Here is a 72,089-nt window from a genome sequence, read left to right on the forward strand (position 1 = left end):
TATATATATATATATATATATATATACATATACATATTATATTACATATGATTATACAATGGTATTAGACTATACCTAAAGATCTGTTGGTTTCCCGCAGTTGACTGATAACACTCGGGAGTGACTAACTCCTGAGTAACAAAACGCGATCAGCTGAAACAGCCCGGCAACGACTAATGAGGGCGGTAGAGAGGTGTCGTAAATGCCGACAAGATCAAAGGCGATTAGAGGAAACGATTAGCCTTTAATGGGATTCGTCATCTATGAGGTTCTTTAGCTTGTCGAGATGCGAAAGGAAAAGAAACAAAAATCACGAAGAGTAAACTATAAACTTGGAATGTGCTTCCTATCCTGAACTCGATTCTGGGGTTTTTTAACCGCAAAAAAAAAAAAAAAATAAAAAAAAAATAAATAAAATAAATAAATAAATAAAATAAAACGTTTCTGTAACACGGTCTAGCTCCCCTTGCTATAGGATCATTGTGTGCATACATTCATAGGATATTCAAAAGAGCCATCCAATTATCTTGGATGAATTTTGTTCCTGTGAGAAGTTTTGACGATTTACTCACATGATGCGGCGAATGCATAAAAGGTAAGTGGCCATCCATGCCATAAATCCGGTAAATTTAAGCTTGATCAGTATTGTCACAAAGTCGAAGAATACGTTTGCATTTCTGAGAAGCCTTATCAGTACATCACAGGGCCTGTTTTAGAAGACAATAGTATACGTAATAAGCAAAATTTGATAACTATTTTTTTTTGTTCGTTTTTCGGTTAATTCTCTGTTTTCTCTGTTTACGAATGACGAAGGAAGGATGTTCAAAATATGTTTTGTCTGACGGTACAAACGTAATATTCGAGGCTTGTAAATGCCATTACCGCGAAATATCATGAATGCGGCAAGAATTTCTCTTTGAGGGAAAATAAAAACAGGACAAAAGTGAGACGAACAATGTGTTATACATGGCTGGACACTCTGAATGGATAAAAATTTGTCAACATCATGTAATCATGTTGCCAATTCTCAGGGAGAGAGGAAAACAACAGTTGATGGAATTTGAGGGCTACTTCAAGCATATTTTCATAGATTCGTAGAAGAGCTTATGTAGCCCAGGAAGGTGTGAGCGACACCTCCCTGTGTAGCCTAATGGGGAGGGCAGGGAGAGGGGGGAAGGGAACGTTTAGAATTATTGCTATACCGAAAGATCTGTAACCTGTTGAACATCTTCTTTTTAAGAGTGAAAGACCTAAAATAAAGTCCTGCAAATTTCCTGCAAACACAACGATTCGAAGATTTTAAGTTGTTATCCTTTTTTTTCATTTATTTACATGACAATCTGTTGCAGGTAATGTTAATAATTACATCACTTAACAATCATTCACCTACACCAGGGTTGTACAATAACAATCATGAAAATATTTTTTTTTGTTCATTGTTAACAACAACAACAGCAATATCTTTTACAGTGAAAGTTGTCAGTGCACAGTTATTACAACCCAAGAATGATATGGCGACCATGAAAGATGCAATTGCTTAAAACTCGATTGTAAACAGAGCCGTAATTCGGTTAAGATCAAATGTATGTAAATTAGTGGAAGCGTTGTGGGGGAAATTGCGTCATTATCTCAATTACAGTGCATATGTGATTTTGACGAACGGTACTATGGTTACTGTTTTGTGAAAAAAGGTAAATTTACAATCCCATAACTTCCATTATTATAATTATATCTATGTCGTGAATGAATTAAACCTCTAAGTTACTGTCCCGTTTGTTTGAATTTACCCTTGTTTGAAATGTCTATTTCACTCTACAGGGCCAAAATATACGCTCATATCGGACACGTCTTGGAGGAAGTTCATGGTTTGCTTGGGGGAAGAGATATATCACCCTGTTTATGTTGCCCGCGATAAACTCTATGGTTTTTGTACTGTTCTGGTACTATTTCATATCTTCGCCCATATTGGTTCGACATTCAATACCCTTGTCATGCGCCGATGACATTTGAGAATAGTTAAATTATCAAAAAAAAAAAAATGTCGCCGTCGGTGAACTACCGCAAGTGAATGCTAAAAATAAAAAAAACCCCAACATTAAATGTCAAAATGAGATCTGAATCGTTAACCATGCTGTCTGCGTTTTTGTGAAGAAAAAAAAAACATGTCTGTGTGTATATGAGAATATCACGGTGTGATAGAATAAACGCTTCTTCATATATCAACGGGACGTTATCCTAGAGAAGTTGCAATGAACTTATATTTTCAGGAAACTTTCAGGCGCTTTTTGTAATGGTTGGCTGCATCAAAAAACAGTGATTGTGGATCATAACAGACAGGTGAAAACTTTTTTTGATCTTACAAGCTGCAGGATTTCGTGTTGAAAGAAATACCTACGGCGATATAACAACGTGGGACCGTGGTTATTTTGTGAGTGTGAGTTAGCGGTATTGGTATTCAAACATTAGAATTTTCACCACAGTATTACCATAATATTTGGTGTGAAAGTGGATGACCTGGTCTGGACGAGACCACCACTAAAGTTTCCCCAAGCATGTACGTGGATTTGGTGATTGGAGGGAGATTCATGAAACACGTAGTGAAGGTTATAGGAAAGTCGGATTTCCTTCAAACCTCAAAGTGTCTCATCAATGTAAAATATATCGTATATCATGCAACAACAAGCAAAGCATACCATAGGGAGATTTCCCCATATTTAACGTCTTCCTAAATATACAATCAAGCGAGAAGGTTGTATGACATTTGTTCCTGCGACAATTGCTCCCATGAACTACTGCACGGTAAGCCAAACATAAATTACACTCACAAACATACAACCCTTACCCTAATCCTCACATCAAACTAAACCTAAAACCCCCATCACAACCCTATAAACCCTAACCCTAAGTCCTTTGAGAAAATCAGACCAAAGCGATTGTCGCAGGAGCAAATGTCGTGTCACCAGCGAGAATAATCATGTTAATCCAAATGAACCTGGCTACATACATCTCCTGTGTAATTGACCCAATACGTTTATGTGGATTCTGGTTTGGCAGGGGTTTTAATAAACACTTCGCTCTTAGACAAGAAACATTAATCATGATGAAGGCACGTGTTGTTTGTGACATAGGACATTGCATTTGTTTTGTTTTTTTTTTTGTTTTCAGCATGCTTATCTATTCATGAGTGGCAGTTTGAAATTTTCGCAGGAAGCAAGCAATATTGCTGTATACCGCCCCCACGAGCAGAGGGGCTCGCCAGAGTTATTATGTATACCAATTACGTAATGACGTAACCTGTCTAGCTGTCTGTCACTCTGAGGCATCTGAGGTCTAAAAGACAGTGGATTGGTAGAAGTACAGTCAAACCTGTCTACAGCGGCCATCCAAGGGAGATAACAAATGGCCGTTATAGACATATGGCCGCTATAGACACGTTCTTTGACATGATTTTTCTCTTGTGGGGAATTGTGTTTAATGGTCGCATACGGGCGATGGCAGCTTTCAGACGGTGGTTGCTATAGAGACAAGTTTGACTGTATGAGTTGTCTTTTTCGCCCCTCCGTCATGATGTCAAGATTATGAAATATTCCTCAGCTCACTCTGGAGAACCAAGTCTTCCCTTCGTTACGTGCGCGATTGCCATGACTCATAACATTAAAATACAAGTTAACAAAACATGTCTTTGAGTTTCATGCAACTTCCGGACGACCCGAATTTTCTTTTTATCGGCGTTTTCAACCAGGAACAGTCGACAACGCATCGTGTATTTACAATAATGTAGAAACTATGGAGGCTATGCTGTGTATGAAAAGAAAAAAAAGACTTTTGGAAATAAGGCATATCAGATAACTTTCATTCTGGCCTTAGTTGGTGCGATAGCTCTGCCATATCTGAGTGATTCAGTGTTGCTCTTATGCAAACTCACACTTAATTCATTCCAGAGCCATGTCTGTGAGTACATTATTATCAGAACACACAAAATACGTCTGATGCATATATTAGTATGATGTCATAATTATCACATACTTTTGTCTGACCGCTTGCCGCAGCTAAATCAAAGACTGGACCCAAAAATTTAATGTGGATGATTATGAGTATCTTGATTGCAAAATGCAGATTTCTCCGAACGATAGAATGACTCGATTTCCTAGACCGGTTACCATCCAGGTCTGTTCGAGGCCCAGGAACTGGTTCACCGATAAGGCCCGATATAGGCTCAGTCCTATCCAGTATAACACATTACATCTCTCAGTAAAACGTAGAGTCTAGATGTTGCAACACATAGTGCCTTTCAAACCGTCGTATATACCTCATTTTGATAACAAGTTGTATTGGCCTTGGACTTCTTTTCCGCCTATTTGTGAAGTCACTATTATAGACGACATTATTTTAATCTCTCACTAGGGCCTATGTTGGCGAAATAATGTCTTTCAAGCCGTCGTAGGCCCTACACCCCGTTTTGATAGCAGGTTGTATCGGCCTTGGACTTCTTTTCCGCAAATATTGTGAAGTCACCATTACAGAAAAAGACTGACGTAGCCTCGAGACAGAATTCAGATTTGTAGATATGGTGAGGTGGACGGGAAATAGATACAAACGTGTAAGGCTAAATGATACATGGATTGATCACTAATAATTATCGGTGAATAGCTGGCTAGAAAGTAAGTAGGGCCTACATTGTATAGATGGAGAGTGACCTAAACAACTCAATAATCAGAGGACTTTAACAGATGATTAAAAAATGACTGATGTTAAGAATAGAGGGAAATAGATTATTGTTTACCTACCCATCCTTAAAAAGCGAATTACATAATTAGATATGTAATATATAAAACGTATAAATATTGATGTCTACGTAGAAATAGCTATGACATAACCAATCAATGGTAAGCAGTTGGTAAGCATTTATCTGAAACTAGACCTATAAAAGCCTTGCTTTAGTGGATCTATATAGGAACGGCTATTGCATAAAATTCACTGTTATATCTACGGAATGAATAGCTCATCTAAAGCCTTATAAAGTATTTACCATTTCATTATTTTGACCTCTATTTTATGGTAAATACACTCCACGTATATAGGAGATCCCATTTGCCTTCTAATAAGAACAACATTCAGGTCAGAGCAATCTCATGCATGGATACAGATGAGAGATACTTAGAACTCGTTTATGATATTACCGGGTCAATCGTACAAGTATGCATAACTTAAATCAATACATAGCTGCTGTATACCTTGTGTATATCCAGCTAACGCAAACAATGACATTTTACTTGCATAGTATTTGTAAGCAAGTTGTACCCTGCTAGTGTTTCCCTATTTATTATGCTTGATGATTAATCTTCAACCAGTATGCACTACACGTTCCGCAAATAGAACGAAGGTTACTCATTATTGCGTCTCGTAATACTAGGTAATATTTGTCGTGTTTTATTTGCACTGTTTTATCGTCACTGAAATTTGATTCCCTGCTCGTTTCATCCCAGGTGAGTAAATGATGCACACGCGGTCAAATCATGTCTCGAGACCTTGGCAATGAATGACATTATCAACTTTTTTTTTTTTTATAGAGAGAGAGAGAGAAAAAAGGTCGCTTGCCGTTACTCGACACAAACAAGCGAATCCATGTTTGTACTTTGCCTTTTAGAAATATTTCATCTCCTAAGTTTAGTCTTCCCAACTCCAACCAACCAATTCAGAGGGGAAAGACGTTCCGTTTCTACGTCTTCATAAAAGTTTTTAATGATATTTCTTGATTTCATGGAATACTAGCAAGGACTCACCGACGACAGAAACCTCTCTCTCTCCACATCAAGGTAAACGTGTCTGCCGTAATCACTTCTGCGTTGGATTGCTTTTGGTAAATCAAGCTGAATTAGGTCTGTGAGTGAGGTGTTTCGCTTTGCGGAATTCTGACCATTGAGCTTTGGATTTTGCCGCTATATGGAGATAGTCATTGTATCTTTCATACACACTCGCCAGTCTTGACGAATCGTGTGCGTTTTTCCGCAACAATTCATGTCACGTCCGTGTGTCACTGTGATGTTGTCACTATTTCTTGAGACAAATCTGGTTCGTGTGTGAGCCCAATCAAATACAGCTTTCCAAAGTGTCTCTGTGAAGTCCATGACATGATTATACTTTCTTGTAAACAAGGAGATGTAAGCTCCTTCGATCGAAATTGTTGTTGTTGTTGTTTGCCTATATTTTTATGGGGGGCATAAAGAAATGAATACGTTGTAATATTCCGTAAAGCTGACTGTAGTCGTTGGCAAATTAACAATTGTTTAGTATTTTAATCTTCAGTTTCAAGACTACTTTGCTAATTTCGATCAGATCTATTTCTATGTAATTGGTATAAACCTGTTGCTAAATTATATGGATATGTCATCATAAGCTGTACGTATTACTGACAGAGATCAAACTTCTAACAGACTGAATGGAAACTGTACTTCAGAACAGCTTACATCAAAAATGTAATACGATAAGCCAACGGTGTTCAGTTAATTACTATCTTATTGACGTTTTTAAGAATCAGGACGAACGAGAAATTATTAAATAGATGAGATATCTGACTTGACTGGTATAAATTACAGTCCAGTAATCTTAACTGAAGTCGCCAAGACAAGAAAGGTTTCTTTCGATGGTCTGTTGGAAAACAAGAAGAAAAACTGAAAGGAAAAAATTCAATGAACTCTAAATTCGATTCGGACGAAGCTTCAATCACAATCAAATCAGCAACAATGTCACGTGGTATTTCTAACCTATTTTAATACAGTGATAAATCCGTTGAAGCAGTATCTTTTAATCAACTTGACCTGTTTGACCAAACTGCCCCCTCCCTTTTCGAGAGCAAACTTTACAGACAAGGCCACCAACTGAGTAGAAATGTGATGAATGTAGGATGGAATAACAACAATGGCAATAATATTTGTCATTATCAGTGCTACTTCTACACTTCTATACAACTATTATGATTTTTACCATTCTTGTTACTGTTGTTATTTGATCTTTGTCATTACGTTATCATTCTTTTCGTTAATTCTCTGAAGACAATCGGACACATTGTGTTACGTAAAGAAAATAGAATAAACGGTAGGTACGGGTATTCGTGTCTATGTAAACTAGATGTACTCTATCAGGCGATTAATGAATGAAGATTGCCAAAAGTGTGGTTACGTTTGTGAATCTCACCTCCGATGCGTCTTCGCATGACTAATTAAGAAGGCTTACATAATACTGGATGGAAAAAAGAAATCACGTGGAAGACGTTCGTACGTCCCCGATAACCCCGTAAACAGATAGGGCTACATTAGTCAGAAACCGCACGGCTGGATGTGTGGCCTCTTTAACTTCCGCCCGGCGAAAAAAGTAAGATTCCCTCGCAAAGCACGTGCTAACTCCTTCACCCTTTATATTTCCATATATATGCCCCTGCCCTTGACACTACGTAATCATCGTAAGGAAATGGACGACTCTGAAGATAAACTACATCGGGTCATAGCAAATGGATGGCCCCTCAGGATATCAATGCTCGTTTGATTTCGTTTCCACTCGTTTTTCAATTCGAACCAATGTACTTTAGAGGTTCAACCTTCTAAAACTAGTGTCTGGCGACCATACAGATACTTTATTCATATTATTTGTGTAGGCTTACGTAGTAAGCGGATCGTAAAGAATCAGTAATCTGTTATAAATGCGTGAAGTGTAACATTCACGATAATCACAAAAATAATGATAGGTATAGCGTATTTTCCATGCACGTACCATATATGTTCAAATGTTCTTTAAAGTGGGATTATTAATGAAACAAGCGAGTCCGTAGATTTTTTTTTTTAAGGTGATAAGGGATTTCCGGTTGCGGAGAGTAAAGTGGTTTCTGCTTCTCCCGTTTGTTTGTATCTGTATTTTTTTGTTCTTTTTTTTTTATTTCTTGTGTGAAATTGATCAGGGTCCCATTTCATTAAAAAAAAAAGTTGATACGATAGCAACTCGTGCTGGAATGGCAATTGTCATGGTAACGACAAGAATTCAGATTCCTGATTGGCTGTTGCTACTGGAAGTTGCCATTCCAGCAAGAGTTGGTACCCTAACATCTTTGATGAAATGGGGCCCAGGACTTCGCAGCAGTAATTACTCGTAAAGCATACACTGTAGTGTAGTGTAATGCGGATCTTGAAATGGAAGTAATAAGTAGACCATTAGATAGCATGAAATCGTTAACAGCTAACGGCTTCGAAATAAGGCTTACATCACCCTGTTGTGTAAATGAAAAGTTTATTGCAATCATCGACGCGGTTTGAAGAGTTGACAGCACAAACTCATGTCCTCATAACTCCCTGTTAATGCTGCTCAGGTTCTGTTATAGTCATCATTGTAGGATCTTCTTTTGTTTCGAATTTATATCCTGATGACAAAGTGTCAGTTTGAAATGGCACTTGATGTTTAAGTAGTCAAGATTCAAACAAGTAGAATGGTAGCTTGTTTCGTTAAATTGGGAAACAAGATAATTATAAGAAGGTATAGATTCTTTTTGTGTTTTCATACGTTTTGAGCAAAGGGGTTTAATAATTTATTCAATCACGAATGCAACGGGATGTGTATTTGATCCTTTTTTTTTTCTTTTCTGTTTGAAGTTGATTTGAAAATGGACTTTCGCGTCACTGTATGCAGTGCATGCCACAACTTCAACCGTGCATGAAATGCGGTCTCAAATTACTCCTGGATGATTCACAGGCGAACTAAAACATTTTGTTTGGAATATTCATCATCATTTCATAATTGTAGATCTCTCTGTAATGTCGAGAATAACACGTTATTGTTTCTCAAAATCTCTAAAATGACAATGAATGGGGTCAGAGTTTTGCGAGGTTCGGTGATAAACGGGGAGTAATAAACAGAATGTCACTGAACTCGGGAAAAAAAAAACACTTTTCTTAATATGTTTACCACAGAATGATTGAACGCGGTTGGCAATATTTCCGACATCAATACATTTACGTCGGAAAATTGGTTAACAAAACTGAAAAGAACAAAAATGGGACATAGGATATCCGTTCTCATTAAACTCTCAACCATGATATTACAAGTCGCACTGCGGAGGTGAAAATCTACACCTTGTTACAATACCATCCTGCTTTAAAATAATCCCAAAGGAGGTGGTTGATTGAAATGGCGCAAGTCACGATTTGTATCCATTCCATTTAATACATTTTGTTCCCAGTATTGCGCAGTCAGTATCATCTGACTAGGCAAATACATGCGAAATACCAATGCGATAAAATCAGCTGGGAAATACTTATCAAACAGTGACGCATCGTTTGGTGCGCCATTGAGCGCCACAAAATTCCAGTATTAAGTGCATTGATCACCTGGCACGTTGTCCGATGAACAACGAAATTCTTGTTTCCTTCATTACTGTGCAAAGTGAACAAACTATCCCTTTTTTAATTGTCACCTGAACCGTCTTTGAGATGAAGTGTTCGGTCACTTTGTGAAGCGCATGTTTGTGGTAAGATGCCCTGTTTTTCCACAAAATGTTGTGTATATAGGATCGTGAATGGAGCTTCTTTTCAAGAAGATTTCATGGTTGTGAAGGACTTGCCCTTATTAAACTGGTAAAACTGCAGTCAAGTCTTTGGTGCTATTAAACAGATTCTCTGCCATATACAGGTTTATCAGGGTACAAGTCATTTGAAACATTCCAAGATTTCCTCCAGAAATTCAATGCTATTTGATTTTCTTTCCCGTTTTTGTTCAGGATATCTTTGATGTGATTTGCTATGGAAATGATTCAATTCCTGCCTGCAAAGGGGATGACGAGTGCTTACTGCATGGTATTTTTTCAGAGCACAATAAACAATGATTGTGTGATGATTATGCCACCTATTTTCGGTCTGCCCACAATCTGTGCTATTTTCTTTTTGAATCAGGCTCTACACGAAGCGAACGTTGGAGAGTATTATTTAAAAAAAAAAGGTTGTTTTGTTAGAATTGTTGCGAAAAGAAAAATGTCGCCGAACGCAGAAAATAAAGTTCATCCCAGTTAGATCAGAAATGAAATCACCAAGGTAATGCTAGGAAACTATTGAGTTACCTCGCACAGGCCATGTTCTTTTCGTTATTATCGGGATGGACGCCTGAGTTCAGTTATTTTTCCCGACCTTTATGAGATTTTTTCCAACCTATTTTCGGAAGTTTTCGGATTTCTGGGATTTGCGGAGTGACGTATGGAGTCATCGGTATTTAGCGTCACCTTTTCACTCGCTACCGCAGCGGTTGCCAATTTCAGCAGAATTATTTATAGGACTGCAGGGTACTTCTTATCGCGAAGTGTCGAAAACACTTGTAAATCATTTCCTAACTGCGCCAGCTAATACTTTTAAAATCCTCTGCTTCATACCTCATCTCTCTCATTTCTAGCTATTATGCCACCCCTTCACTGTGATCGGTTAAGTAAAATTAGTTTTTCGCAACTTCTTTCTGAAATACTATCATGACTATGGGTGATTTGATTGAAGAGTGTCGTCGTAGCATTCCAAATGCCGTCACTTTTATGCTGTTATCACACTGTGGCAAACGTGCTTTCCCAAATGTCGTATCAAACTAGATTATACGAAGAAAAATTAAACATCTCTTTGAGAAGGGCTTCAGGTGTTGTGTTTTTCAAAGGGTCATCATGTGCGTTGACTAGCGCATCAAATTGAATAATCTGCACAACAACAACCATCACAACAACAATAGCATCACCACTACCAAAAACAACTACAACTAATACATGATTAAGGGAGCCGTGTGGGCCTACTTGAACACACCAACGACTATTTCATATTATTCTCTACAAGATTGCACTTTGTTTGTTTGTTTTTAATAAATATGATTGTTCGTGTAGATGGTATCAGTCATCAAGGCCGTCAATAGAGGCCATATAACATTTCCTTTCTATTAATGTATATACAGTAGATGGGACCGCCTTCCTGTACTAAGTGGTCAAACATGAATATGAAATACATTGTATAAACATTTCAGCATTCAATGAACAAGTTACGTTTTGTCTTATTCATTCATTACGTCAAAACTTCGCCCAGAAAGAGCTCATTACAACTTGTAATGTCATTACAACTTGTAATGTGCTTCAAAGTATTTCTCCAGATAGAATTTTGTGGACTGATCTTTCATTCCCTTAACAGATAAACAGCAATATTTCATCCCGTTTAAAACAAATAGGCCAAATAATTACTGCTAATTGAGATTTTGAGTTCGAGATATATTTCATATAAATCTTAACAATAGAATTGATAAACTTGTATTGTTGTTTTTTTTTTAAATCATGACGAATTCACCTGTTACTTTTCATTTTATTTTTCTTTCTTGTTCTGCTTTACAGGTGCCAATAAACGATGTAGGCCTTATTGCTGACTACGAGCTCAGAGTAATTCACCAACTTCTGGAACTGTCTGATGAGTGGAGAAATTTCATTGCAGTATTCACAGAAGTAAATCGGCAATAATCAAGTGGAAAGATCAGAGCTTGCCGCCTGTCGCTATGGAGACGGCGAAATCGACTAGGGAATGGAAGGGATGGGTCCGGAATCGCAAGACGCACGAACTGGAGTGGTGCATCATCACGGCAGGTCTCATGGGGGTCTTTCGGGACCCGGAGGCCGACAGTGCCAGCCTTGTCATCACTCTCACCGACTTTGCCGTGAAACCTCTCTGGGAGCTCGTCCAGCGAGCTTCGCGCAAGTTCCCTTACGTCGACGACTACTACAGCGTCAAGTTCGAGTCCAGAAAGGACCCTAGCGTTTTTTACACTTATGGGACTGAGACGGAGGAGGACTTTAAGACCTGGTACCGCTCTCTCACGGGTGAGGAACCGCGTTTACCGACCGAGACGACGGGTCGAGCCTCTCCGCTGATCCCTCCTCCACCAACCGGCTGCGAGCAGGACGCACACGCCAGCGCGCGCCGCACTGATAGCGGACTTGGGGATGACATTGGCACAGAGCGAACACTCGGTGGCTCGCGCGACGGACGCGGAAGCGGCGCAGGAGGCTACAAAAGTACCTTCGGTTCCATCGAGGAGTCAGAATCTAACGGTGACTCGCTCAAGAATGGGAAAGTGGATATTCGCATTACTCTGCCGCCAATAAACGTACAATCGAATTCGAGCGATTCGCTGTCAGACTCGGGACAAAGCCAAAGCACTAGTCCAGAGTCCGACCACGGTGACGAGGTAGCCCGACTCCGACCCAACGCCCATCTGCTCCGGCGCTCAAGGGCGAATGAATCGCGCCTTAGCGCTCCGCTCCTCGGGGATCTTCCAAGAGACCTTTCTAGGGAATTCTCCTTCTGGGAGGAGGCGAATCGCGAAGACGGAATGCTAACGAAGACGTATTCTCTCCCAATGCGATCGCCGAGTCGTAAGCGAATCGCTTCAGAGGGCGATGACCTCGATGTGTTTAGTTTCGCATTTGATCGGAACGTCGGAGGGAGCGAAGAGGCGATTTCTCCAACCCCTCGGACCCCTCCCAATCGGCAGACGGTGCCCCAAACCAGCTACAGCGACCCCGCCCGTAAAACTCTCGGGTCGCGGATGACGGTGAAGGCGTCCAAGTTCGTCGGGCGCGTGGCCCATTTTCGCTCTCAGAGAACCAAAACACCCATTGCTCTTTCCAATATAGTGTGTATCACTATTGAAGGGGATCTCCTCCGAAAACACAAGACTAAATTGGTCCCCTGCTTTTGCGTGCTCAGCGGAACTATTCTCTATTCGTACAAATCGAAGGACTCGGATGATGTATCGGAATTAACCATCGATGTCACCAGACATAAGCTCTCGAAACTCACGGCTGCGACGTCGGAATCGAAAGAGCTCGACTGCGCCTTCGTGCTGACGCCCCAAACAGGACAGAAGGAATTCGTGTTCATCGCGAAAAGTTTGGATCAGGCGCGGGAATGGTACGGGCATCTCGAGGACATTTTGAAGAACTTCATCGGCCAGGAGAGACCGATCACGCGGGGGTCCGTGCCGGACCTTCGCGGATCGGAGCCGATGTTAAACCAGTATCCGAAGACGAAAGCGAAGGCGAGGGGCGGCACGTTCAAGCGACTTGTCAAGGCCGAGGACGAGAAAAGGGGCTCGTTTGCCGCTCGCATGTCGCGAGGAAGCTTCGAGGACGCCTACGGCTACGTCGAGGAGACGAGCCGACAACGTAAGTCGTCATACGAGGACGCTGTCGACGACGGAAAGCTGGGCAAAGCCGTCTACGCCGACGACAATGAGCAAGGAGAAGAGTTCATACAGATCACCATGGATGATGTTATGCGGTCTCAAGTGAGTTAAGAATCTATTTACCTTCTTCACGTATACTGTCTTAATAAAGATAAAGGCATGGTATCGCTGTATCAGTTTTTACCACATTTTTCTGAATTTAACAACTGCAGATTTTTCATATCAATTGCTCGTCAAAGAGAACAAAATACATACTTTCCTTCTTTCCTCTTTTTCTTTTTCTCTCTTATGTTGTGTTAGAGATTTTTCATGCCTTTTGAGCACTCGGCCTGAGTGACAAACGGCAGAATAAATATCCCCTATTATTGCTATTATTATTATTATTATTATTATTATTATTATTATTATTATACACATAAAATATTCTCTCTAAAAAAAATCGAGTGAAATTTTTCACTCCTGAAGGAGTGAATACAAAAGAGAGTGAAATTGGAGTGAATTTCGAGTGAAAATGTTCATTTTCACTCGTTTTAGAGTGACGTCAGGGATCACACTTCTGCATGACTTAATAATGGTACGTGTTTAAATTAAGCTTATTAACCTAAGCTAAACTTTTTTTTTGATTAGTCGTTTCTCCTTTTGTTATTGAAGAATTATATTCCTTCACCTTGTTTAACATTCTTTGGGCTACCATGCAAAAGTATGATAATGCTGAGTATTGCTCTCGTGTATCGATCATGGGTGTCGCTATCGTGTGTTATGTTAAAGTAAATAAGTATTCAGTGTTAAAACAATCATGCTCCGTCATTTTGTAGCGCCCAACGAATCGTTTGAGGTGATTTAACAAAACTTTGCCCTTGTTTGTGGTGGGCACGATTGTAAATGTAATAATGATTTATAACCTTCTCTTCAAACGGAAAAGCTACCACTAATTCAGGAAAATGTGGAACTGTTGACCATTCCTGGTTTTATTGAGACTTTAAGTAGTGTAGAGCACGCGAAACTTAGACCACGCTTACACGCCCCTGTTTCTTATCCATGAGTACGACATGATAAACCTTGCTTGAATAATATAAGGGGTTTGCGTTCAATCTGCGTAAATCAAATCAAAAGAAATAATGAACTTTTTTTCTTGGGGGATCCATTTATCAAAACAAAACAAAACAAAAAAATCAATGTCGACATTGTGGATCATCGTGCACATTATTTTACTATGGTGATTCCCAGTTTGCGTGACGACGTTCTACATGAATGTTTGCTTGTGTGTTTGTGTGTGTGTGTGTGTGGGGGGGGGGGGCAGCTCTCGGCTGGAAATGGTCATAATGTGAATACCGCTGCATTAAAACATAGCCTGGGATATCCTTTTCCCATCACCTTGTGACCAAAATATGAACAAAATGATATCATCGAGGGCGATACAGAAAGTTTAAGTGAGTGTCATAAGTAAGGGGATTATTCATTCGATACGAATGTATCCCAGTTACGCGCAGAGTGAAATAATCCAAAAAAAAAAATGTTTGTTAGACTTCACGTTCTTTGAGGCGTGATACCGTTTTACCATGTAGAGATAAGAGCAGAGAGGAAAAAAGATAAATGGACGCATAGTGCAGATAGCTGGCTATCCGTGAGCCAAAAGTGATAAGATCTGAGTTGATAAACAGTTTTGTATCGTTTCCATCCAGCGAGTCATTCCTGCAAGCGAAGAACGCCAGAATCAATTTGAACTTCAGCCGGCTTAATGCAGTTTGTCATACGAATTAAACATGTTAAAGAATGTCTTCCTCATTTGCAGTATACTGCGCTGTGTACAGTGTAGGGATGTATGTGTGTCTGTGTGTCTGTCTGTTCATGTGTTGGGAGAGGTGGTAACAGTGTACATATTTCAAGGGGCATCGGGTTTATTAACCCATCGCTCACTTTACGTAATAGTGATTTTTTCCGACATCTCTGCTGGAAGAAAAGTAAAGGAAAGTTGCATTTTGATAGCAATTTCATTTTCAGGTGAAATTTCACAACAGTCATAAAAAAAAAAAATTATGAAGTATACGAAGAAGAAGTGCAAATTGTAACACTAACACGACAAACATTTTTTCTTTGTTCTCATCACGGACATCAGTTTCACCAAAAACACGCTTCTTATTTTTCTACACCAAACAACTTTCCAAAGGGAAACTTTTAGGCAGTCATTCTAAAACGGATATGTATGGGCCAGATGCAATCGAAAAATGGATCTGTCCATTTCTGATGTCAAATGGTAAAGGACTACATATTGAATAGATTCTTAAGGATATTGGGAAGATTGCAAATTTGAAGATCACTGAACCTGAACGGATGCGCGTAGCATTTCTTTGATTGGCACGATTTCACATCCGACCCCCCCCCCCCCCCCCCGCTCAAAACAAAAGTAGAGGGATTACCGTCGCAAAATTAGAACAGGTTATGAAAGTGTGCATAAAATGTCAACGATATGGCCTAGATACCGGCCTGATTGAGTTCAAGGACATGTTACTGATTACAAGTCATTTCCACTCACAAATCTTTCGCGGGATACATATTTCACCACCATAGATCCATCAAGCACCCCCATCATCTGTCACAGATGGGAAGAACATATGTTTATTCCTTCCTTTAAATGCCGTCCATATCAATGCGCATGTGAGCTGTAGAGAACAAAAAACAACAACAAAGAAACAAAAACGGGGGAATTCCCCGTGCAAGCGTTTAGTACGTCACAATAAAGTAGGCGGCGTCGTTATAGGAATGTCCTACCAAGGGGGTTCTATACTTTGTTCCTACAAGATTTCCGTATTATAAACAAGAGGTATCATCCGTCAACCGCCTCCTCGGAGTAGGTGGTTTGTTTCCGTCATAGTAGGATAGAGGTATAGCCTATCCTGGATGTATAAACGGAAAAAGTGTCGTTCATTTTTTTTTTTCTTGTTCGAGTAAATATCCGAATTGTCTTCCGGAAAAATCGAGGAGCAATGACCCTCATCATTTTTTTTTTTTTTTAATGATTCCTAACTCGTCGCTTCCAAGTACTTTTACATACGTTTATCATCTATTTTTGCCTATAAAACTCAGGCGCAATATATGCGCAGGTACATCAAGTGAATCCGTTTTTGCATCAGAAACTGATATCATCTTCGGACTAGTGAGAACACTGCATATCTTACATTAGAGAGAGACTAATTGAACATTGATCAATTCGTTTAATACACCTCAACTAAATTTACCAGGAAATTTACCAAAATGTACCACTCTGAGAGAGAAACAGGAATGTTAATAGTTTAAAATGTGTTGGTAATAAGGCTGATAACACTTATCGTCCCGACAATCTTTGTTAGACAGCCTTGATGCGTAGTCTCTTGATTTTGAGTAACGGTTACTATCACCTTTACAACATTGTTCATTATTCTCATTTTTCTCATTACATCATAAATTTGTTAGTTGGTCACGTGATGAGTATTCTGAGTTTCTAAACAACTTATACACTGACTCTAAACATTCATAATGCGGCCAATTATATTTGCTCATGTCAGAAATGTCTGAACCAACAGTTTCAATGTATCTAAGTCGGAAGGGTGCTCGAGGGAGCTTACCTTTTTCACGCACCTTTAATCATGCTAAGTCAAGTGCCCCACGGCAAAGATTAACTTTAAATACATTCTTCCTTTCCCATGATTACGTAACAAGGATTGAAGGTTTCAGAGTACGGACTAATGGGGTGAGTGAGGTTTTCGCCATATTTTTGATATCATTTTCTTTCTTAGCCTCAACGAGATTATGCCAGAAGAATTAATATAGGCCTACTATCATCGAACATATAGCATATGCGTGTTATTCCTTCTTCAGTAACTGTTCTACTCTGATTGACTAGAACTTAATGTGGAGATTAGCCAGATATTTGACGGCATTTGGCGTGAGGTGCGCTTGACATAAGGAAAAAAAATCGAAAGCGTCCTGAACGAGTTAACTCTCCAAGTTCAATCAACTTCCTAATAGCCGAGAAGGATCGAAGAAGAGGAAGCGGCCCCTGACGTATTAATCATTCTCGATTACTGGGTTCGGTTATCTTCGTTGACGCTCGCTCTCCTAGTCTTGATTATTGCAGACCCTATAGTACCACAATTCAAAGTCGGTTCTCTTTGATTACACCTTTGGGCTTGGCATACTTGCCCTTGTCTACTACCCTTCGTAGCAAACGTTGTCAATGATTTAACAAATGTTATGGTCGCGCAGGTTGTTTCTGTTTTCAGATCTAAAACCAAAAATGGGGAGGAATAAAATTGTTTATTTTCCTACTCTGTCACAAGCTACTCCATACAAATACAATCACATGGAACGTTGCCATGAGCATAACCGAATCTGCACCTGCCAGAGCAAAATAGTGGAAACGCTGACAATTTTTGAAGAATGCGGCAATGAATAGATTCTTAGTAGTCGGTAATAATAAATATGCTGATGCTATTAGCTGTGGTGACAGGGATAGTGTTCTGGAATAGATCACTAGGATGAGCGAATTATCACTGATAATGTCTCGTGTTTGTCATCATTTCATAACTTCCGTAGAATAACATTATTACCTCAATTTCCTGCTTAACATCGTTTGAACGTCACAAAGGGAGGAGAATTAAAAACGCCCTTCCTGCTATAATACGTTGTGTTCTCTCTCGCTCAGTTATCAGTCTTCTTACATAACTGGATTTAAAAAGTGGGAGTCTATGACTTTATGAACAGACACAAAAGAACGCTGTTGACGCGCTGTGTACTATATTATACTTTGAACCAATTAACGTGAACCAGAAGGGGTCTGGAAAGAGAACTAACCGCCGAGCGTCACGGTCCACGTGACATTGTCGTGGAAAGTGTTAATCTAAGTTGACAACCGAGATTACAGACATTTTTGGAATGATTTAATAATCGAATGTTCGCCGAAAGTTTGCAGTCGACGAGTCGCAAATAGCTTCTCGCAGCAAAAGTCCTAAAACACCCTCTCCATTTCTAAATGTCTTTTTATAATTTCAGTTCCATAGGTGAATCGTTTGATTCTTCCTTACTTTTCGTTCTTTGTTCTTCTTGATCATCCCATCTTCTTCTCAAGTCTTCATTTGATTGCTGTTGTGTTTCTCTGTTTTAGATATCCTTATCAAAATTATCATTGTTACTAATATCATTATATCAATTACCATCAGTGATATCATTAATGATGATAAAATATCAATGATGATGATGATGATAATGATAATAATGATAATAATAATAATGATAATAATAACAATAATGATAATAATAAATAATAATAATAATAATAATAATAATAATAATAATAATGATAATAATAATGATAATAATAATAATAATGATAATAATAATGATAATAATAATAATAATAATAATGATAATAATAATGATGATGATAATAATAATAATAATAATAATAATAATAATAATAATAATAATAATAATAAATAATAATAATAATAATAATACATGTACCATCATTATCGTTATCATGACTTCCATTGTCAGGCTGATAAGTACTGAAGAGCATTATGCGTAATGTCTTCAGTAGTGTTGTCATTTTCCTTCTTCAAGTAAACTTACTCATAAAAATCGTTAGATTGGAAGAATTATCAGAAATAGACATTGCTAATAAATCTATAAATGTTTTCCCAAGAATACGTGGAGTGCTTTCTCCATAAAGTGCAGTCTAAAATAACCCCTCTCATCCCACCCTCTCTCTTTACCTATCTATCTATCTATCTATCTATCTATCTATCTATCTATCTATCCATCTATCTCTTTATCTATCTATACTATCTCTATAACTATCTATCTATCTTTCTCTTGGTTTTCTTTTTGTCATGTAATTGATAATTCTTCTGGTAACTGGTCATTTCCATTATTACTGGTATTCTTAACAAAAACCATGCAGGTTTAATGCTTACGCCTCCATGCAAACGTCACTGAAGTCTCTTTTGAGGTCAAGGCTCGGTTACTTAGCCGTGCTCATGTACGCATTGACTTTTCTGCATCCAAAAACATTTTTCGATGTTTCTCCTTGAACAGAAGGCAATTAAGAAGATTAAATCCTCACGTATGAACATTCAAATTAGTTTGTATATAGTAGTGAGTTACTGTCATTACCACTGTGGTGCGTTCACCGTACCTATTAGTTTGTCCTTTACTTGTTTCACCTCGATTCGAAGATCTGTTGCATGCCCCTCTCGTGAGCAGCAGCTGCTGCTTCAATCTTCGACTTCCAAAACGCCAGTCTCTGGGCGTTACATAGCGTCCTCTCGGCGCGGATGTTTTGTAGTGAGACCAGTCCATTACATGCTCGATTTGAGCAAGAAGGACGTGGTGCGATACCCTTGGTTTGAGATTAGCTGCTACTTGTGGCTTGCTACAAATCATGCAGAGGAAAGCAAGTAACCGAGAAATAATAGAACGAGAATGCAATGGTCTATCTTAACAGAACTGGATTTTGTTGACTAGTTTCGTATTCGAACGTTCTTCATTATTGTTATTATTATTATTATTTTTTTTTTTGGCAAATTGTGTTAAATATAGCGCACTATCTCAACGTGAAACTATAGTAAAAACGTTCGTACTTTTAGTCGTCGCGCTGAACGCATCGCGAAGTCGAGAGACTTTGCGAAGTTACAAACGGGTTCTTGACGATAATTATGGTAAGAAAAGACCAAAACTGAGGCTGTTTATTATTAACAATGTCAGCACTGTTCAGACTGTTGAGTTATGCTTTTTTAGGCATGTCATAAACAATAAATTACAAAAGTAGTTATATTATTTAAACAAACAATAATTACCATAGCCATGATATGCAATACATGACATACAACAAAGATTAGATTCATATTGTAGCAACCCCGCAGACATGTCAAGGTAGTTTGTGTGATATAATTATCTTATTTGAATTTACCACTTTATTTAGATGTCTGCTGACGTCATAATGTCGTTGAAAGTGGGGCACTGCTGCTCTATTTCTTGAAGTGACTAGGGACGGTGTAGAAATATCTTCACACAAACGAAAGGATGACGGGAATAAAGAGAATTCTACCAACTGCCTTCAGCGAGGCAATGCCTTGCTTTACTTTTAAGTCTCCTGTAGGCAGGCATTCACACCACGCCGTATTTTTGCTGCTCCATGGAAGCATTTTTACATCTGTGATTGACTACGTGTCCTTTTACCTGCCAGCGAAGGCCATTAGACAAAGGTGTTCTTATTAGCCCGTTTTAACTTTCCAAACTGTTTGAAGGTAAACATTGCGCATAAACCGACATGATATAATCGCAAATCCGAGTCCAGGGAGAGGGAATGAAAGAAAAAAAAAACGACAACAAAAACATCACAGGAAAAAATAAATACCAACTAGAATGTAATTCAAACTGCTCGTCTGAGCGCAGAATCCTTGTAACCTATCGCTTGGAGAAGGAAAACCATATAAGTTGAGCCGCGGATCGAGTAAACAATTCACTTCCCACTGAACATCGCTCCCACCGAGATACATCCTGAGCTTCTTGAATGTCTTGTTTTAACCCTCTTAATGCATTCGTGACAATGAAATAGGCTGTATGCAGCCCTTTCCCCCTGCAGCTATAAAGACACCGCAAGCATCCACAGAGAACAGTCTATGTTTGCATCCGTAATCATAGCTGAACGTAGGTTGCCAACTGTAGGAACAATCTGTATAAACCGTTGTCATTTTCGTGATCATTCTGCGAAAGACGTGTGCTCCGGTTTTCGACCCGATACGTCGCCATCATCATGCCGCTGCGTCGCAGTGTCACTATCGGCCCCTCGCAGCCGTCGCCAAAGTTAGCGAAGGTATGTCGATTAAAGTGCAGGACTGCCACTAAATGTTGCCAGTGAACGTAGCATTACCAATGGTAGGTGTAGAGTTACGCTACGCATGGTTACTATCCACATGAACGGCCGAAATCAGGGAGGTGGAACCTCCCTGCACAAATGGATATTCTTTATTTGGCAGAATCCAGTAGCAAGCTTTAAAATGCATTGCCCTCTGCTTAATACATTTCAACAATATTCACAATTCGGTTTTTATGCACTGGTTATTATACTACATTGTGTATCGGGAAACTTTTTCTAATCGTCAGTAAAAAAGCAAAAACAAAACAAAACTAAATAATATATTCGCTATACGTTTGAAAAATAGATTTTTACGTAGAACTGTCATTTTGCTGAAAAAAAAACACAAACTAGTACACCTCAGGCAGGATAATATTGCTGGTGTTTTTTTCCACTTCCCTGCGTAAAGATTTCTAGTGGTTCAGTCGATAAAACAACGGACAGTCACTCAGCGAGGTCCGTAGTCCGAGTCCCCTGTCTATAAAGATAGTGGTATCCCTATGCAAGCAAGTTTATTCTCATTGACTAGTCCCTTGGAGGAGACTTCGGTTCCATCATTGCTTACTTGCATGTATATTGTTTCCTTAGAGCAGTCACGTAAAACAAAGCATAATACAAGTGCCAGCTAATCTTCCATTATAAACTTGCATTTTGCAGACATTTTCTACATAATCGTAATTATATCACGGAGCTACTACGTATAGCTCCATGGGAATGATATGATAGTTCCGCGTTCATAACACTTTCCGGATAGCAATACTTCTACAGGGATAAACTTACACGGATATGCAGATGTGTATTACAGTATATATTTTTAATGATCCAGGAAGTTTGCCTGAGACTGGCCCGAAAGCTACAATAATTACTGCTGCATACAAACAAAATTTTAGCTATCGGAATATGAGGAAACAAAATGATTATTTCAAAAAGCTTGCGACTGAGTCCTCAAAGGAAAATCAATGTTCGTGAATATGAACATGAAAATAGGACTGTGAATCGTGCTTTTGAGCAAAGACAAAGTTGACTGGGTTGGTGCATTTTTTGATTACCTATACAACGCGTCCTTGATCATGCGGCGTGATAGAGAACTTGGGCGAATTTCCTGTAGCGCCCTCTCTCGTTCTGTTTTTGTGTGCTTGCCACCATGCGACATCTATTTTTTTTTCCACATTCAATTTCAGTGTCTTAGATACGGCGCCTATTTGAGTGTAATGATTTGTATAAAACCGGCAGGGAAATATACATCTGAAAAATATGATACATAATCAGTAATTATATAAGGGAAGGATATTGATATATACCGTTACTTGTCCACATACACCATTTTTTATTAATCTCTCTTCCTATTTTTATTTCCTATAATTATGTCCTCTTAGAAGTGCCTTTATTTGTTTTCTCATTTCGTATCGTTTTCTTGCTTGCCTTCATTGCCAGCTGTTCGGTGCACACTTCGTATGTCGATCCGCAAGTGACTGCTGAACTTCAAAAGTATGTTGAGGTTCTCATAGTGGAATAAGGCTATGCTTTTGATCGAGATATTACGGCCTATTTGTGACAAGTCCTCTTACTCTTAACCCCAACTCCCCCCCCCCCTCCAAAAAAAAAGGCAAAGCAAGCAAACAAAAAAATAAATAAATAAACAAACAAACAAAAAATTCCCAATCGTTGAAACAATTTCTACAAAAGAGAACAAGGCGAACCAAACTATAATTATTTCGACCACCCCTATCGCAGAAACGAACAGAATGACTAAATGGATAACAGAAATACAGACTTTCTTTCCCTAATGATTTTATTGAACACTGACGGCGCCCTCTAGTCTGTAGTTGTAAACTTCTTATTCCCGAGACTCGGCCATTATCACCATGGGTTGAATTCCAACTCGGAATAGAGGAGTGTCGGCAGTTGAAGGATACATTGGGTGTAATCCACCGCGGATCTCGCCCCACGGCACCTCGACTTCCCCGAAACAATGATAGCAACATTTTGAGACTTGACTCCTTCTGACATATGATGACCTGTATCGTCATAACCGCAATTTATTGAGAAAGGATAATAATTTCTAACATCGGTGGATACTCTTGAAAAAAAAAGTACCTGTTGACGTCGAAAAATACAAATGTTTCGTGGACATAAACGGTAATAAAATATGTTATCTTTTGTAAGTTTACTCGTGATCGTTAAACGAAGTGCAATTTTAAGGTCATGATGCAGAGCAAATTAAGAATATTAGGAAGAAGTAAGCAATGAGATATGGACGGAGATTCATTTGTCTTTACTTCATTTCTGAGCTTTACTCTATGCAACATTGTTTCCACCCCCCCCCCCTGCATCCTACGGAACGGCTTAAGATGAGACTAGCCCTGCCGCGCTGACACGCCCATGGTCTTGCCGGGTCGTCATAGCAACAGAGCGTGACATCGCGACCCCCAACTCTGTCGACTGCGTTCTATATCCTGGCCAGAGATAGACCACTGTCACGAAGGCCTATTCAGAGAAATGAGAAGCAATAACTAACTAAACCAAAGCAAATTCCAAACAATTCATCAAACAGACAAACAAATAAAAATGAAAAAAAAAAATGTGCAGGCAAATTGTAAGCAAGCAAGCAAACAAACAATCAGATTAACTTATTCCAGGTAAGCTATGTCCAGTCTTCCGTCTCTGTTCAATCGCTTAATCTATAGAATATGTACAATTAACATCATCTTTTGTGGTTTAAAATAAATGGAAGGCAGAGTTAATCAACACTTATAGGAACAATGACACGACAGATATTGTGCACATTATCATATCTCGCTGAACGTTACGAGAGTGACAGTCAAATTAACCAGTTATCTGCGCGATTCTCCAATCCAAACATACTTCGTACTCGTTCCCGTATTCAGTTGCTTAACTTAAACATGATCATGAGCCCATGCCCAAGGCCAATGCTATACTTGTATGCTATATTTGTATGTACTTTTCCGACATTTGCAATCGAAACTGAGTCAATTGTTTTCAAAGCTAAACATGAAAGATAAACACTACGGTTTAATTGACATCATAGGTCGACGGAACATCCGATTAAGTACTGTAACTAAAATTATAACTGTAACCGGTTTGGTGAATCTATTGTATAGGATGGGTACATTTTTTATTCCAGATTTTCAATTGTTTGTCGATGAGCATTTCCATTTTTTGGGGAAAAGAGAATTTTTCGCCTCGCCTGTCATCAATGTACGGAAGAAAGACAAAGCAGTTTTTAGGGACGTCATTCTCTTTCGTTTCACTTTGCTTTGTTATCATTATTTCGTTGTCATTTCCTCTGTGATTTATTTATCTTTTTTTTTGGGGGGGGGGGGGCTAGGATGTATTCATTAGGGGTAAACTATATGCAGTGCATGCCGCTAAACTTTGGTATTCGAATGAATGGAATGAAAGTACTCTTCATTTTACAAACACACAATAACACGCAAGCATACAGCATGATCATCACGAGTATGTTTATTTCCTGTCACAGCGCCTTAGGTGGTCTACATATTCAGGAAACTCTCAAGCACATCTCATTTTCACTACATCGTCATATCATTTCACAATTTGACATTGATCTGTAGTTAACTTCGTATGTAAGAAGAAGATATCGTATGCCATGTTTTGATGCGATATGAAACACTAAACCCTACGCGACATGCTTCCAACGAGGGGAAAATATTGTAAAGCAATGCAATGTTTATTCTGGCAAGCATTTTTATTGAGTACTGGAAAACATTTGGAAGCCATGATGGCGGGGAAGGGGAGGATGTAAAGACGCATACGTAGAATCATTCCTCCATACAAACATACTTTAAAGGGGATGGCTAGTAACCGATCAGTGGGAATCAGTGAGAATGCTGAGGGATGATTGTTCCAATCCGTGTGGGATTCATATAAGAATACATTCTATACTATTGTGTGAAAATTATTTGCTTCAGAACGGTCTCATATTCAAGTATTGTGCAGATTAATGCCCCGTCACTGACCAGGCACGCTAACCTGGAAACATTAAACTGCACATTACTTGAATATGAGACCATTCTGAAGCAAATAATTTTCACACAACGGTAGATATATAATGTACTCTTAAATGAATCCCACAAGGATTGGAACAATCATCCTCCAGCATTCCCACTGATTCCCACTGATCAGTTACTAGCCATCCCCTTTAATGCATGAATACATGCGCATATTCATTCATGAACATTATTACAAACATAATCATATACATACAAACACACGTAGAAACATACATAGAAACATGCATTTCAGAAGGCAGACACAGGCACACACGAGGCGAGACTTTTCATAATCATCTCGAAATACTCTCTGTCAAACATTAATAAAGTTATGGGGGATGTAAAGGACACATTTCTAGGCATCTGAAGAAAAAAAAAATCATTCAAAGTACTTTACGAAATACCATGTTACTGTAAGGTATATCACAATAATTTAACAACATACCTTTTATGTTGACTTACTTTTTTAAAGTTATTTGTCCATTTATCAATTTGATTTCATGGTGTATGTGTTTGATTACTCGTCTAATTTGCCTATAATAGTATGTATGTACTTGTTTATCGTTATTCCTTTATTTTTCAATTTATTGAGTTGCATGGACTTCAAATATCATTTACATCAGGGACAGAAGTTATTGAAACGGACTTGCAAAGAAGTTCGAATTTTTTTTTTTTAAGTGTTTCGTGCTGGTAAATAAGACTATTCTTAGGATGACCCCTGATCGCCTATAATTGCTTCAAGCCAAGACGGACAGAAGCTGACCGCCGTGGTCCCGGCTGGGATTCGTCCGAGAATGTCCTGATGAAGTCAGTCCTTCCAGTGGAGAAATGTAATAGATATGCATATGCCGTGCAGTCATATACCAATCATAAAGCCATCAAGAGAAGATATCCCCTCTGGCCCACGCAATGTCACACGCTTGATGAAATTGATTGACATTTTGCTGTTACGTAACATTTCGCTGCATGCAGAGTGACAACTCTTGTCCTTGTTTATCATTGGTCGAGCTGGAATGTAATTATCAGCATTTTTGTCTTTATTGTCATAACTTCAAACTTGAAGACATCAAGACAATTAGTATACAATGTACACGACAGCAGTGACATCTCAAACGGACTGCAACAAATGTATCATAAAGACATTCCAGGAAATCCATCCAGCTGATTGGCAGACGTGTACACCACTAATCGTATTGTTGATTTGCCTTTAAGGAGCATAAGATGAAGAAAGTGATGAACGTTTCTACGAGAAACTGATATCAATGATAATTTTAGAATATGGTTTAGATGAGAAGAATATAGCAATCATGCCTTAAAGGGATGGTCTGGTTTTGGTTGAGATAGGGGATTCAGATTTTTATTTTTTTGCGAGATAAGTAGAAACCACTTATGAAATATCAAAGAGGATACAATTTTAGGAGGGATAATATGTGATGGCCCAATCTGTATACAATGGTATATGATGTGGGATGTCCGAAGCCTTTTTTCCAGTATTCGGTTTTCTGTCCCCTTCCAAGGCATAAAAATTATTAGAATTTAGTAATCCCATTTCCATTTGGAAGGACTACTCAGTCCCTTTAGACACACATCAGTCAGCATGCGACATGAACTTCACTGCACTGAAGTCTCTAGTATCTACCAGGGGAAGGTCGAAGACTTTTAAACGACCTGGTGGCAACCGAAGTGAGGTGCCCAGAGCTGGCTAAAGGGGGTTTCACACCGGGCTTTGCGTAGAGTTGCGTAGAGTTGCGTAGCGTCTACGCCGAAATTACCTGCGTACTCATGAAAAATAATCATGATGCTACGCGTAGGACTGGCGTAGTCCCGGCGTAGTCCAGGCGTAGAGTTACGTATGGTTGCGTAGGAAGCACGTATCCGCGTAGCGTATTTTGCGTATAACGGGCGTAGAGTTGCGTATATATACGTAGGCCGGGCGTACAGACCGCGTAGAGTTGCTTGCAGTTGCGTAGAGTTGCGTACCGCCGATTAATGTGTTTGATTTTGTTTGATAGATACTTTATTTTCTGCAAATCAACATACATAAGTAAATTTAAAACACAGTCGTTTGACTTGCATTAACAACGATATGATAGGAAATGAATGATATAATATACAGTACGCATGTCTATGCTGCAGGGATTACAATAACAATTGTAATTAAGAAGCGATTATAACAACTGTAATCAAGAAGCGATTTATTAACGAATTGATGAAACTGCGGAGCTACTTCAGCACATTTAGCCTTCTGCTTTTTAGTTCACTCTTACATGCTGTTCGAATACGTAGCAAAATATCATGGGGGAGGTTATATCCTTTGCTACTATCTTTAATTCCTCAGCATTTTGGACGCCCTACAGATTCGCATCGCAGAATGCGAACGTTTTCAAGAACGGAAAAGAGAAAAAAAAACCGAGCTGTTGCAACAATAAGAAGGAGAAAGTGGATCAAACCTTGGATCCGGCGTTGATCCATACATCGGCAATATGAACAACTGATGAAATAACTGCATGCCGAAGATTTTTCTTCATTAAGATAATCAATTTTATGCGGATGGCGCCACAGGTATTCAATTAACTCCTGACACGAATTGCACTGAGAATTACAAAACAAGATGCCAACTTCTGGAATCTTTGGAACCTGAAACCTGCCGTAACTTTAAGGTTTACAATACCTACAAGGCCCTACAATATGGATTTCGATTTGCTTATAAACATGTTGTCATCAAAAAACCTGCAAAGACCTGAAATTTGTTTTATAACTTCAAAGGTTTCTTCTCGATTAAAAGGGATGGCTAGTAACTGATCAGTGGGAATCAGTGGGAATGCTGGGGGATGATTGTTCAAATCCTTGTGGGATTCGTTTAAGAGAACATTATATCTGTTGTTGTGTGAAAATTATTTGCTTCAGAATGGTCTCATATTCAAGTAACGTGCAGTTTGATATTTCCAGGTTAGCACGCCTGGACAGTAACGGGGCGATCGTTAACGGGCCGTTAACGATCGCCCCGTGTTCAACCAGAGCCCTTTCAAGACAGCCATTAAGCCATCAAGCTGAACCTCCCTGCAACAGACCCTCTGCCCCATGATGACCATGCAGCCATTTGACTACTTCCTTGTGGGAGATGATGCTCTTGCGCTGAGGACTTGGCTGATGAAGCCTCTGTCATTTTGTGGCATGACTCGCCAGCAGCGAGTCTACAAGTAAAGGCTTTCACGAACCAGACGGGTTGAAGAAAATGCGTTTGGGTCTACTAGTGCTGGCGAATTGTCTGCATTTTGATCACTAGAGGCATGTATCGAGCAGGAGAATTCTTGTTCCTACCACAACTTTTGTTCTTCCTTTTCGGCATTTTACAATTATTACGCCTACAGAAGAAAAATAGTTAAGTACAAGTCTCGAAGAGCACAGGTAAGTCAATAAGTAGGCTATACATTCACCAGCAATTCAGAGTCCAATGGAATGAATGATATTAAGCAGTTTTCTAACATGGGACAGGCATTTGAATGCCAAATCTGCACCTATAATAAAAGGCTACGCAACTGTAAGCAACACTACGCAAATGTATGCCAGGCCTACGCAAGTCTACGAAAATGTACGCCAAGTCAACGCAAGTCTACGCAAATGCCTACGTAACAGTACGCAACACTACGCCATGTCATACGCGAGCACAAAAAGTGGTCTGGTGTGAAAGGGGTTCGGTGGCGTACTGTTGCGTATAGATGGCGCACAGTTGCGTAGTGTTGCGTAGACTTGCGTAAAACCTGCGTATCAGAGCTCTACGCTGAGGGTACGCGAAAAAATTAAACATGTTTAATTTTTTGCGTACATCTTGCGTACCTATTTTGCGTCCCTCGGCGTCCTCTTACGTAGAGTTGCGTTCTCACTGCGTATAGTGGCGTAGTGTTGCGTAGTCACTGCGCAACACTACGTAACACTACGTAACTCTACGTAAAGCCCGGTGTGAAACCCCCTTAAGGGAAGAGGTATAGCCGTATTTTGCTGGCGGTCGTGCACCCTGATGGACGGCGGAAATGATTTTGCACGAAAAACTCCAAAATTTCCCTCAGTGACATTTTAGCGATCTGTTCGCGTATTGTTCACAGAACAATGAATTTCACTGGGACTGTTTGACAAATCATCAACGGATATCTGTCTTATTTTGGCTATTTGATTCGATTTTCCTCGATTTTGTTTTCTGGGTTATATTTTTAGCGTTAACGAGACTAACCGAGTCCAACGTATTAGTCGCGAATGAGGTGTGGTTAATAAAAACGGCAGACGTACACGTCGTAGACCATAAACTGGATATTCCATGGAAACATCTCGCCTGCACTGAACTGTGAATGTTGACTCGTGGTACTCACTCTGCGAGTTTCTTGGGGATCTCTTGCATGATAGCTACCTCCTTGGTGTGGCGGTAAGAGTGATTACTTTCTGATTTAAAATCTCTTGTTTTACTCGTTTTAGATTTTTTGTTGCTATGGAACTATTTACAACAGTAGCTCCATGACTAAGGGCATGTTTTCCATTGTTTTTACTACAAGCAGTTATCATGAATTGAATGTAGGCTTTTCCTATTGCTACTAACCCTAACCCTAATCCTTGACCACTTCCAAAGTATGATTTCAAATGTATGATTTTATGATTATAAACAGAGCTTTAAAAATATCACAGATGAAACGATAATATCGCTGAATAATGTATGTTGAAGAAACTCACACCTGAATGTAATATGCTCTCTCCACATGCAGTATACATGAGACTTATTTTTACTTTGCCATTATTGCCTCTTCATCCTTTATGATAATCTATCCAAGGGATAGGCACGACTAACTTGATCTTTTAAGCAGATTCTGCTGAATGGATTTACCAGCACCAGCTCCAGTCTGAAATTGTCATATCCATCGTAAATATGGAAGGTGACGTAATTTCATTACAAGACACCAGGATGGACCCTTGGTCAGTAGTGGTGGATCCAGGGGGGAGCGCACTGGGTGCGCCCTCCTTTATTTTTGTTAGAATAAAAGAAATAAAATAGGAAAAAAATGGGGGAGGGGTGCGTGCGCCCCTCCCTTTAATTTTGTAAGGCTCCTCCTCTTTACGGAATTCCTGGATCCGCCCCTGGTCAGTGAAGAAGGGAAAAATCACACTTTGCCAGATTCAGATATTTTCACCCTAACACACACACACGCACACACACACACGCACACACACACACACACACACGCACACACACGCTTATACACAAACAATACAACTACTGGGGGGGGGGAGGAGAAGATAGGTTGATCAGTTGCGATTTCGCCTGTCATTTTCCATTCGAAATTTGACGAGCAATCGGTCATGAATGCACGTGTTTTTATCCATATACTGGCAGAAGGTATGGGGGAGGTTAATTGCCAAGCTGTTTTTGTGGACCTCGCTCTCTTCTCTCTCACACACGCACGCACACACACACACACACACACACACACACACAGTCTTGTTTCAAGGCGTTTCTCATCTTCCAATACCGAAAGCAAAGAAGATTATTAAAAAATTTCAACTGCTAGTACACATCCTGCGCACACATCTTTTCGTTTATCATAAGGATGGTGATGCGGATCAGTCGATCATACTTGCGCGTCTGATTTTAGGCCCGTTCGAATCCCAGTGAGTTCGTTGTAGGTCCTTGGTCAAGCTGAGCAGTGTTGTGTGCGATCATGTTGCCTCCTGTATAGTTATAACAGTCAGGAGCTTCAAACACAAGCTCCTTAGTACAGCCTGCATTTAAAGGACACAGTTCACCTTCATATACACGTGGATTGAGATAATGCAGCAATATAAGTAGAACACATTAGTGACAGTTTGAAGAAAATTTGACAATCCGTTCAAAAGTTATAATTTCTAAAGCTTCCGTGCAGTTACTGCTGGATGAGAAGGCTACTGCAGCGTATGATGTCACGTACGTGCGTAGAGCAAAAGGAAACTTGTAAAGAGAATTCCACATAATTTCAATGTTTTTTAAAGGGAAGGTAAACCCAAAGAGCAATGTGGATTGAGTGAAAGCAGCAACATTAGTAGAACACATCAGTGAAAGTTTGAGAAAAATAGGACAATCGATGCAAAAGTTATGAATTTTTTAAGTTTTGGTGTTATAACCGCTGGATGAGGAGACTACTAGAGGATATGACGTATGAGTGGACAACAATACAAAGAAAATATAAAGGATATTCAACAAAAATTCACTTTTCTAGAATTATGAAAGAGCAGTGGACCAACCGCTTTCAGAAAGCAGGGGGAATAATTGCTACCCTTAACATATGTCAATATCAAGTTGATGGAATTTGTAATTTTCATGAAAAATGGATTTTTGTAGTATTTTCTTTATATTTTCTTGATATTGTAGTCCACTCATACGTCATAACCTCTAGTAGTCTCCTCATCCAGCGGTTCCAACACCAAAACTTTAAAAATTCATAACTTTTGAATCAATGGTCCGATTTTCTTCAAACTTTCACTGATGTGTTCTACTAATGTTGCTGCTTTCACTCAATCCACATTGTTCTTGGGGTTTATCTTCCCTTTAAGTACACATTCCCTCAACTTGTAACTGATATATGATATGGATAATATTACTCCCCCTGCCTTCTGAAAGAGGCAATGTGCTCTATTGTTAAGCAAGAAAAGTGAAAATGGGTTAAATTTTCTTTATAATTTCTTTATTTATATCATTGTACACATAAGATGACATCAGAAGCTGTAATAGTCGTCACATCCAGCGATCGCGGAACTGAAACTTCAAAAATTCATTACTTTTGAACGCAAAGTCCGATTTTACTCAAACGTTCACGTTTTTGTTCTACTAATATTGCTGCAGTCTCTCAGTTCACATGCATGTATATGACAGTGGCCTTGTCCTTTAAGAGGCAAAAACGACATGTATGGAACCAAACTTCCTTGTTGCACATCCCGAAGATGACAATGATAATTTATACTTGGCCAATCGAGACGTCATAAAATGAGAGAAAGAGAGGAAAAGAAAGAGAATAAAGAAAAATAACAAGCAAACCCAAAGATGTAATCTGCTATTTTCAAGATCCGCACCTTCAAGTCAACATCCCCTACTAAATTTACTAGGCCAAGAGATTTCTTTTATGATCAAGCGTCACATTTAGGAAATTAAATCAAATTAAGGAAAAACAATACGAGGGGTCACTTCCGAATTATGTTAATGGGATAAATTAGGGACAAGGAGTAGATCTGTCAATAAGGTGCGCGCGGCCATGACACCCCTGTATTCTAAACGGCTTAGCCCCGACCTACATCGTTTAGTGACCGCAGCCTGTATCCTGCAGAAATTCCGGACGGTCCGCATAATGAAAAGGAACGGAGGTCAATTAAAATTCAAAACAAACAAACAAAACCGGCAGTAATTATAGAATAAACTCAAATTCAGCCTACCTAACGCTGAAATCGTATAGTTTGTGCTCGTCGTTGGAAATTATTGGAAAATAATACAGAAGGAGACATAAACCTATATAAATTGATATTTTAATTTCATCATTCTTGAACATGTCATGTTGCTTTCCAATGGAGTCACTCATCGATTGGATATTGGCTATACGAGATATTGAAAGATTGAAGTTAATCATTTTCAACCAAGGAAATGTTGATAAGAAATGAACTGAATATCACTTTTTGTGTGTGTGTGTGCAAATGTAATTTATCTATCTGTCTGGCCATCAATAATGGGATATTCATCTATCTCACTATCCATCTGTTCATCTATGTACATCTTCGTATCTGTCTTCTTTTCGTATCTATCTTTTTTCCCATGTATTCATTTATCTATTCCTTCATCTCCCTCAGCTCTACAGGAATAAAAGTGTGATTTAATCCATGCTCCGATTTTCGCATACGAAGGAGGCACGTCATTTTGTAGTAGGAAATGTTATGTGTGTGTGTGTGTGGGGGGGGGGGGGGTGTGTGTGTGTGTGTGTGTGTGTGTGTGTGTGTTTGTGTGTGTGTGGGGGGGGGGGTAGGGGAGGTGGGGAGGCGTACATGTATGGGTCGTGAATATAGAATCACAACAGTGAACATGCCTAGATACCACAGGTGCGAGATGCTAAAAATGACTGTTGCCGAGCTGAATAAACCTGTCCAAGGCCTATGGCTCCGAGATAAGCGGCCCTTCAAAGCACAGAATGGAGTCACCTTTATTCTTTCTTTTCTGGCCCGCCTGGTCAATAAGCCTACCTCATTGCCACGAAATGTTCTTTTTAATTAGACTTACTTCAGTTGCATTTTACTGGCATCGCGCTTCGTAACCTCGGGATCGAACAGATCAAACCGGCTTCGCGCTAGCCCGACCAGACCCCGTGTACAGCGCGACAGGGCTTCGTATAGTTATTATAGCTTCGCGCATGCACATTGACAAGGAAAATGCAATCTTTCGACTTCCTCATACGTTTCTTCATCCGTTTGCCGTTTATCCGTTGGATAGTTATTCTTGAGAATTAGTCAGAATGTAAATATTACTTAATGGGGTGTGAATCAAAATGACATGCGGTCAATGTCAGTGAGTCATCAAGTCATTTCACTATTTCCCCGTGACTGCATGACCATTCGAAATCCTCGGAGTATGACTTCCTTGTATACGTATACGGCGGAATCATTCTCATACTGATATTATTTCCAGGATTACATTTTGTCACAAGGCATGACAATCGTACACATACTTGTACGCGATTTCATTTCCGGGGAAAAATATCACCCCATCGGTGTGCCATTTTTTTGCACATTATTGTCTTGTTACAGACTTCCAGAACAACATGAATCTTTTCTGCATATTGTGAACTTGCTCTTTTATTTGGATGTTGTCTCAAACACATATGGTTTTTTTTTCTTTTTTTTTTTCTGCCATAAGGTGTAGCGCACTGGTGGAACTAGTACGATACACCGACGGATATATATAAAAAAATATCCTGAGAACATGGCCGACATTAAATCAACACGACTAGGAGCAAAACTGCACGCAATGATATTTCGATTTAAACTCGCCAGATGATATTCGTTTGCTCAGTACCATATGTTTATTGTCTGAAAGCTATTAAACATTTTCAAATCTAAAGGATTGAATTTCGCTCCCATTATAGGGCTTCCAAGCTGAAAGGTTAGTTGTAAAATTTGCTTGATATATTTTGAAGATCTGCATGTAAAAAAAAAAAGAATGGTCATCCGCCACCCATAAATTTAGTTTTATTTCCCACTTTCAGCATACAAAGTACTAGATCGACAGACGAAGGTTTAAAGGGATGGTACAGTATTGGTGGAAATGAGAATTGGGCTTTTAACTTTTTGCGAGATACCAAGAAAACACTTATGATTATAGTATAGTACAGAGCATACCATTTTTAAGAGGATTTCAAAGTTTATTTGATGAAAATCGTGTTTGGAATTACTGAAACATCCAAAAACAAAGTAAAACAAATCGATCGTAATAAAGTGTGGGTCCCACGCTTTATTAGAATCGCTCTTTTTGGATATCTCAGCCATTTCAAAACCAATTTCCATCAAATAAACGTTGCATTCCTCATGGTATTACATGCTCTTTCATATTTCATACGAGGTTTCTCATTATCTCACCAAAAAATGTTAGAAACCTGAAATTAGGTCTCAACCAAAACTATACGATCCCTTTAATTCAGAACAAATGATTGTGCAATCATGGTAACGTAGCAGTCAGATGGAATCTACAGATGTGGCTATATTTGTTTGTTTGTTTGTTTGTTTGTTTTTGTTTCCATCCGTCATTCAAAAGTTAGCGGCTCACCTCTGCTGACAGACCAAGTTAACATGAGGGTAATTGGTAGAACAAAAGAAGCTCGATAAGTGTATCTTTAAACCACTTGAGCTTTAACATTCTGCTTTGCCGAAAGGATGGAGGGAAAAAGTGCGATTTAAAAATCGATTTTCTTATCGCGATCAAAATTTCGAAATTTTGTCCAGTGTGGACAGAAAAATCTCACTAATTACCGCGATCCTTATCGCGATCCAACTCGCACTATTAGTGCGATTTTTCAGAATAATCGCGATTATTTTGCCAAGCGTCGTGTGTGTGAGCGCGATCGAGATTCGGAAATCGGTATTTTTAATCCCATCGTTCGTAGCGCGTGCGAAACTCTATTGGGACTGCGGGCGGGGTCAGTCTTCGGTCATGCAAGTTTCACGCATGCGCAGTTTAGCCACTGATCGTTCTTTCCTTGCTGCGAAGTGCGATTTTTCCCTGTGTATGAACGGTCGAAAAAAAAATCGAAATTTGGATCGCGATTGAAATTTCGATTTTCGTTGTTTGTGAACGGGCCTAGTGTTTGTGGCCGTTCATTTCCCTGAAGCAGCAGATTATCCACGCGTGTGTTGAACTTAACAACGAAGCCATACGGAAAGATGATACGCAGGTTTTTGTTGTTTGTTTGTTTGTTTTCTTGGGTTTTATTAAACACCTGACTGACACGTCTTTCAGTGAGGCATCGCAGATTTTATGGTATATGTGTTCGACCATTAACCTGGAAATGAATGACATTATAAAAAGTGCTCAATAATTACTGCGCATGTCTCTGCATACATTATAACTGTCATGTATATCGTCAGCTATATCAGCGAATGTACTCTTTTGGCGATCGGCATGAAACATTCAATACCAATCTTGCAGAGATTCATACTTTTCCGACGATGATTCTTCTTTTTCGTCTTGATTATTTATTGCCCGAGCCATCGAGAACCAGACTATAAATGGTTTTCAGGCGACAATTCTGCTCGTTTGTTGCCTCCATCCCATTAACATACACTCCTGAGGATTAAGTTCCCTGCTGTAGCGAACCGTCTCGACCCACGCCAGAGTCCTATAATGAGAACTGATATCTAGGAGCTTGAACCGCGGCTCTCTAGGGTGATTCGTTTCATGTTCGATGCGCTTTACCTAGCATTGTCTGGGAAATATTTACGACGTTAAAGAAGATTACAAAACTCTCAGAGGAATGAAACTTCTGCTTTTCATGCTCATTGTATTGTAACGTAAGCCTTGGCTCCGTCTCGGAGTCTTTCTCATATTTTTACGACTTTACTCTGTTGTACCTTAATCATTTATTGTAGGCACTCCCTTCTGAGAATAGTTGCAGGATCATAAACCATATGTAAATCACAAGGGTATCTTAAGTTTTGAACTCGTCGTATGGTTTTTTCCTTCATTTTATTGTTTCTTTTTTTTTTCTCTCTCTCTTTATATCCGATGACGACAAGTAAACATATTTCTTCTTTCTCGGCCAAAATACTGGAAAATGAGCTGAATATCATCACCTTGGGACATGTAGGCGCAGATGGTAGATCCAAGAACCTTTGCTACCCCGTATCTTTCTCTCAAATTGTTGTTTTCATGTTACACGACGTTAATTCTATATATGGGGGGGGGGGGGGAATTCTCCTCTTCGTACGGAGCCTTACGGAGCCTTTTGACTGTGAATGGATTTTATTTTTGGCAGTATCTTTTTTTTTTTTTTGTATCTTCTAATGTGGAGAAATCGATGTGAGAAGTACGTACAAAGAATAAAGGTCCAGTAAGAAATTGTCTTATCATACATACCTCTAAGCGGAACCCTAAACACAAATGGGACGTGCGCATAGTTCGAAGTTGTCATTGTCTGCGCATGACGTCATCAGCACGTGAGAGTAACATCCGCACTCTCGCGCGAAACGACGCACGGAAATACAAAAAGTTCTGGTTCCAACTGCTACTTAACGTATCAACTTGTGATGATTGTGGGTATTTTCATCTTGGAAAGTTACCAGTTGCAGGTATAAAGACTTGTTAAACTAGACACCTTTCACGAGTGTTCTGTCTGATACACTTCAAAGCACCATCGCCATCCGTGTTCTTTGAGAACCCATCTGCGGAGACCCGTACTCAATGTTACCATTTCTCTCATTTTCACTTGCCTCAACGCAGAAGGACATGGCAGCTCGGTCGCTCAGCCGGTCACTGGACGATATCGGGGCGTCGACGGGAACTCGCAAAACTCTGCTGGGTGGACGCACCACGCCTCCCTCCAAAACCAAGCGCCACAAACGCACGGTACATGTGCCGGCCAGCGAAGTATTCGGCCCAGTCCGGTCGGGTTATCTCGACGTCAAGAAGAGTGGCTCCTGGCGGAGGTGAGAAGTCAAATTGTGTGGCGCTCCGACAAAATGAGTCATAAGTCGCACGGGGAGTTTTCCCGTAATGAGCCGAAAATGAAGGGGAAGCACTACTCGGGTCGAAATTTTTTTATGACGGATTTTGATTCCTTTATGTTTTATCTGTTTGTACAGAAAATTTCAGCGTGTGAAAATGAGTACAAGTGTCCCATATCACCGTTTTTCTGAGACAATTTTTTTCGGTTACATTTTTTTCGAACGCTCGCCTTTGCGTTGCGTTTCGCACCTATTGTTCTTGCCAGATCGAGACTCCGCCTCCGTTGCTAGGGTGTATGCTAATGAGGCATTGCTCTTGACCCCTTTGAAGACAAAAACAAAGCATGGTGCGCGCGGCGGCGTCGGCGGCCAAGCGGCGAGGGCTATAGAATTACGCAATAATAGTGAGCTGACCAAGGCTATTGATTGCATGACCAGCGAGTTTCGTTTGATACATGCACTCCATTTCAATGAGTGGTGATTGACATGACGCACAAATCGCACTGAAAAAAAATAATTCCAACGAACGATCACGCAAAATTTATGATATTTTATCTATGAGCTAATACAATGATCACATATCGAACTCGAAACCTTTTTTATGCGTGTGTGTACTTTTACAACGGTTATTAATTGGCCTCATTAATGAATTTGTTCAAATAATCATAACTTTCGTTCCCTGGTATGTGACTTGCTGTTTAAAGTTCATCTCTGGAGATATAGTAGGGCCTAAGTTGTCAATTATTCTCGTTTTTATAAAGTCGACAATTTGTGTGATAATTCGCCAAATGTATGTAATGCGTACTATTATTTCCCTGGTTAATGAAACTTATTGCCTTATTACTTATGATGGTTTGGGCCGTGACGGCATGGAGAGAAATAGGAAGACAAACATTATTAATGCCCAGATAGCTCGTGTTCCCTTTGGAGGATATTCTGACTCTAGTCATCTGTGTATTTTTTTAGAAGTAGGACCTATTTGAGAAAGGGACAGAAAGCTGTGTCGCTACTCAAAAGTGTGCTTCTTCATTTTGTTTTGTTTTTTAATCAGAATGTTTGTAATGAAAGTTGTTTGCCGTGTATTGCGTGTAGCTGACATGTGAGAGGTCAAGTCTGCAAAGAATTGGGACAATTGGGTTGGCTAACAGCTTTGCCAAGTAGCAGCGCTAATTGCCCATTGAATTGCGTATTCTGAGGAATTTCGAATGAAAGAACTCGCACGGCAATGTTCACGCCTTGTATCCGAGTAAACCCCGCATCAACGAAGCCTTAAACAATGAAAGGTAAACTTCCTGCTATCAAGGGGTGGATAATCACGCAACCAGTATTCTTTCTTCGCCATTGATAGCAGAATCAATGACGGAATGGAGCAACAGTGTTGGAGGATCGGCATTATGTCTGCTAATTTGTAAAGGAATTTTTCAGTCTCCTTTTGTGTTCAGAACCACAGTCAGTGACGCTAACTTACTCTATCTCCTACAAGCTATCGTTACCATCTTAAAACGTGAATTTTATGAAAGGCTAAAAGTGATCACGGAATCAGTTCTTCCGCGTGACACGTGCAGGCTTTTATAATAGCATACCAAGCTTAAATCGTTTACCTGTATAGAAAGGGCGGGGATACACACTTATCGCAATCATCCGGATTTGAGAGTGATACACTCTACTACTTTTCTTCATCTTTCCCCCGACAAAGACCATGGTAATTCAAAACAAACAAACAAATAAACAAACAAACAAACAAACAAGCAGTTGATTTATATATATTTATATGTATGTATAGGTCATCTCTTGATGTATAGTAGGCATTTGTTGTCGTTTTTACAGCGTTTCCTAATAAATGCCTATAGCGAAAACCCAACAAAACTTCTATCAAGGAGGGAAGGGAACTTAAATTTAAATATCACATAGTTTACAGAAATCAGACATGTAAATAAGGCAATCATATACATCCGCACGGCCGATTGTAATCTCTTACTATGATTATCAAACATGATCGCCTGCATTTACGTGCTTTTTTCTAATTTCTTGAACTTTGCCTCATTTTCTCTCTTTTTTTTTAACAATTGCTCGAAACATTTAAAAATCGTAACACAGTCTGCTATCCCACAACATAATATTCCATTTGATTTGTCACTTATTGTTGGTCGGGTGACGCCAAATGTTGGAATCTCGAGCGATGATACACGGCATTTTGTTTGTTGGTTTTCGTCTCTTTGCTCAAAAGAATTTTGACTACGATTACAAGACATAACTGATGGTTTACAGAAGTGATCATCAATTCAGTAAGGATTAGTCAAGTCATGAATTCACTTTACCCATCATGACTGTCTAATCGAACTACGACATTGTTTGGGTAAGCGCGCCTTTTTATTCTCATAGTTCAAACTAATTCTTGACATAATCAAAACAAATAATTCTTTATTAAATTTCTCAAAATACTCAATAGACGGCCTAAGTCAAAACTTTCTACAAAGATTGCCTATACGGCAATCTTTACTAGCCTAAACAAGTTTTCTAGAGCTATCAGTTCCCCCCAATGACAATGACTTCGATCGCGTTTTGAACTTGTATCGAACTACTTTCAAAACAGCTATTACCTTTGTAGTTCGATTAATAAACCAGTCTTTTGAATTCATAACCAACATTCGTAATCGTAACAATACAGTAACATAGTACTGCATGTCAATAAAAGTTGGCAAATGTAAATGCTATAATAGTAGCGCAAAAAAGATTGAGTAACGATTATCTTCATACATTCTAATTCCTAGTGATGTCGCTACGAAAATGACACATGGTTTGGTTCAAACAAATAAAAGTAAAAAGGAATGGGATATACTTCTAATGATAGTACCACGCCGTACAATGCATTTCACTGTATTTTGTAACATTTGGTTACGTTTCTGTGCGCTTTACGTATACGGAAAATAAAAGGCAGATTGGTGCTATTAACATGCTAACAAGCAACGCATTCAAAATGTTTTTTGAAATACACCATATACAATATAATGTTTTAGTATACGGTTTGAAACTTTGAATTTGCGAGTCCTTTATGAAATCATGATCAGGGTTATTACATTATCAAGCAAAAATTAAAGTATTTAGGGATTCGGATTTGCGCAGGAGACTAACAGTGCTATATATGGCGATCGTTCGCGACAGAGACAATCCTCTTCAATAGATATACAATGTAATTCTGTTTTCATGAATTGAAAGAGAAACGAAAAGAAGTCAACTTTTTAACTTCATTTAGCTTTCTCACCAATTGAACTTGATTTGATCTGCTATGCATGATATCGCTGTGTGCTCTATTAATTATATTAAATCATTTAATCGGCGTGATTGTTTTTATGCAGAATATCACAGGTAAGTTTAATTCATTGAAGTTCATAATGTTTGTACATATGGCGTGTTCGTTGTTTTCTATTTTCATTTTTATAATATATCACGTGTCCATTATCTGATTCTGACCACGAAAATATGGCGACTGTTTAAATGCGGAGCATGTACTGCAAAACTGTAATGTCTCCTGCCAGTATAGACAAACTAATTTCTAGTCTATCCCCGCTTAAAATTGAAATGAAATTGAACAAAAAACAAAAAGCAAAACGAAGTTCGACTTTCAGTAGATTTCAACCGTTTTGTATAGTGCCTGATTCATGTAATGGACACAATTCTTTAGCACATAAGCAATCACACAACTTTCGTGAATAGATGTGTCTTAATGATTGCATCTCATGGAAGAAAACTCGTCTCCTTGCCTGAATTTTAGCTTCTTCCTGTTCAAGCTCCCGTGAAAGAAATAGTTGAACATCAATCGCAATCATTAAGAGAGGCACATCCTTAGAAATAAGCACAGGAGTACTGAGACACACTACGAAATAAAAACGGGCCTTTTATCGCTATTGACAACGCATGACATTGAAATGCATTTTTTTTTCCTTGGGGGAGGGGGGTAATACAATTGATTATTCTGACGGTTCGTTAATCACACAATGAAATATGGTTTGCTATTAGCTTAGGTTCGTTAACAAGAAAATTAAATGCGGTTCCTTTCCGGTAGTTCCTTTACCCGAAAGTAATCAAGCAATCATTTTTTTTTTTTCTGATAAGGTTTGTGAATACAAAACGAAGTGAAGAAGGCCTAAGTATTAATTCCGAATATTTTTCAGTATTATTGTTTATGATCCACTTCTCAAACGCAGAAAGATTGTAACTGCACATGTGATGTAAAAAAAAAAAATCCGCTTAAGCTACAAGTTAATTGTTTTTTATATGCTATGCTATTAGAAAAGTGACTGAGAATCATTGTAAACCCAACGTGAAGCTGTCAAGCCGACATCAACCTTTGCTTCTGATACTTCTGATACTTCTGATAAGCGATAATTACTGTGCACGCAACGCCTATAAAGGAAATGTGCCTTTAATATGGCGGGAATTCATAATGTTACGGCTGTATACAGCTGCAGCAGAAAAGACGCGAAAGCAGTTTTTGATGCTCTGCAACATTACGACCATGTGCGTAATTTGAGGGTTTTAAGTACACGCAAAGAACACGATCTCAAAAGACGACTATCGTTAATCAACTTCATTGACTTTTTCTACCGATGCTGTCTTTTGAACCCCCGCTTAGAATAGGTTCTCAGGTTCTATTTAATAGGTATTGGTACTTGCTAAACGCATCCTCTTTAGTTTCCATTGACAACAACATGGGAGGAGAATGGAAGCGATGAACGCCGTCGCTAAAAGACGCTTCTCGTAAGACGCATTGCGTGCCCGCCTACAATAGGTTCTCAGGTTCTATTTAGGTATTGGTACTTGCTAAACGCATCCTCTTTAGTTTCCATTGACAACAACATGTATGGGAGGAGAATGGAAGCGATCAACGCCCTCGCTAAAAGACGCTTCTCGTAAGACGCATTGCGTGCCTTCTTTTCTTTCTACTGTTTCCTATTGTTTGTGAGTTAAAAATTGCGGCAAACCACAACGCAGCCGACACACAACGCGTACCAACTCATTCATGCGGCAGCAGCGGCACGGACACAAACGCGCCGAAGTTTACATTCGGGCTGCCGTATTGGTCAGAATCGTTAATGATAGACCTGTCCTGCGATTGGTTGATTATCTTACATACCCAAGCTATCGCCTTATACGGTAGTGCGTGCGATGGAGCGTAAACGCCGTCGCTAAGCAGGACAGTTGTATTGTTTCGTCCCGTGAAAGAAACAGGTTGTGAACATGAACATAGCCTGAACTTTGAGAGCGATTTTCTCCGTTATTTAGAAAATCAACTGACATAACAAACGTGGTTGATATTCGTTTTTATGATCTATAGGGATGTCGAAATGAGTTGTATTACATATCAGTGTAAAGCTTAGAGTCTGTAGAATTCACTTATAGGCATAACTACGATTTCATTTTTTGCGACTTTTGACTCATTCCGACGGAGCGCCACACAATTAATGATAATCATACTTTATGATATCCTGACAAGTCCTATAGTTGATCTGTCCGTACGTAACTTAAAGAAATGCTGATAGAATACTTGCGTTTTGCAAGTAGGCAATAAACTTCAATAGTCGCAAATATACTATTCGAAATTGCAGGTCGCTTAAAAGATGTATATAATTGTTATAATGAAAGTACAATTTAGAACGGACGTGTAAAATTTAAAGAAGCCAGGAAGGTGTATAATTAATCAACTTTTTTACTTCTTGTCACCCGACGAAATCACTTTATCCAAGTCCTAATATGTGATGAATATGAATGGCAATGTCGGTACCTTCTTTTTTTTTCTTAATCGTTTTTTCGATTATTCTATCACAGCTTAGTCGAGTAAAATCCCCTCAATTGATATTGCAAATTCTTTAAGATACAGTGGGGAAGGTATAACAGTTGGAAAATATATAGCGGAGGTGTAAGAGGGAAGAAAAGCATTAAAAAAACCATCATGACTGTTCAGAAATGAAAAGCCTTTCTTCTACAGATCTATAGTAGCAGCCTCAATTTAAAACCAAAAATTTACGGTTTGATTCGTTGCTTCTTATAATGCGAGATTCGTTTCGAAACTATAGCTGGAGAATAATATCGAGACTTGATAATCAGTACGATAGAGAGGTTTTTATTCTGAATAATTATCATGCATAGTATCCTCGAAGGTGTAGTCAAATATATTACCGGCATATAGACCGATCCGAACCAGTTTTCAGTAAAATCCCGTATGTACCGTTGGTGTGTCCTATCAAACTACACGCGCACGCGTGTGCTAAATGCATAACATTACATTTTGCGGCGGGCGCGAGCCAGTCGCAGGGGATATCATGCATTTGGATCGGTCTATAAGAAATATGGAGATTCCCTTTTGACGAATGGGGGGGGGGGTGGGGGTTGTCTCCCTATCTTATGGGTTGACTTTGATGTATGCCGCTGAAGATCGCAAGGATAAGTTTTGAGTTTATGATATCATCAAGGATACCAACACATCCCAGTCTTGCTGAAAGATGTACGACCTACTTTCTTTTCCCTTGCCCCCTCCTTTTTTCTTTCTTTTTTTTCACTCTTTATTGGATGTAAACCTGCTGCCCTCTAAGTTTTACTCATCCTAAATACACATTTCTAGAGTCTCCTGTCAGTAAGAATAGTCCTGCATAAACCCTCCCCCAGACCTTGGGTGAATCAAATCCTTTTAGAGCTTTAGGGATATTTCAACAGATGGAGTTTTTATTTTGATATCAAAGCAAAAGAATAAGCACTGTACTTCCAGTCCTGTATAATTATTTTTAAAGTGGTGTCTGAACCGCTGAAAAGGACCCAAACACACACGTGTATGTTAAGATGCGCTTCACAAATTTTATAATTTATCCATTGTCATTCAATCTTCAAACGCAAGCAGCTATTGCTACTTCAAAGAGTCCATAGTTGTAAACGATTCATTTGTACACACATTCAGAGAGAGGTGAAAACTTAGCAAGTAATACTCTTTGCAGATGAGGCATGTGCTCGATAACTTGCTTTGCCGATAAAAGAATTTTGATAACTTAATAATAATGGTCTGTATTATCATTGTTATTATTGCCTGGATGAACAAAAGCATTCTGGGCGTACGCTCGTCTACGTGAAAACACGACGGATGATTAACCCGTATTGCACTACTGGTGGCGCTGTAACTCTTGAAGACCAACACTTCTAAACGACAACCCAATGAACCTGCACCGTGTAAATGTTTTATAGTATTATTATTCCATGTATGCACCACTCGGTCTTTGAGTTGGTAACTTTAGATCAAGTTCATTAAATAGTTGGCAACATTGCATTAAGTTCATTCAATGAATAGTTAGTCGGCTCTTTCACTCAATAGGAATGGATGTAAAGTGCTTGACAGAAACAAAAACTGCGAAAAAGCCAATGTATCTGCAAAAAAAAAGTCATTCTTACAAGTTAATCTCATTACAGCTCAAATAAATAAATGGGCAGATAACTTCGAAGACGAGTAGGAAGGTCCTGATAAGCTATGGGGGAAGTATCACTGCAGACGACTTTCCTTCACAAGGAAAAGAAATCTTCCGTGAGAAGGCGATACGCAATGTTCCACAAATTGGACAATATAAGTGTCTGTATAGTCACCAATAATATGAGGACCAATCTTATTTTTTTTTCTGTGATGCAAATAGAAGTAGGTGGGATTATGAACTAGCGTTGATGTAGGTGATATGTTAGAAATCACTTCTGTATCAAAGTGTCTGGGAATATCTGTCGAGCCTTGGACGTTTAACCCCTCATATTTGTGTGATGGAGAAATAACACAGACAAAAGCAAGAGACGGTGAAAATAATATGGTCCTCTTCCGTTCACCAGAAAACTGAATAGATCAATGTCTCCTCTTTGACCACTGACCGCCCCGAGGGGTCAAGGGTGAAAATGTGTTATCTACTGTATGCGATACCGGTCATTATCTCGATTTAATTTGTTTTTAGTGGAACTGCCTAGATTATAAGATAAGCCTGCAGAGAAAATACGTATATATGGGATAATACAGTGCAGGGTACTGTATATCGGTCATCCGCTCTCGTACTCGCCTTTTGGAAGCAAGCTCTTCATTTAAAGAATAATGAATGAATAATTCATTTATTTATTCATTCATTCTTCATTTATTTATTCATCTATTCATTCATTCATTCATTCATTCTTTCATCACTTATTCATTCATTCATTCATCGTTCTGAGACTAGAATATTTCTTGATTAAACTGTGTCTATAAGGAACCGCAGCCAGTGAAAATAGAGATTGTGACGTGATTATAACCATTTTAATGTCGAAGTGCGTGACCTAATTGAAACCATTCATGGACACAAAATGTCAGTTTACAGGCTTATCATGAGCGTTTGCAAACTAGAACGGCATTCTTGGGAACACTGAAAACACATTCTAAGCACATTATTTAGACAAGCGAAACACAACAAGGAAGTATACATTAACTTAAGTGGTAAAGACCCAATGCAAATGAACATAAACCCAGATCAAATAAATTGTCTAAAAGCTCTACTCTTTCATCGAAGAGGATTTCATCTTATACTCCGAGTTGTTTTTTTTTTAATTCTTATCTTTATATCGGTGATGAAAAAAATAGATATTTCCAGCGTGACCGTGTTGACATAATAATAACGCCAAATTCACACAGATCTTGCTTTTCCTTTGTTTCTGTGAAAGGGAGTGTACATCCAAATAGTTGAATTCATCTTCACGTTTCTTATAGATTGTTATTGCTTAACTTTAACAGTTCTTACAGTTCCTGCAATAACCAAAGAGGAAAGAGTGTTATCACCAGCAGGACGTGTTCATGTCTTGAACATAAGGATTTTAACTGAAATGATTTCGATGGTTTGAGGTCACTATAGGTGATACTGCTTTCTGGTAGTAACACCCCGATGTAAAATTGTCAAAACAAAATATAATGCGACAATTTGAGTCATTACGTATGGGAAAAAGCACGCAGCGCCAAGGTTGCAGAGGTGTGAAGAGTATTAAGGTTTGTTTTTATTTTTTTTTAATCTATCAAATTTCGCTTTTTGTTGGTTTGGTTTGGCGTAATACTCTCATGATTGGGTAGTCGAGTTACGATTGTTATTACAGAAACAGCGGTGTATAAGACGCAGGCCATTCAACCTCATATTAGACCCTATCATATCCCCCGCGATACTTGCCTGACTTCCGCCCTCTTGAAGGAAAATTGGCGCGGGATAGGCTTTATTCATGTTTCATTCTCATCCTGTTTGGGCAAGTCGAGATCGCAATAGAGGGAATAAATATTTCCTGTAGACCCGCGTGATTTCGGATCGCCCCCCCCCCTTCAAAAAAGAAAACGAAAAAAGAAAGAACTCTTGCCATGTTCTGATGATGCCAATGTGTTTTCTGTGAAGTGTTAATACGGCACAAGAAAAGAAATCGGTATCCATGCATACTTCAGTATTAAGATTGGGCATTGCATGTCTTATATCGCTTTATGATATATGATATGATATAATATAATGTGATATAATATGATATAATATAATATAATATAATATAATATAATATAATATAATATAATATAATATAATATAATATAATATAATATAATATAATATAATATAATATAATGTAATGTAATGTAATGTAATGTAATGTAATGTAATGTGATATAATATAATATAATATAATACAATATTATTGTATCACTGTGGTTATAATGTCAGAATTTGCACTTGTGAAGTCTCGGATGAATTTAAAAAAAAAGTTAATAAAGTAAGACTGATTCAAACTACTATAGGAAACCAATTCCAATTGCATTGGGAACATTATTACGCATTAAAGAGAGAACGACGCATCATTCTATAGTCTTCGAATGTTTGCTGACAACCACGTAGTTGGTTGTTGTTGTTTGTTTTTTTTTTAAACTTTACTGAATTCCTAAGCAAAACGTGATGGATAATGCGTATCGCGCGGAGGTTATACGAGAAATCGAGGTGTGAGTGTATCGCAGTCGAGTCATTGAACTGTCCTCGCTAATTTCCGGGCCAGGCTTCTCCTCCTTTTTCGCTGACCTACTTAGATGCTTAGAAACACTACCTGTTTGTGAGCATCATTATGATATAAGTTACGGATCATAACGCATAAGAGAAAACACACACACGAACACACACATGCACTCACTCACAAACACGCGTATAGAAAACAAGGAGGTATCAGTTTTGTTGTTGTGGTAACCTTACCACCTGCATGCTTACGTTAACAGACGTCCGGCCAAATCTTGGCGTGAGTGTTGGGCAGTGTTGTTGGTCGCGGGAAGAAAAGGGGAAAAAAAGGAGTGATCCGATTACCCGTAACCTTGGCAACGATCTAATGCCTTTCTGATATTCTTCATTTCCTTATAATATTTCCTGTAATGCGTAATCCATTCATAACTAAACCAAGTAGCCGATTGGCCGTCACTCGTCATAAGTATGTATCAAACAATGTGCTACGCTATGTCTAGAGAGATTATTCAGAATTGTGTCGAAAATGATCGTCATGTAATTTGCCATGAGATTGTGGGATATACACGTAATAACATACGTTCTAGTGTCAAAATAACAGCAATTACTCTACGAGCGCCTATAATCGACTGTTGGTCATACTATCCATTCTATCTATCTTCAGATAACGCAATCGATGAGTCTTGATTTTACCACTTCCTATAGCTACGGACCTTGACACCGCTCTGTCTCTTGAGTTTAACTTTCTGTCACGACCGCAAGTTTTCGGTATAAAACACGAAGACGACAAGGCGAATGATCACTCTCAAAAACGTTCACGAGCCAAACTGTAGGGCCAGAGTGTACCTAAGAACTTGAAGTACTCTATATTATGTGAACTGCGTTTTATCTGTTAAATACACCTTGCTGTATGTAGTCTTGTACTACGTGAATGCTATATATACGTGTGAGAAAGAAAAACGTTTAATGGTATGTATATTACCTCTGAATATTCATCAGTCTTCTTTACTCAGTATTGCACCTGATTACCATTATCATATCGAAATGCTCATGAGGTCAAACTTTGTGACTGACATTTGCCATTTCTGCCACAAGGACTGACCGGAAACTATTATGGAAGACTTTTGCCTTATGATTATTTGCATTGTTCCTCGTAACTGTTTGACCGTCTCCGGATCACTACTCTCTACTATCTATCTATCTATCTATCTATCTATCTATCTATCTATCTATCTATCTATCTATTTGTCTATCCATTTTTCTATCTATCTATCCATGATCTATCTTTCTGCCTATCCATCTATATCTATCTACATAATTATACCTTTCCATTATCCATCTATATCTACATGTCTATGTATTTATCCATTTTCTCTATTTAGGTCTATCTATCTGCCTATCTAACTATCCATCTATTTATTGATCTCATCTATCTACCTATTTATATACCTTTCCATCCATCTATATATTTATCTATCTATTCAGCCATCTTTCTATTTTTCTATACTGTCTGTCTGATATATCTGTCTGTCGGTCCATCTGTATGCCAATACCATCATGATTGTGTAATAGCACTGGTTGTTAGTTACTCAATTCAGTCATATACGATCTGTGCTTGTATTATTTTCAATATCTCTCTTTTCAGATACTGGGCCGTGCTGACCGAAGAGCGCCTGTACCTCTACCGCAAGCCGACGGACTCGCAAACCGTAGACATGATCGCGCTTGAAGGATACGGTGTGCTCACGGGGTCGGCCCGGTCCGCGACGTCGGGGAAATCGAGCGGGAAATTCGGCTTCGAGCTACAGCACCCAGTGAGTATAAAAAAATCTGTAAAAGATATATTTTAACCCTTTCACTCTCCCTCTCACTCGCTCTTTTTTTTTTTTTTACAGTCTATAATAACAAGTAGGATGACATGAGAGCTGTAATTATAGTTTTCCCTGATTTATGGCTTTTATGTTTGATATACAATGTGATTTGTGGGCGGTGAAATAGTTTACAAGCTATTTTAGAACATTGTTCTTATTGCAAGAGAACCACATCTGTCCAATCGAAACAGCACATAGTTATTTACGAGTTATCTCATCAATATACCAATATAAGGGCGAGAGAGGAACTTCCATGTAATGATCATGTAAAGTGCTTGCACAGATGACATTTGCACTTGATTAATGGACCATTGTCACCATTATACACTCCCTGGTACGTTTGCCGTAAATGACAATAATGTGCGTGGTAGCATGCACTTCTGTTTGGTTTATTGTTGTTGTTGTTTTATGCAGACTATTTGGATGTTTGCCCGTGGCGTGGCTGTATTCCTAATAGAATTTCAAACAAAAGCGTCTTTTTATATTTTTTTTCTCATTGTTCTATTACAGACTTTGAGTCAGTGTCTCCTTATAAAAGCCCAGCCTATACATTACAGAGAAATGAACTGAAGATCCATTTCTGCCATCATAATGAATTTAGTAATGTTAATGACTGTTGTTTTATCACCATTGCTGTTATTATCATTATTGCAATCGTTATCATGATTATTACTTCGTTTAAATCATCATACTTATATGACAATGTGTGTGGACCAAACACACATCAACTATAAGTAAAAACTATACAACATTCAAATTAAATTCCTTACTTATAAGCCTTAGGCCCCTGATCGTTGAAAATTTGAAATTAAAATTGTAACTTAAGACCTCTTCCCAGGTTTCCCGGTTGATAGACTGCTGCGACACTTGAGAGCAACAATTATTTACGAATGGTTAAGAATCAATAAAGGCTTGAATCAAGGGGTGGGGACACTGTAACTTCTCGCCTTATTTATACCCCAAAAACATGTCAAATTCAATATATAAACTTATGTCTGTTTTGCTTCTTTTTTTTTCACTCCTCATAAGAATGCATTCCGTTTCTGTTTATAGGACTTTGTACTTTCAGGAGCTTGTAAACGTTGTTATGCCCCATATTATTACAAGCAACGCACCCGTGCTACCTGTTTTCATATAGTGTATATTGTTCCTGTTTTTATGGACAGTTGCATGCACGATCTTATAAAAACTTTGTCTGACAGCCAACACCTTACAGGGCTAACACAGAGATTAGAGAAATTGCATTGTGGATGTTAACTTATTTTGTATAACTACAATTTTGAAAAAAAAAATGAAGTCACAAGAATACTTTCACGTTTTTTTTTTCTATCAGTACTAATCGCCTGTATTAATGTGATATACGAAATCAATGGCGATTCTTAATTTTAATCTCGTAGTATCTTTAAAATCCTATTCTATCGCTCTTAGCATATAACAAGATTTTTCATAATGATAATGATAATGGTTGTGGTAAGTAAACAATAAACCTACTTTGCCTCAACCCCAACGGGCGTAAAAGAAATCGATGCCAAGGTTACACCTGTGCAAATGGCATTGTTTGCCTAAAACGCAAAAAAAAAAAAAAATGAAAGAAAACAAAAAATAAACCCACATACAAGTTGATTCTTACACGGTCGGCAAGCACTTCCATTGTTGTAGAGGGGACAAGGAAAATGTAGAACGCCTGAAAAAAAAAAAAAGAAGTAGAAATTCAGGAGAGAAAAACAAGTTTATGTCGATAGACACGAGGCGAAAAAGACACAGTTGGAGGTTATCTAGGCGTGACAAAACAAAGGCGTGAAGTGTTGTTGTTCGTTCTCTTCTAGATTCTTCATACTTCACTCGGCGGCGCTGCATACATGCAGGGAGGTGCCACCTCCCTGATACATGTGTTGGTTTGCAAATGAATTCACACACTCTTCGTAAAGGGAAGTCACTTCAGAGTTTTGTTCTTCGGTCGTGGTTTTCGATTTGTTTTACTGCCTTGGCTTAGGAACCACTACCTATTCCTTCCCAACCCGGACTTTGAAACGGTATATAGGGAAATCCTTTTCTCTTTTATGATGTTTCGAGCTTGCCTATACCTGCGTATAGGTGCGACAGTGTTGGATAAGAAGACAGTATAGATGCTATCATTGTTAAGACCGTCTGCAGTTGTGTGGCGATCCTGCTCATGACCATAAATTATTATTTTGAGTATTTGTGAGACTCCGTTGGTTCGCTACAGGATTCGAGGAAAATTTGACAGGTTATTCCAACTTTGCTCTGGTGCAACGTAATACTTCTTACAAGCTTGACGGTTTGACAACCGGGTTTATTGTGTTTACTAGCCAACAGTTTCTGCAGTTCATCAGGTCTCCAAGGCAATGTTTATGTGATGGTTACTTTGTCTGTTTATCAGCAACGTCATCCCAAGTACACGAGGGACTGACGATTTGGAGTGTCCAGTCTGCCAGTCATTCGTATAAGGTGGTAAGATACAAGCAGGTTGCCTTTCTATACCATTTCTTTGCCTTCCTGCAACTCTTTTGATTTCCTGTCGGGACAGCAACCCAAAGTATTGATATTTCAGTAGATTCTAATATATCTTGGAGTATGATTAGAATGACATTCTTGAGGACGGTTTGATTTTGCTATACGACACGCATTTCCCATAGACCCCTGCCCAAGTTTACTCGGGACTCGTCCTCAACGGGTTAACCCTTTTTTCACCGAGTTATGATAATCCCAGTAGGCCTGTACACAGATCGTGCATCTGGTTCCCGAATGAAGCGGGTTAAAAGAGGAAGAGATACATACGATAATAATTTATTCACATTACCTGCTGCTACTTTGATCAGTAGGTCTATCTTCATATTTTCCTCTTTTTTTTTTGTATTCCTGTCTCGCTTTCCCCTTGCTAGTATCGTGTTCTTTGTCCCCTTTTTCTCACTGTCTGTTGAACCAACCACACCTCTCTGCAATTTTTAGCAGTGCAGTAAATTGATTTTAAAAAAAGCCTTTGTATGATGGTGACGCTGATGACACAGATAGCTGAAGAACTCGGTGTACTTCCTCATTGTTACATTCATCTTGTCCACAATTCTTTCCTAGTTAATGTTGCCAAGCTCTTTTTTTTTTCAGGTTGTTTGTTTGCATTTTTGTCAACTAGGCGTGTTGACACCTTTTCTGATAGATATCACTGTGTAGTTCCTCGGATCCCCTTCGTTTATGACACCTTTTCTCCACTTCAGCTCTCTTGTTTGTTCTTTACAATGTGTATGAGCCTCTTTTGGATAAATTCCCCATTAGTGTATGAAGCCTTATCACATCAAGCAATAATTATGTTGCCTCTGTATTATCGCGACCAGTGTTCAGATTTGCATTGTTCCCTGACTAAGTGAGCAAGAACAAATCAATTTCACGGATGACTCACGCCGTAGTGGAACAACGGATTCTACACGAATCACGTGCCAAAAAACCCCCCAAAAAACAAAAGAACAAAGCAAAACAAAACAGAAACCCTCAATACTTGTATGTCTTTTGTTGCGATCAATCGCCATTCCGTATTACTGTGCACTTTTGTATGGAGTGACATTGAACTCTCAATGGCCGAAAGAAAGAACCCGATTATCGGGCACAGAAAATAACCACGCGCATTTCACATTCTCCGTGTTTGCGATTATAACTGACGAAGGCCGCATGCCTTGATCCGTGCAACCCATGTGCCCTTGTCTTCTTTTACGATATGGCGATTATCTGGTTTTCGATTTGATTGCAGGGGTATTTGACTTGGCCACAAGATAGCGTTAAACACTAATCGTTGCTGAGTGAAACATCAGTTTGTCCTATGGGATAAACAGTGTGAAACTGAAACTCTGCTTATTGGAAATGACTATTATGACTTGCTAGGGTGGTCTTTTTCGCATGACAATAGTACAATTCATGTCCTTGGTAATTTGTATGTATAATTTCCATACATATAGCCAATCGCACTTAGTTTGCGCGCCGGCTGCAAGATGACACAATTTGACAACTCTCGCTAACCAGATGTTATAATATGATAAGCATTCGCGTTCTCTACCGACTTTTAGCGTCACGATAAGCCATGCAGGTAGTGATTACTTGATTGACAAATAGAAACACGTCTGTTTCGTGTAAACATTGCTGTATGTTGCCGTTAGCGCTCTTATCATTTGCTTTTGCAAAGGTTGTGCTTTACACAAAACTCACGGCATGCATTAGAAATTCGACTCATCCTATACAAGAAAAAAAAAACGAAAACAAAACACAATGGATAGATAGGAAAATGCATTGAAAAAAAAAAATGCCTGCACTGAGTACTGATCAGAATGTGACATACAGCTGATATTTGCATCTAATAACATTTTTTTTCCATGATAACTTGTCGGCTATTCGGGAGATTCAATCAACATACTGTTTTGTTATCTTGCTTTCTTCCTTACAGCGGATTATTTCGACGCAGTTTTTGTGCGAGAGCCTTGAGGAGAGAATAGCCTGGATGGCGGCGTTCACGGAAAGCTGCAAGAAAGCGTCGAGGAATGGGACGTCGGACCTCAACTCGAGCAGTAAGTGGTTTGGATATGATTCTCCTCGAAATGGTTTCATTGACTTAATATTTGACTTAACTAGATTTTCATTTAACTGCTTATTATCATCAAGCACATCAGAAGCTTTTGCAGCGCAGAAGAATATATGTCTACAGGTTTTGCGCTTTATAAATTGATATATTATTATATTATTATCATGTTTGATTTGATTTGTTCGTATCCTCGTAAGTCTATTGTTGTAGGCCTATATTTTTCGTAATTAACAAATCCGTCGAGAGTGACGCCCAAGAACCATATACAGTTAGGGATCAGCATTGATCAGGACAAAATATTCTGGAACTATGCAAGCAAACAGTGAATAGGATGAGGGTAATAACTCACATTACTTTTGGTTTATAATGATAACCTAACGTACGTATAACTGCATGCATGCTTCTTTATAGAAACTTCAGTGTGATAATAATCATGTGTGTGTGTGTGTTTTTTTTTTTCATTTTCTTTGTCAATATTTTGTTTTGACAGATGAGAAACTTTCGACGACGCCCTCAATCGAGCTGGATCCATCTGACCCACAAGGACAACTCAGCGATGGGAACAGAGCATCCGGGGTGAGTTAGGAATCTATGCATGGTATTTAATCATCTCAGCTCTATCGGAGTGTCAAAATGCCGGACAAATCGGGTGACACGTGTAACGACAGGTTGCCAATGGAAATAACCGAGTTGTCAGGGGGGTACATAGGGAGGGGGAACTAATCTCAAACTATTCCCGTCCTGTTCCCGTTCCCGTTCCCGTTCTGTATGAGCCTCATGACCGGGATCTCTGAGTAGGTTATCCTCCACCCCCCCCCCCCCCCACCCTTGCCCCTATCTCAACATCCAGATGCATGGATTATTCACCTTGCACAATAGATGGATCGGGCAAGGTTGACAAGTTTTGAGCGTTCTCTCTACTAGGATGAGGATGAGGATAAAAAGAGGAGAAATGAGGATGATAGCGCCTCGAGTTTGCTTTACGTATCGTTCTCTGAATCTTTTGTCTCACACGGCGACCTTCGTATTCAGGGATATCGTGAAACAGTTTGATGATGTTTGGATCGTAATCAGGAGCAGTCATTCAACTGCTTCAAGTATCGAAGGCTTTCTTAAACGTCTGAGTTCGTGTCGGCACGGTCAAGAAGAGCAACATGATTGCATAATCTTTCACTAAATTTCAACATTTGTATTGAAATAATGCCATTTAAAAGCTTAGAGTCTGCTCTTTTAGGATGCTCCTTTAAGTAAAAATCCCTGTCTGGCGATTTTTGGTGGTTTTTGTGATGCAGGGTCACATTAATAGTACGTCCAACATAACTGACGTTGTCAGCCGCCATGTCCACATTATACTGCTCATGGCTCTGGTTGCACTGCACTATCACATGGCGGTGTATAAAGTGATTAAAGAAGATAATCTCCTGTAAACAAACTCATGATTTACGTGTATCGCCTTTCCCAGTATCCTCCTGTCCCCTTTAATGTGTCACACTAACTTCCTAAAGAAATACAACTTCAAATTACCATCACTTCCTTTGAACTCCTAAAATTCCACGTGGGACAACCGCTGATGTCGTCACAATCCCAGGTGATCAACGATTCTACCCGAATGACGGAAGATTGATCTACAGGGAAGGGGGTATTAAAACACAGTGTACACAGTTACCCTACCATCCCTCCCCCTCCCACGCACACACACACACATACACACACACGCACTCCCTCTCTCTTTCTATCTTGCTCTCTTTCGCTCTCCATCCTGCGCTGTTTGCCCGATGTGTACTTCCGTATATATTCGCTATTATATAATTATTAGAAGTCTTCCGATTGTTCGGGGCGCATTCCTCTCAGTGGCTCCATAAGCAGAAATAGGCCTGTCCGCTGTGGTGCCAGGATAAAACTAATCAAGGCTGCATCGAGTTCCTTTAAGGGTTCGAGAACGCAGTGATCCAGTGCCTAGCTGTCAATGCGCCTGTGACCTCAGTTGTTTTGGTGTATTCTGCTCAATAAACTTCGCTGAAGTTTGAATGTTTTGACGCGCACGATCTTTCATCATCCTTGACAACCCTAATTAATCACGTCACACGCAGCATTTTCCGCGCAAAAGTTATGATAAATATATCAGACGGCAAAATGGGGGCGCCCTACTTCGGCGAAATTCGCCGTCACCATCTTGAGACGAGTGCGCGCGTGCCGATCACGCGTCAAGGATGGCAGGTGAAGAGAGTCCGTCCGTGACATGGATGCACGAACTGTGATTTTTTTTTTTTTTTTTGATTCCAGGAATGATATGAATCACAGGACTCGCGTACAGGATAAAATCATAATTGACGAATCGGAAGCCCGTGAAGCGGTGTGATCAGCCACTTTCCAAAACCCTGGCGAATTCACAGCACGTCGCTAGAAGGAAAATCGGAGAGAAAGGGAGGAGGGCTCAGTGATTATTTTCACAAGCAAACTGGATGCGTCGAAGACTGCTTTGCAACAGCAAAATCTAGCGGTCGAGTGGATGCTCTCTCTAATGCGGAATTAACATAGGCCTACGTTGCTCTTGTGGGGAGATTTGGTTTTTCTTCTGTAAACTACAATCTTCAGTTTCAGGTAAAGTAGTAACTCTTCTAATTTGAAAGGTTTGCTGTCGTGTATTGCAAAGCTTTCACCGCGATCACTTTGAAAGGATTTCGTACCGTACGTGTACAGAACATCGTCAGATGAAGACGCAGACGAGGATCTTTCTTAAAGAACTTGACGATCGTGATGCTTCGTAATCCTTTCTTTTTCAGCATTCGACAGAGCTGCCCTGGAATAGTTGCAAAAATGTTTTAATGGTCCCTTTAAATGCCTTTGCTAGCAGCTATAACCTCTACGTCTCGTCAGTTTGAGATTACCTGGATTTTGTGAGTGTTCGTGGGTTTATTGAGTATCGTCAATGATCGTTGAACAGTGGAAAGTTAAGCTTTAGTAAGGTGGCCTTGAAGTTAAGAGATATGCGCAGATCTCTCACTAAACATAGCAAGAAATTTTCCCAATAGCACATAATGAAGTAACTTGGCTTTCTACCATTTTCTCTACAAACTGAGTGAGGATGGAAGGACTCCATATCCTACACTCCAACGCTTCGTCAATCTCCGTCTCCGTTGGCATTAACTGACATAATAGTCAATCTATTCATTTTCATGCTACCGTGAAATGCAGAGTGCGCGCTGAACTGAGCATGCGAAAACAGTTGTATTATCTATCTTCTCCCTATTCTCTCATGTCCTCTGAAACTTTGTGAAAGTGTTGGATGGTTTCCGTTCATTCTTGACGATCCAGTTTATCCTTCCGTTGCTACTCACTCGTGATCATTCCTGTTTGTCATCATCATCTAACCTTTATTCATGATGACAATGATGATGATGATGATCAGCATCACGTGATCATGTTTTTTTTTCTTTTCCAATGCGTTAGGTGTGTTCCATTTTCATTCGATAACCCTCTGTGAATGATGTTTGTGGGGCTTTCCTCCTTGTGAGATAGGCGGCCCGGATCCCATTCACCCGTGATTGTTGCCGTTGTTGTATATCCCATCGTCACTCATTTGTTGTCAAATCTACATCAATGATCATGGTCCAATAGTAATAATTTTTCAGTGAGTTAGAGGGTTGATATGGGTTCCATTTACGCTCATTAATTTATCACTTTTCCAGCGACTTAGGCGGTTTCCACTCGCTCATGATTACTTAACTCTGTATCAATGAATATCATTGTCATTCTCCAAAAATCTCTCCCACTGCAGTCCTCCTCAGACGTTTCGGACGCGTCGCCGATCATGGAGCGGCGGAAACAGATCATCGCAGACAAGTACGAGCGGGTGGAAGAAGCCGAGGCTATGGAGATGCTCCGGGTGAACACCATCCTCAATCAGCGCAGAATGTCCGCGGACGTCAAGATCAATGCTGTGGAGCGCAAACTGCTGCAGCAGAGGAAGCAGCGAAAACGGAGGAAGGGCGTCGGAGGTAAGCAAGGGCTCCCGCCTATTCGCTCGACTGCGGCTTGAACCAAGCCTAACTTTTTTTCAGACGTACCTTAGCATACCTTATTACTATTATTTGATTTTTGAGCGGTAAGTTGTAAGTCTCTTTCTTTACTTGATGTCATGCAACTAACTAATAATAAAGATGTGTTAAAGTAAAGGACAAATAAAAATGTTAACATTTCTCATTTGGTCGGTTTGAATGTCATGTTAAATCACTTTGTCACCCCCTGCAATACTAACCAACATGGCACGCACAGCGTAGTATCTGATGAAGACTGTTCGGTATAGATAGTCAAAGCTTTATGGCATTTACTTTACATACACTATTATTAAAAAAAACAACAACAACCTTGTCTTCACTCTAAGATAAAGACGAGAAACATTATTCTTTATAATTCTTTCTTTATATTATACAGACCAGAAGGACGAAGAAGAGGCTATCCTGGAGGAGCAGCTTGAACAACTGAGGGCGCGCTTGGAGGACGTCAAGAAGGAATCACAGGAGAGAAGCCTGAAGCAGGAAGAGCGCCTCCAATCGATCAAGAAAAAGAAGGAAGTGGAGTTGAAGATCTTGGAACAGGAACGCAAGCTGCAGAAGCATCGAAAGGCCGCGCAACAAGCTCTGCAACAGATCGTCAAAGGCATCTCATCCATCACTCCGCCGATAGGTGGCAGCAAACCGAGATTCGACTTGATCTCGGAAGAGGCCGAAGACGAGGAGGAAGAGAGGAAGCTGTCGCTCGTCAGCTCCGTGGGCAGCGAGAGCCTCGGGAGCCTTTGCAGCGATACCAGGAAGGTGTCCGCAGCAGATAGCACATCCACGTCAGAGTCCACCCAGCCAATGGGCGAAATTCCCGCCACTGTCAAACTGTCAGCGGAGGATTCCACAGCGCCACTACCCCCCACGCTCCATGCACCTAAGCTGAGTAGAAGCACCGCGGGTAGCAGCACGGACTCGTCGTCGAGCCTGGACAGTCCCGTCGTTGGACGTCACGATTTCTCCAAGGGACTATCTCTGACCGAGACGGACAGCATGCTGGACCCGGAGACCCGTGACAAGTCAAAGTCGTTCGATTCCGGCATAGCCGACGAGGTGGACATTAACTCGAACAAGTCGTTGACCATTACGACCAATGGGTATGCGAACGTAGAGGGCGAGCTTTCGTCGCCGGATGGAAATCACAACACAATGGTGTCCGTTGAGACTGGCCAAAGACTGAAAGCGATCAGAACAGAGGTCAGCGAAGACGTCTTACGGGACATTGAGGTACGTACTCCTTTCTAAAGCCAATGTCCATCAATACATCTTCAATAAAATACGCTTTCTCTCTATTATGTTATCTTTCTAGTTTGTGACGTTTGTGACGTTTGTAAGAAGGTGATTAACCAGGTGGGATACTATGGGAGGAAAAAGAGAAAAGGTCGGGAAACTATAATATACACCACTTCACAACATTGGTACACAAATCAAAGGGGGAGAGGGATTTACGATACCGAAACACGACGATTTAGGCTAATCAAAACGATTCTTAGTTCTACATTGGCTCTCTTTAACTGTGACCATTAGCTCTGTTGGAGACTGTGGTCGATAATCTGTAGGTCCACGAGATCTCTCGTTTGTTTTGAGACCCTCACAAACAAGAAAAGGAGATCGAAATAATGGTACAGCGAATGAGCAGATGAGAGTGCGGCTACTCAGTGAACGAATAATAGCCTTTCTTTATCACTGAAAACGGATGAGTTGCCTCCTTCTTCATTCGTCATGTGTTCGTTTCCGAACGATCGAGGTTGGCTTGGAAATCCCACAACAGAAGAGTTGATGAGACAAAGTTGAATCAAACCTACCTTTAGATATTATTAAGTTGTGCCTCTCGACTATTTTCGTGGAAACTACGACAATCTCTTTGGTCATACTAACGAATTCTTGTTCCTAATTCCTTAAAAGTTCATGTGGCAAGTCATAATGCCACACGGTTTATTCGTTTTTTAAACCAAAATCTGTAGTCACGGCGTATGTCATGACGACTATGTACAATGACAATTTTTGTCCTTTTCTGTCCCTTTGTTTCCAAACAGTTATTTGAAAGGATCGCACAGCGGGCTTTGGAACAAGCAAGCTGGGACGTCTGAGGGCGCTAAAGCGAGAGAAATAAAATCAAACTGGACACAGTGGACAGTGCAACTCGTGAACAGCAAACCGTGTATTTTTACTCTTACACGTACCCTTGTTGGCTGTTTCGCTATTAATTTATGTTACCGGCTAGCAGCAGAGTGACGCTATGTATGGTGTGAAAACCAACTCTGTTCTTGTGGACTGCAAGGAGGGTCTCCAGAACTTGGTTCTCAGTGCTTGTTAACCATCGACCGAAAGAAGGGAGTGACAGCGTGCTCACTGATGAAGAATCCGCATGACAACAGGCAACGGGCGATGGATGACATTCAATCACATACTTGTGAAAAGAATCGGCAAAAGGATCACGGAAAATGTCGCTTTAATTTGAAGTTATCGTCGTCGTCGTCGCTGGATTAGATATAATTTATTTACTATCAATGATTGTTCCCAAATCTGAATATATCCTGTCTTTCTTCAATCCAACTCAATCCGTGTTTCAACTTAAAACCGCCAAACAAACAGTAATTGTATTCGTATTCAGTTTATGTTTTAATGATGTAAAGTTTCGGAGGCTCATTTACTTACATTTTCAAGCACACCGCTTCATGTAAAATATTTTCTCTTGTTGAGTTGTAGTAGACACAAGCATAAGTCCTTACTCAAACTCCATGAAGTAGGAATTTATCCCCGTGCTACAAACGCTCAATATTGACTGGTTGCGACGCCATTGCCAGCACACGATCACTAAGACGGTATATGCGTACATGTATATCATGGTGCTCTATTTAAGATGAACTGCATGCAATAAACGTTTTGAAATTCGTGAAGTGTCATGCAAAATAATATATACATCTACAACGTACCGGGTAGACATATACCTCCATTTCTAATGCTGTGATGTTTTATTTTTCATAATTCTATTATTACATATCTCTCAGCAGGATCACCTATGAGATTCAATATATTTTGAGAGTGGTACATCTTGTTTAGTGAACATATGGAACAATAAGGATGGAATATCAAGTGCGTGTCAATGTGCACGCAGACGCTTCTTCAAAGGAAAAACTTGAGGCGATTACATTAACATGACACAGATACTTGCCAAGAGCATCATGCTGTACCGAGGAAGTTGAGTTTGTTCGACTGGATACCAGAATGCGGCATTTGATTTCCTTCCTTTTTTGTATGATATCCTGGCTCAAACGTAGGTCTGAAATGAACATACCCCAATTGATACTTTTTTTTTTCTGCCCGAAAATCCTGTCTCCAGTGGTCGAACAGTGTTTTATTTGATCGCTTTAATCATGTTAATGTAACGTCTGAAATAGGAGTGACGCTGATTTGAGCTGTAACAGCTCCCTTTGTAGGCTATTTGGTTGTAGGGATATTATGTTGCAATTAATAATCAGAATTCGCGTGACAACAAAAAAGTAAGGGTGGTCTAAGCTTTGGAATTCGTACCTAAGTAATTATTTTCTTTGTACTTCTCAGGAATTACAATCATGGTCTTTGTGTAAAGATTAAAACTTTATTTTGAAACCATCCGACGACAAACGACAATGTCAATTTGATTCACAAAGCTATCTTAGGTTCAAGTGGCGTTTCGTTGTGTCCTGAGGATACGACGCCTACGTTATACTGGTGTTACTGCGGAACTTTATGATGGTCTTGAAACAAATATCTTTCACAGACCTTCAAATTGTGCTCTTGAGGTTTAGTTTGCTAAAGAACTGACATCTTGTACTGATGTCTTGGAAAAAAGGTCCAGCTATACAGTATGATTATGACAACTCAAACTATATACAAAATTGGTATCGTTTTGCCATTGTCAAACACTACAAACACCTCTCCTGACATACTCGTGTAAATGTTCTGACAGTCAAGGTGTTCTTGATATAATGGACATCACACGTAAGAAGCCGGTGGTGATTGACAACTCAAAACATGCAATTTTGATTACATCTCCGGTCTATAACAAATCAGAAAGTGAACACAAACTTTATCTTTATCAATCATTCTTGATGAACATGATTACTACTTTTTGTGTTTCAATTTTGGTGCTATGTTCAGTGTACTTTAATACAGTAATCGATTCGTGGTGTCGGCTGCCAAATTTCCTCGCAATAATGTGATCATGCAAGCAATTTCGAAGCACATTTACAAGTGAATGAAAATTGGCCAACAATAATTCGTACTTTTATGTCTCTTTCTGTTAGTAGAGACTTGCTTTATGTTGCTATAGGTACTATTCCTTTTTACTTGAAATGAGATTACTAAATAATTAAGTGATTGTCTAAATTGCAGAAACAAAGCTTGCTCTAACATAATAGTAAATGTTCTAATATACAGGCGTAGTAATCAGGATCTGTATGAGTGAATGTCGTTCCTAAACCTCGAGCGTAATAAAAGAGACATCTTTAGCACTGTTTAGTCCTTTAAGTTATCGAGGTCAGAATCAGAACACATGACGACCGGTAAAAGACTTATCAATCGTACACAGAACTTTTGACATTATTAAATGACGACTTGTACACACGACCGTGATATAGGCGGCTAAGACATGAAACATTACTGCCTCAGTGTATGTAGAGATACTAGGTCATCATGTCTCGACAAATAATTATTTATGCCCGCTGGCGGCGCACTTTTATCATGTCAATATTGATGTCAACATTGCGTACTTTATTTTGTTAACTATACGTTATTGTATCTTGACGACTCCACGCAGTAGTGTTTGATTCATACTTATGGGATCCCCCTTCTATCGTGCAAAAGGGTGTCAGACTATGCGATCATGAGATCTTTCTGTATGAAAACATGATGCGTTGGCAGCTATTGCTTTATTTGGGGTCAATTTAAGGGCTGCATTCTTAGAAGTAGGGATAAATTACATTTATCTACATAGCTTCCTTGTTACTCAGAATCAGATTCTTGAGCGCGTGGTATCTATCGGACCGAGTCGACTGCTTGAGAGCAGCTAGGATTAAAGTTGGTTTCAAAAGGCGCGTTTCTAGTTTATACCTTTCGGTTTCTTCATTCAAATGAGATCTTTCCTGTGCTATACAGTTTCAATATTTAATGTTTGGTGGATTTCATAAGGTAAGATATATCATTATAATATGTCCTTAATCTTATATGTATTATATATTTTTATAAACTGGATGTACATTGGTAAACTTGTTATCATTATAACTGTTATGCAACACTTTGTACAAGAGCCTTTCAATAAACAAAGAACATGAAGAAATGCCATTGTTCAGGAAAACGATTGCTATTTTCTCACGGTGTGAGATACTTTAGAAAGAAAACGGTAAGCACAGAAAGGTATAATGTTGAGATAAAAATTGATATATATATATATATATATATATATATATATATATATATATAAAGAGAGAGAGAGAGAGATAGAAAAGAAAGAAAGAGGGGAGAGAAGGGAGGAAAATGAGAGAGGAGAGATGAGAGAAAGAAAAAAAAAAACAACAAGTGAAAATCCAAGATATTATGTAGAGTTTAGATGCAAAAACCAATATATCCATATTTTGTTTTTCAAAAGTGGGATATAAATGAGATTGAAGCTGGTGAAAAATAAAGAAAATAATCAAAACATGATTATGGGATAATTTTGAAAGTATCATCAAAAGTATTTCTTGTTATGTTACACATCAAGTGCTTGAAAATATATAATTTTCTATATTATTTTGATGATCATCTTACTTAAAGAAACCCTGAAAATTGCCGTTATGTGTGTGTGTGTGTGTGTGTTTTGCATTCAAACTCTTCGTAAAATGTTTTTTATATATCCCGTTCCGTACGGGAACCTGGTGGCCTGTGTATTAAATCTATGGGCATTTCAGAATTCAGTATAGAATAGAATATATATATATATATATATATATATATATATATATATATATATTTTTTTTTTTTTTTTTTTTTTTTTTGGGGGGGGGGGGGAGGGGGTTACAAAATACATCCAGAATAAATCTTCATCTAAAATCATATCTTAAGGAACTTACTCTGACTATTAAGGAAGAAAGCGATCAAAGAATAAGTAAAACAAGACATAAAAACTAAGTGCATAATTATCTAAACGATTAAAGAGTTCTCAGTAGAAACGATTAAAGAGTTCTCAGTAGGGGGACTATATCCACCGCCGGCGCCACGTTTTCAAAAGTGTGGGGGTGGGGGAGTACTTCCGGGTTTCATTACATAACAAGCAACAAGTCTCAGTTCATCTTTCTCAATCCACTTCCGGGTTTCTTCAGCTGACAGATATCAACTGTATTGATAAGGCACCTGCAGATAATAATAAACCACCATCGCTGCAACTTTTTCAGATTTTTGCAGTTGCATAGATCTGGTGCACTATGTTAAATTGGGTTTAGAACGAGTCTTATGTTCATTAATTTTGAAAACATTCCCATGCATCTCTGTCTTTTTCAGATAACAGAGAATTAAGGGTACTCATAGATACAATGTTATTATTTCTCCGAGAATACCCTTCCATCTTTTTTTTTATTACTATCAGGGAAGAAGTTATCCAAACCGAATACGCATATACGCAAACCCATACACACGCTTAAAACGATAAACGAAGCAATTATAATCATGTATTTATGAATCACACCTATCTATCTGTCTGTCTGTCTATCTATCTACCTATCTATCTACCTACCTATCTATCTATCTATCTATCTATCTATCTATCTATCTATCTATCTATCTATCTATCTATCTATCTATCTATCTATATAACGGTCTATACATCACCTGCCTCGACACAAAATGGTATTACATTGTTGCCTTTATGTCATTGACATTGCAAATTTAATGGATGTCTCTGACTAGGGATTACAGATTTACCAAAAAATAATGATTTCAAAATGACACCACGGAAATACGGCTAAATAATGAAACGGATACAAAAACATCTTATTATTATCGAAAGACGGCTCAGGAAATATTGCCAGAGAAGTAAAGGATTTTATTTTTAGAACTCAACAGTTTCAAATCTCAAACATTTCAAAGCAATCCTCTACATGCTGTTTTCAGATTTTTTTTTTTTACGTTGACATTACTACAATAAAAAGGCGTATTTACATTGAAAAGATTACCATTATTGAAATTTGCTCACAGTATCAATTAATTAGCTATATAAGCACGAATCTCTGTACTGAAGGTACTAAGCGACTCTTCCATCACCCGCGCAGATGGACCAGAGCCTGAAATGCTCTGAGATGGATTGGTGAATACTGCCATCTACGGTACCAACAGTATAAACATAAGAATTTCATCTTTGATGTCGGTTTAACAAGGGAGGTGTCTGCAGCAGCTGCTTTGGATAGCCATACTAATAAGGATCTACAAGCAGTTGACCTGCTTGAGTATAAGCCCTAGGTCCTGGAAATGTTTCTGTTTATTCATTTACTTACAAATTAACTATTGATTTACATTATCTAATCATCTGTCTATTGATTTATATCTGTTGATTTATAGGTATGAGAGCTTGATAAGTGCTCCTCTATGGTGTCAATTTTAAATTATTTTCATTTTCAGTAAAATGTTGAAAATAAGGGCGCTATTTCACCCGATTCTTAGAATAATGCCTATAAATCAACCCACTATTAATTGAATGAACTTTTTATTTTATTAAAATTGACTGTTTCGTTTTATATTTACGCTCAAATGAAAAAAACCCAGTAGCGATTCTTAGCTGACGATAAGGGTCACTATACGCCACTTCGCATGCATCCTTTCAGAAAATGATGACGATGATAGTGATAATAATGCATCGTCATCGTCATCATCATCATCATCATCATCATCATCATCATCATCATCATCATCATCATGCCCATAAGAGCTTATGCTTTGTTAATGCGGATCATTCTCCAGACCACTAATACACATGCATGCACCTGTTGATTTTATCACAACGGACATTTTCCTTAATATCTACTACGCTAATCAAAATCCGTTCATTCTCTCTGCCAGCAAAATCAATTGCTGACAGACAAAATCAGAAATAATGACACTCTGGAAAACCCGAAATTGACACAGATTTTAACTGCAGGTAACTGGAGGTACAACGGCATGGGGGGGGGGGGGGGGTCACAAAAAGAGAACATAATGCAGCAGCAATGTGAGACCTGAGCCTAAATTTTGAAATCCCATTAATTACGGTATATTTAAGATAATCTTTAAGTTTCGATACTTTTACTTTCAAGTTATTTTTTTTTTTGTAGAAATTTCTATAATTATAGCAGAATGAATTGTACTCTTGCAAGCTCCAATGTCAAGTTATTGTTCATATCATAATCATCTGTCTTCCATTCCCCTCTATGCCTCGACTGGCCCGTACATCTCGTGCACTTGCCGTGCTCGCGTGCGTCGGTTTTGACCCTCCAACCCCTCTTCCTTCCCCCTAAAGTTTTCCCTGCCCTCTTTAGTCTTTTCCTGTTATTCCTTCCACGCTATAAATTTTTTTGTCTTTATTTTTTTTTTTCATAAGAGAGCTGCTCTTGTGTTTGTTTGTTTGTTTTTGTATGTGTTTCTTTTTGTCTTTCTTTCCTTTTTAATCTTACTAGTTCGGCAAATAGGGTCCTAGATATCAGTTTTTTTGTTTTTTTTTTTATGAAGAGATCAACGGCAAAATACAAGCTCTGCTTTTTAGCAGTTCCCTCCATCTCCAATCAAGTCTGATTTGGCACATATTTATCATAAAAGTCACAACATCGATGTATTCCAGTTCACAGTATTGTCTTTGATAATTTGATAATATACGTCGTATTGATTTTGTGTAATTATGTGCATTAACATGTACATGTAATGATTTGCCTTTTTGTTGGAAATGAAATGAAATAAAAGAAATGAAATAAAATAAAACAAAATGAAGACTACTGACATTCAACCTTGAGATCATCGGTTCGAACCCGCTAGCAACAGCAGTTAATTGCCTCATATTGGTATGCAAGACACGTCACAATTCTATTTGTACGAGGTGTGCTCCTACAAGCATTTCAAATCTTTCTTATTGATGAACAATAAATCGAATCCAAGCAAACAATTCGAGCTTGCTTACACTAAATGTGATGGCGGCGTGTTCTTCTACCGCTTCACCTGGCAATATCTAGACGAAGAGAATGATGATAATCACCTGATTTAATTAATCTCACAAATCCTACATGAACATTTTCCCAAATATGATTCATGGAAAAAAGCACACGTTACACCTTTCACATTGATTTTTATTTTATTTTATTTATTTATTCATTTATTTTGGTCTTTTTAAGTGACTGGTATATAATGAGTGAACAGTGATGAATCTGAAGAGAAAATGCGTTGGTAAATTACAGTTACAAGAGTGTCATCCAAATTCACGATCCAAACATATTACAGCACATGCTTACAGACCAAACGACATGTGATGACATCATGCAGGATGTCATGGAAATCGCATCTTATGAGGTTGCAACTAACACCAATATCGGATGAAAACATGTGACCGGACATATAAGATCACATGACGCCAGCAAATTCCCCAAAATGTCAGAATATGATGAAACTTTTGTCATTCTTTTCCATTTAGTTTCCTCCTCTATCTATGAGCCAACTTGCCCATCGTGGACTGCAAGCTAAAAATGATAATATCTTATATAGGTCGCCATAGGCCATATACCGCAGGCAGAGAACAAGGAAATATCGGGCCCCAGGACATCGCGCATGAATCTTAAACTGATATGAATATTTTTTTCATCCTTCTTGTTCCTTTTGGCTCGACATACCTGTTAGACAGGCAACGTGGATTCCCCATGCAGCAAAAATGTGTAAATAATTCGTGACGTGTTTGCTGATGATATAGTTTGGATCCATGCCGAGATAGTATATGACTAAATGGTTCATCTTATCACTCGATGCACGCCACTCGCGGTCACTGATCACTTCAGAATCATACGATTTGGATTTCAAAACAAAGACAAAGATCGTCTGAATGACATCGTAATAAAGGACACGTACAGTATACACTGCACAATGTCATTCCCATATGAGGGGGGGGGGGCACCTCTCTGCCTATAATGGTCGTACCACAACAGTATACAGGAAACTGGTGTACATGATATTATTATAGACACAGCAACAACATTCAAAGAGAGAGTTATGCACTTGTGTGGATATAAAGATACATTATCACATGGATAGCACGCATCAGTGAGGTCTGAAAAAAATCTGGCAGTTTTTAATGTTTAAAAGTTATGATTGTTTTAAAATTTGGTTTAATCCATATACATGTATTTATCATCTTTGTTTGATAGCATTCGTTATGGGGGTGATTAATGCCCCTGTGGCATTGTTATGACTAATAACTGAGTTTCAGTGAGGCAAGACACGAGAGACTCGGAAAGAAAGCCAGACAACACTCTGCACTCCATCTCATAATGGATAATAGTTCTTATCTATATAATTATATGATGCTATATAATACAAGTCAAAGCAACCGCTATACAAGGGCCTATAGATCAAACAGAATGACCAGTTAATAATATTGACTGCTATATTGATACAATTTCCGGCAAAAAACCCAACAACCAACAACTGTGACACATACGTATAGATCAGTTATAGAAGTGCTCCATAAACAAAGGAAACAGAATCAAACAGTATTTGAAATCTGAAAGATACCGCAAACCTTTATGACTGCTAAAGGGAGGGTAATGGAGACGACCTCGATGTTGAGGCAGTTTCCGGCAGAAATCTTGACAAGAATTAAAGTAACAGATGGTTAAAATAGTTAAAAAGGGAAAAAACATTAAAAGAATATTTGAACTGTTGCGAAGCACTTGATGATTGAAACTAGACCTATATATCATATTGTATTATATTATATTATATTATATTATATTATATTATATTATATTATATTATATTATATTATATTATATCATATTATATCATATCATATCATATCATATTATATTATATTATATTATATTATATTATATTATATTATATTATATTATATTATATTATATTATATTATATCATATTATAACAAAGACCTCAGTATTTTCAACATAGTCAATGGAGTTCTGAGTTTGTATAAAGCAACACTATACTCAAAATCATCTTATTCTCTGAATTGTAATAAACGAACTTAAAAATTCACTCCATTTAAGAAACGTAAACACAGTGTCATGTGATGGACAATCCATATTATAGGCATGCAACAATATACGCCGTCTATCGTGCCCTTGTCACCACTAACGACTGATATGCTTCCTGAATGAATTATCCTCATGGATCCTTGTCACCGTTATTTTGACATGATTGTTATCATAATTCATAATAGTGATTATTTTGATTAAAGTCCTTATCCTTGTTATGGTTATGACGCTCATGCTCAATAGATACCTCTTGATCGATACCACAGTCTCGATATCATTGTTAATTACTATGTCTATTTGTTGTTTTTTTTTTCTTTATCTAATTCCAACCAGTAAAATACGTAACCCACGTGGCTTTCATGTGGTATAATTTCCGGATAAATGGGTCTCTGCTAATTCACCTGTCATTGTTTTATCTTTTAAAACTAAATATCTTTACCATCTTCTTAATTGGCATATGGCATTATAAGCCTCTCGCGAGCTTTGACCTTGTTATCTATGTATACCGTTCGTTTCGGGTAAACGATTGCGCTGTGTCATTCGATGCTTGAACAATTAACACAAATGGTCTCAAAACCATGTCAAACTTCAAAGTGGAGACTGGAGCAGAGGAATTAAAAAAAAAAAGAAAGAAATAAGAAGGCATACGAGCTGTTATATTGGTATCTTGTAGGTTACGTCATTCCATAAAAATGACTATTTTTTGAAGAAAATGTCCTGTTGCCAACCAGGGACAGCCTGGTGGTATACAGTGTCGCTGCCCAAAAGAAAATACTAAATACGTTCAGGGGGCATTTCCTTAAAGGGGAAATCCAGTCAAAAAAGTTAGTCTGATAAGAAAGAGTAAAGTTATGACATTTTGAAGTTTCGCTAATTGCGGGAAAACAGTTCTTGAACAGTCAATGAATATGCAAATGGCAAAGTGAGCATGTCGTACCCTCACAACTTGCCATATAGTTTGTACATAAAACTTTGAAATTTCCAGTATTGAATTCAAAAACAATATTATGCTAGAGGCTCAAATCCTCGCATATCCAAGTGATCACTATTCTGAAGTTATTCAACCAGGAATAGCATCATGTTTCAGATTTCGATGACAGAACCATGGAATTTTCGTCATTTTTTGAAACACGATGAATGGAAAATTGTGAGGGTATGACAAGGTTAGCTCACTCAATTGCATATTCATATCAACTTTACAAGAACTGCTTTGCAGAAAATAGCAAAACTTCAAAATGTCATAACTTCCTTATTTTTCATCCGATTTTAGTCAAATCTTTACTGTTGAACTCGTAAGATTTAACTCTTTTTTAGTTTTTTTTTATTAGACTAACTTATATTTGGACTGGATTTTCCCCTTTAAGAGTTATATCAGATGTTCTTTCTGACAAATTGTTGTAAACTACTGAAATCCTTGTATCTGACTGGCTGAGAGCAAACTATATTTTGTCCGACAAATTTGTCGGACGAAAGGCTTCAGGAAATGCCCCCTCGTAAGCCCATGATTTTCGTACACAAGACATCCAGTCACGTCAATCAAAATTCAGCGCCTCATTTCATAATCTTGATAGTATCTTTCCATCAAAACATGATCAATTAGGGTTATAATGAATCATAAGAAAATATACACCGCTGACACTGCAGATGTGGTGCAAGAGATTATATACACACAATGTAAAAAGACTAAATTAAGGGGGAAAAAAGTAAAACTTTAAAAAGAAAGATAATAAAAAACACAACTAGTAATATAGGTCCTATGACAGTCAGTAAAAGCATTATCGTTGCCTTGAAGAAAGACTGTTTTTGTTGTCATCCCCATCGTCATAATCATCCATTACTATACTGTTATTATCGTTATAATTCTCGTTAGTATCATAATCATTACAATAATCATCTTATCATCATTTTCATCTTTAAAAGTATGTGGTTAATATTTTGTTATTATGATTCTTCATCATTGTTATCTTTGCCATCATTGCGTTCCCTTATGACGTCATGTTGATGCATCAAAGAGACATGAATTAATTACCATCACATCATACACATGCATACATACAGTTTGACCACCGCTCATGAACAAATTAATGCAGGAACATCATACTAGTAGGTACAGTTCGTTATTCCGAAAGTTTGTTATATTCTGAAGGTTTGTAATTCCGGAAATGAAATAATGTTCGTTACTTTGAAGGTTCATAAATCCGAAGTGAAATGTAAGGTTTACTATAATATTCAGAGCTGAGGCTTGATCATTAATCCGATAATAAACAAAAATGTTAGTATAAGTAGGCCTATTTCGAAAACAAAATAAAAAGTATTTTGTAATTCCGGAAGTTCGCTATAGTATAAATTTATGCATTTTCTAATGTATTTGTTTATTTACTTATTTATGTATGTATTTATTTGGATTGTTCATTCATTCATTCATTTTCGGACTGACGAACCTTCGGAATAACAAACCTTGTTTTTATTTACATGTATATTCGGATTAACGAACCTCCATAATAACCAACCTTTTATGTTTATTTTTTTAATTTTCTGATTAACAAACATTAAAACTTACGAAAGTTAAATATTTTGTTTCGGACGAACCCCCGGAATATAACGAACCTTATAAATTCGGAATAACGCCATATAGATATTCGGATTAACGAAGAGGAATTCAAAGTTTATGTCATCATGATGACTCATTGTGATGAAGATTGGTTTTTAAAATGAATGAGATATCCAAAATAAAAGCTGGGATCCACCGTAATTAGGATATCGCTTTGTTTTACTTTCTTTTGGATATCAAAAAACCGATTTCATAAACTAAACTAAAACTGAATTTCTCTTTAGATCTGAATGGTATGCTCTTTAACATTTTATAAAGAGGTTAATATCTCGCAAAAAGTTAATAGCAAAATCCTCATCTCTGGTCCATGTCTACCAATAGTCCCTAATACCATCGGTATCAGTACATGGGC

The 72,089-nt window shown here is 38.7% G+C and overlaps 1 protein-coding gene across 1 annotated transcript; it reads left to right on the forward strand.

Moving 5' to 3' along the window:
* The first annotated feature begins 11,544 nt into the window (after positions 1–11,544).
* LOC140238692 (uncharacterized) lies at positions 11,545–59,979 on the forward strand. The gene is made up of 8 exons (XM_072318592.1): positions 11,545–13,335; positions 37,145–37,350; positions 49,024–49,192; positions 53,697–53,817; positions 54,322–54,407; positions 57,610–57,829; positions 58,266–59,116; positions 59,926–59,979. The coding sequence occupies exons 1-8, from the start codon at positions 11,545–11,547 to the stop codon at positions 59,977–59,979; spliced, it is 3,498 nt and encodes a 1,165-aa protein (XP_072174693.1).
* The last annotated feature ends 12,110 nt before the right edge of the window (positions 59,980–72,089 follow it).

The sequence above is a fragment of the Diadema setosum genome, chromosome 15, assembly GCF_964275005.1.
Source record: "Diadema setosum chromosome 15, eeDiaSeto1, whole genome shotgun sequence".
Lineage (NCBI taxonomy): Eukaryota > Metazoa > Echinodermata > Echinoidea > Diadematoida > Diadematidae > Diadema > Diadema setosum.

Excerpts from the sequence above, each read along its gene's own strand:
- LOC140238692 (XM_072318592.1), top strand. The coding sequence starts at position 11,545 with ATGGAGACGGCGAAATCGACTAGGGAATGGAAGGGATGGGTCCGGAAT. Across the intron at positions 53,818-54,321 it reads GTCGGACCTCAACTCGAGCA|ATGAGAAACTTTCGACGACG; the intron begins GTAAGTGGTTTG and ends TTGTTTTGACAG. Across the intron at positions 54,408-57,609 it reads ATGGGAACAGAGCATCCGGG|TCCTCCTCAGACGTTTCGGA; the intron begins GTGAGTTAGGAA and ends CTCCCACTGCAG.